At 62.4% G+C, this 60,948-nt stretch overlaps 4 protein-coding genes across 5 annotated transcripts; 2 read left to right on the forward strand and 2 right to left on the reverse strand.

The window, feature by feature from the left end:
* Window positions 1–10,526: 10,526 nt before the first annotated feature.
* On the reverse strand, window positions 10,527–13,063 carry INHBE (inhibin subunit beta E). The gene is made up of 2 exons (XM_032713392.1): window positions 12,496–13,063; window positions 10,527–12,229 (listed from the first exon to the last, which is right to left on the reverse strand). Exons 1-2 carry the CDS (start codon window positions 13,061–13,063, stop codon window positions 11,478–11,480), a joined length of 1,320 nt encoding a protein of 439 aa, XP_032569283.1. The 3' UTR covers window positions 10,527–11,477.
* A 4,745-nt stretch (window positions 13,064–17,808) lies between these two features.
* LOC116799990 (inhibin beta C chain-like) lies at window positions 17,809–21,832 on the reverse strand. Its single transcript, XM_032713486.1, has 2 exons — window positions 20,587–21,832; window positions 17,809–19,308 (listed from the first exon to the last, which is right to left on the reverse strand). Exons 1-2 carry the CDS (start codon window positions 21,290–21,292, stop codon window positions 18,566–18,568), a joined length of 1,449 nt encoding a protein of 482 aa, XP_032569377.1. The 5' UTR covers window positions 21,293–21,832; the 3' UTR covers window positions 17,809–18,565.
* A 315-nt stretch (window positions 21,833–22,147) lies between these two features.
* R3HDM2 (R3H domain containing 2) lies at window positions 22,148–54,943 on the forward strand. The gene is given in 25 exon segments (XM_032713493.1): window positions 22,148–22,165; window positions 36,651–36,849; window positions 37,111–37,152; window positions 37,602–37,688; window positions 38,067–38,193; window positions 38,430–38,508; window positions 39,218–39,277; window positions 39,425–39,565; window positions 39,906–40,014; window positions 41,014–41,109; window positions 42,111–42,142; window positions 44,762–44,994; window positions 47,323–47,422; window positions 47,424–47,484; window positions 48,684–48,773; window positions 49,377–49,619; window positions 50,167–50,293; window positions 50,710–50,945; window positions 51,268–51,422; window positions 51,849–51,949; window positions 52,650–52,819; window positions 52,965–53,109; window positions 53,206–53,306; window positions 53,396–53,480; window positions 54,352–54,943. Coding segments are annotated over 24 exon segments (3,138 nt in total). The 5' UTR covers window positions 22,148–22,165; window positions 36,651–36,681; the 3' UTR covers window positions 54,702–54,943.
* A 2,289-nt stretch (window positions 54,944–57,232) lies between these two features.
* Window positions 57,233–60,288, forward strand: STAC3 (SH3 and cysteine rich domain 3). Of its 2 annotated transcripts, none has more exons than XM_032713494.1 (11): window positions 57,233–57,298; window positions 57,666–57,924; window positions 58,159–58,256; window positions 58,429–58,498; window positions 58,615–58,709; window positions 58,812–58,878; window positions 59,101–59,150; window positions 59,276–59,370; window positions 59,630–59,681; window positions 59,850–59,987; window positions 60,155–60,288. In XM_032713494.1, the coding sequence occupies exons 1-11, from the start codon at window positions 57,233–57,235 to the stop codon at window positions 60,251–60,253; spliced, it is 1,089 nt and encodes a 362-aa protein (XP_032569385.1). In that variant the 3' UTR covers window positions 60,254–60,288. The 2 variants fall into 2 exon arrangements, with proteins under 2 accessions (XP_032569385.1, XP_032569386.1); XM_032713495.1 differs by having other exon boundaries at window positions 57,663–57,924; window positions 60,155–60,253.
* Window positions 60,289–60,948: the final 660 nt, after the last annotated feature.

Here is a 60,948-nt window from a genome sequence, read left to right on the forward strand (position 1 = left end):
CACCTGCCCACTGGACCCTGGGCCTCACAGGAAAGTTTGGGGATTAGCCCCAGGGGAGGCTCCTGCCTGACCCCTCACCCTGCCAGGCCAACGGTGGGCACAGAGGGAGGGGGGGTTGCACCCACCCCCCAACTCCACAGACCAAGCTGGCCTTGGAGGGCACTTCCAGGGCTGGGCACACGGAGCACACGAAGCACACACGTGTGCACAGCGTGTCACCTCACATGGGGAACACACGGACGTGTAGCACCTCAGCACCCCCAGTTTCCACACCACCTCCCTGCCCGGGGCTGTGCTCCCCCTGTGCCCCCTCCAGCACCTCCTGTGCCACCCGGGGGCAGGTTTGGGGGGCTCTGGTCCCCCGCACCCACCGAGGTGCAGCGATGGGTGAGGGTCTCACTGAGCCGAGGCACCGCTGGGTGCAGGCAGGGAGAGGTTTGGTGAGCAGAGGCGGGTGCCAGGAGGGTGTCAGGTGGGCACGACGCAGCGCCACGACCCCCCAGTCCCCCACATCCCCCCACCGAGCACTGGCACAGGACACCGGGGGGGCTGCACAGCACCAAACCCACCCAAACCCCACCGCTCCCGGCCCCGGGACGCTCCCCCCAGCTCATGGGGTCCGCAGGGGCTCCCCGAAGCCCCGAGCCGAGGGGGCTGGATGGGGCCGGGAACGCCGGGAGCCAATGGGAAGCAACGGGAAGCAATGGGAACCATCCGGCGTCTCGCCCACCGCCGCGCTCGCCTCCCCCGCCGGCCGCACACCGCCACGGCCCACCCAAGTCGCAGCCTTTGGGCATAAATTTGAGAGCCAGGCGCAGGCGGGATGAGGGGAATCTTCCCTCGCTCTCCTCCTGCCAAGAAACTCAAACTGAAACACATTCCTGCTCCTCTCTGCCAAGAAAACCAGGAGCGCAGCCAGCGGCGGGAGCTCTCGGAGCAGGGCTGGCTCCAGACGCCGAAACGCGGCGCGGGAGGGGGGTCAGGGCTGGCCGCCCCCCTCCCCCCCCAGCTCCTCGCCTTTTATTTCCTGCAAACACATCTAAAATCTGTCATCTGGCTCCAGTTTCCTGAGGACACTGGGGAACGGGGTTGGGGGGGAAAAGGGAAGGAGACGGAGGAGGAGAAGGCAGGGAGGGAAAGGGGATGGAGGGAGCTCGTGGCGCAGGACAAGGCCGGGACGGTGACAGCGAGGGGTGGTGGGAGCAGAGAGACCCCAAAAGTGATGGGTGGTGGGAGCAGAGAGACCCCAAAAGTGATGGGTGGTGGGAGCAGAGACCCCAAAAGTGATGGGTGGTGGGAGCAGAGACCCCAAAAGTGATGGGTGGTGGGAGCAGAGAGACCTCAGCGCTGCCGGGTGATGGAGCAGGGATGGTGGGAAGGAGGGAGAGGCAGGAACGGGCACGGAGGACACCGGGGGAGGAGGAGCGGGCGGCTGCAACCTCCCACCCCGTGACGGGGCAGACCCCCACCCTGGCACCCCACTGCACCCCGGGATGGGGCAGACCCCCACCCTGGCACCCCACTGCACCCCGGGATGGGGCAGACCACCCACCCCAGCTCCCCGTGACGCTGCAGACCCCCCACCCCGGTCCCACAGACGCCGGGAACGCTCCTGTTCCCCCCCCACACGGTGGTGGGTGCAGGGGTGGGTGCAGCAGGGCCCCCCCAGCCTCAGCCCAGCCCCCGGGGGTGACGGGGGGTCCCCGAGCCCCCAGCCCCGGCAGGGTTAACCCTCCCCGGAGCCCCACTGTGGAGGAATGTGATGTCAGGGCTGGATTAGCCCCCGCGGTCCCGGAGCTGTGTGTGGCACAATCCATCACCCGCCGGCACAGCCCCCGGCGTGGGGGGCCGGGGGGGCCCGGGGGGGCTGCGTGCGTGGGGCAGCCGTGCTGCTGTCAGTGCCTGCGTGAACACACGTGTTCTGTGTGTCTGTGTGTGAGCACCATGAACACACGTGTTCTGTGTATCTGTGTGTGAGCACCATGAACACAAGTGTTCTCTGTGTGTCTCTGTGTGTGCACACGTGTTCTGTGTGTCTGTGTGTGAGCACCATGAACACACGTGTTCTCTGTGTGTCTGTGTGTGAGCACCATGAACACACGTGTTCTGTGTGTCTGTGTGTGCACACGTGTTCTCTGCATGTCTGTGTGTGCACACGTGTTCTCTGTGTGTCTGTGTGTGCAGCGTGAACACACGTGCTCTGTGTGTCTGCATGTGTGCACATGTGTTCTCTGTGTGTCTGTGTGTGTGCAGCGTGAACACACGTGTTCTCTGTGTGTCTGTGCGTGTGCAGTGTGAACACGTGTTTTCTGCGTGTCTGTGTGTGTGCACACGTGTTCTCTGTGTGCCTGTGTGTGTGCCCCGGCATTTGGGGTCACGGGGCAGTTGTTCTGGGGGGTAATGCCAGCCTGGTGACACCGAGGGGTGGTGGGAGCAGAGACCCCCCGAAATGGTGGGAGAGAGACTGTGGGAAGGAGGGAGACAGAGGTGGGCACTGACAGCCCTGGGGTGTTTGGACTCACGGATGTCTGTCCGTGTGCTCGGGCATGTCTGATACATGTGGGATGTGCATACATGTGGGATGTGCACGTGTGTGTGTGTGGGGAGCTCCAACAGCCAAGGGAGGGCCCAGTCACCCCAAATCCTCGCTTAGGGAGGAGCAAGGGAGAGCCAGAGTAGGGAGAAGAGGTAGACAGAGAGCAGGGTGTGGTGGTGTGGCAGGGGCCAGGGTGGGGACACACCCCACAAGACCCCTTTGTACCCTTTTCACCCCCTCAGGAGAGCCAGAGTCTCCTCTGGAGTGGGTAACCCCCCCAGCCCACCATGGGCACAGCCACCCCTGGCAGCCCCAAGATCACCCAACCCTAACCCCTAAGCCCGACCCCGACCCTGGGCTGCAAGTCTCGTGGCTGGCAGAGCCCTTCCAGCCCCCCCGTGCCAGCGACAGTCCAGGATCACGGGGACACGTCCCAGCTCCCTGCCAGGACAGGGGGGCCTGGCAGGGTCACCCCATTCCCCCCAGCTGGGATGTCCCCCCAGTGCTGCACAGCAGGGAGATGCCCCCCCTGGAACAAGCCCCTTTTCCCTGCCCCGGGACCCCAATCTGTGCTCAGAGCTGCTTCCCCTGACCCCACACGTTTCTGGACTCTGCCTCCAGCAGAAGCAACGTGCAGCCCCCCCTCCTGCCACCCCTGACCCCCCCTTAGGCCGGGCTTTAGGGCCAGCCCAGCCCCTCCACATGGGGCAGCTAATCTGCGGCCCCACAAAGCACATCGCTTCAGGTTCAGGGGGTCTGAAAGGGGACGACTCAGGGTCATGATCCCACACTGGTGGGGGCTCCGAGCTCGTTCCAAGGTGGTCCCTGGCCTGGAAAAGCTGAGACGGGGAAGAAGCAGCTTCGGGGGACGTGGAGGGAAAGGGGCAGAGACGTCCCTGCCAGGACAGGCTCGGGACATCCCCCTGCTCCATCCGCCCTCCCCCGGCCCCGTCACACGCCCTCATTCCCCACCCAATCCCGAAATTCTTCCCTGCCCTTCGCACCACTCCCAGGGAGGACCGGAGGTCCCTCCCCAGGCCACTCACCCCTCCAGGTGTCCCCCAGCACCCCAACGCCGCAGCTCAGGGGGCAAAACCATCCACCCCTCGCTCCCACGTGCACCCACACCCACCCGGGGCCGTGCCCTGACACGTCCCTGGACACGTTAACACAGGCTGCCACACGTGTGCCTCGGGAAGGGGAGGGCAGGCAGAGCCCGATCCTGCGCATCCAGGGCAGGGATAACCCACGGAGGGGGGCTGCAGGCTCCTGTTCCCCCCGGGGAGGAGGGACCCCCAGCCCTCCAGCACAGCAGAGCCGCTCAGGGGGCCGTGGCAGGGTGGGCACGGGCGGGGGGGCTCCATAGGTGGTCCCTGGGCAGGCGGGCGACCATCACCACACGTTGTTTGCTTTGGCCCCCAGCACACGCTGCCCCCCAAATCCCTCCCCTACAGCCACTTCCCGACCCCCACCTTCACCAGGCTGGGTGGGGGAAAGGTTTTGGGGTGAGGGCAAGGGGGGCACACGCACGGCAGCAGCTGCTACAAGGAATTTTTATGCTTCCCTCTTCCTCCCCGGCGCTGGAGGGAAGCAGCAACATGGAACATGTGGGACCCATAAAAGCTCTGAGTCACGGCTGTGGGAGCCCCTGGCAGGCCCTGCTCCTTCCCATGGCATCGAGCATCATCCCATGCCAGCACCGAGGGACACGGGGGCTGGGGACATCCTGCCCATCCTGCCATCCCGAGGGATCGGAGTTCCGACAGGGCAGGCAGCGGAATCCATCCTCCTGCTGCAGTCAGGGGACTCACACTGGGCCTGTTCCCACTCCAACAGCTCTATCCTGCAGGATTCCTCCAAAGATGGGAAGAGGAGGATGTGCAGGACCCGGCAGGGACTCCGGCATCCATTAAAGGATGGGATATATGACAGGAATCCTGTTAATCCGTGGAAATGCCTGTGGCTTGATGTGCTGAGCACGGAGCAAGGCAGCACCCTTGGGGATTCAGGGAGCTTCCTGGGGCAGGAGACCCCTCTGTCTGCTGAGAGGTGGTGGAATGAGTGTCCTTGGGCTGTTCCCCAAATCCCCAGCCATCCTTCTCCTGCTGGGATACATTTGTCTCTCCTGAAGTACCTGCCCCGAGTGGTGGTGGCCTGTTCCTTGGCTGGAGACCTACTCTGTCCCCCCAGAGCAACCCCATCCCCTTGAGGACGTCCTCTGCCCCCCTGGGGGCACCAGACAGGGCTCTGTTTCCCTAAATCCGGGCTGGGAGTTGGACAGTGGGGTTTCCACATCTGGAAACACCCCCCAGCCTCACCCCGGACGCAGCAGAGCTGAAACCCGACTCTGCTCTGCCGCTCGTTCCCACTCCGAGGCAGCTCTTTCATTTTATTTTATCAGCTGTTCACCTCGTTATCCTGCAGCTTCCCAAGGGCTGGGATGTGCTGGAGGGACTGAGGTGGGCACACACTCACTGTGCTCCCGTGGGGAACCCTCAGCCTCGTGACCAGCCATCCAACTCCTGGCCCTGGACAGGGAACCCCAAAATGCTCCTCGAGCCGTGCACACATGAACACACGTGTACACATGGGAACACACGTGTACAGGGGGGCACCTGTGCGGGTGTGGGGATGTGCAGCAGGTTGGAGTGGTGGGAAGAGCAGCATTCCCAGGGATAAGGGGCTGGCACTGTGGGTGTCACTCGCGGCAGCGGCGCTGAATGAAGGGCCCTCGTGTCTTCCAGCCTATCCACCCTTAAAATCAGGGAATCACGGAATCATTAAGGTCGGGAAAAGCCCTCCAAGGTCATCGAGTCCAACCACTAGGCCAGCACTGACAGGGCCACCACTAACCCACGTCCCCAAGTGCCACATCCACATGTTTTCCGAACAATTCCAGGGACGGCGACTCCACCACTGCCTGTTCCAGCGCCCGATTACCCTTTCAGGGAAGGAATTTTCCCTAATATCCAACCTAAAACCTAACGTGGTGCAAATTCCCAGGTTCTGGACAGCGAGCCACGGATCCCACTCGGAGCCCGAGCTCCGCACCCGCCTCCCCACAGCCCGTCCTGTCCCACCCGGACGGCGTCACAAGGTGTCCGCGCTGACTCACTCCCGGGATGGAAACTTCCCTGCTCCAGGGAGATCCTCGCAGCTCAGCCAGCTCCAGCACCGAGTTTGTTCCACCACCTCCCACCAGACCAGCCCTGGGGGCCCGGAGACGCTGGGCTCCCAACCTGCTCCCAACTTTGTGCTCGGCTTTGTGATGGAAAAGACCCTGGAATACGGGGGGGGGGGGGGACATGAGGATCCCCCCCAGGCAACCATTCCCTGTCGCCCACAGAGGCAGCGTCAGCCTCGGCTGGATGCAGCAGGAAAACTGGGAAGTTTTCCTAGGGCTGAATTTCTGAAGGAGAAACTTCATCCAGCTGCTTCCTCTTCCCTTCCCCCCAAACCCAGTGCCCACCCGCATCCATCGGCTCAGGTTTGCCACACGCAGCCTACGGAGCAGAGAGGGGGGAAACTCATGGAATCAGAGTATCCAGCAGCATCTGCCGGGCCCCCAGACTGCTTCCAGGGCAGGGTGCAGGACCCCAGCCGTGGCTGGAGTACCCAGTGGTTTCTCAGCCCCCAAACACTGCACTGGAATGCCACAGCCATCCCTCAGCCCCGTCCCCTCCGCCCTCACCATCCTCCCCGGAGAGGTGCAGCCCCCAGCCTGTCACCGCAGTGCTGGGTGTCCCCCAAATTCCACAGCCATCCCCCAGCTCCGTCCTCTCCAGCCCCATCCTCCCCGGAGAGGTGCAGCCCCCAGGCCGTCACCGCAGCGTTCAGTGCCACCTCACGGCCTGGCAGGACATCAGGGGACCGGGGACACCCATTGTCCCCGCGCCAACCCCTCGGAGCTGTGCCAGGGCCCCGGGAACAGCGGGCGCTGCCGGGGGGGTCCCTCCGGCTGCTCCCCGTGCGGGGCCGCCCCCGTGCCCTGCCAAAGCTCCCGGGCGCGGGGGCCCACGCGGTGGGTGCCGGAGCCCTGCGGACACCCCGGCTGGTGGGATACGAGGCTCAGGGTGGCCTGGGGCTGGCAGGGTGGGTGGCACAGCTGGCACAGCCCCCCGGGACCGTCCCGCGGCTGCTGCGTCACCGGGGCCGGGGCAGCAGCTTCCACCCAGTCGCTGCTCCCGGTCCAACAGCCCCAGTCCGGACCGAGCCGGCAGCCCCCAGCAGCCCCCACCAGCCCCCAGTCCCGAGCCGGCCTCCCCTCCGCGGGCTGCCGGGGGCTCCACCGGCCCGGCGCGGCCGTCCCAGCCCACCCACACACAGCGACCCACCCAGCCACCCACCGGGAGCTCAAAGCGCGGCGGGAGCGTGCGGGCGTGGGCGGGAGCACGAGGGGACGTGACGGGGCACGCGTGGGGCCGATCCCCCTCCGCCCGCCCCGCGTGGCCGGTCCCCCCCCGCGCTGGGAGCCCCGGTGGAGGTCCCGGTTTTCCCCCCCCCGGAGCTCGCGGGACGGCCCGCGGAGGGATCGGCGCCATCCCGGGAGCGGAGCTCCCGCGGCCCGGACCCTCCCGACGGCTCCTACCTCCGAGGGGCTCCGAGCGGACCCAGGCGGGGCGGCGGCTCCGGCGGCTCCGCGTCCCCCGTTCCCCCGGCGGCGGCGGCGGCGGCGGCGGTTCGGTCTGCGAGGGAAGCGGCACATCCAGGGGGGACGGCGGCTGCCGGGCTGGGGCGGGACGGGACGAGACGGGACGGCTCCCCCCGCGCTCCCCCGGCCCGCCCCGGGCGCCCGGAGAAAGTTACCGGAGCGCGGCGGGGGCGGCGGGTCCCGGCGGGTCCCGCTCCGCCAACTGCGGCGGCGGCGCCGATCGCGCCCGGGACGGAGACCCCGGCCGGGAGCGGCGGCCCCGAAAACCCGGGATGGATCCGGGACACGCACGGCCCCGCGCCCGCGCGCACCCCCCCCCACCCCCCCCTCCACGCGCGCACCGCTCCCGCACGCTCGCCGAGGGCCGGCGGGCGCCCCACGCGCGTTCCCGCGGGTCCCGCACGCTCGCGGGGGGCCCCGCGCGCGCACGGAGCCGGGCACACGCGTGGGCACCTGTGCGCGCGGGCGCGGCGCGCGGGAGCCCCCGCGCGCACACGGCTGAGCCCACCCGCGTGAGGGATCACGCGTGTAAACGCGCACACGCGCACCCGCCGGCGCTCGGCGCTCGCTTGCGGGCACGGCACAAACACGCGCGGGGGGCACGGCCCGTGAACACGCGGAGGGGGACAGACGCCAACCCCGCAACCACGCGGGACGCAGCCCGCGCACACGCGGGGTCACACCCCACGCCAGCCCACGGCGGGGGACACGGTCCGTTCACACGCACACGCAGGGGGCGCGGATACACACACGCGCGTGGGGAGCGCAGCCCACGCACGCGGGGAAGGGACCCCCCAAAGCCCACGCACACGGAGGAGGCACAGCCCGAAAACACGCGCGGGGGGCACAGCACGTGCACGTGTGGGGGGCAGAGCACACACGCACACACACAGACACACACACACACACACATACGGGGGGCACCCCCCCAGCCCACGCACCCGCGGGGAGCACCACACGCAGTCAGGAGGCACAGCCACGCACACGCAGGGTCTGCAGCCCGCACGCGGCGGGTACAGCCCGAACACCCACGGGGGACACCCCTCCAAGCCCACGCACACGCGGGGGGGCCACAGCCACCATCCCACGCACACGCGGGGGGGGCACAGCCACCATCCCACGCACACGCGGGGGGAGCACAGCCCGCGCACGGATCATCCCCTGCAGCCCGCACACGCGTGGAGGGAACCCCCCCGAGCCCAGGCGGGAGGCACAGCCCACACGCGCTCGGGGGTCCCGTCCCACGCACCCGGGGGGTCCCGGGGGGGGTTCGGGGCTGGACCGGGGGGGGCACGGCCGGGCAGCGCCCCCTGGTGGCCGCGGGCGGACCCCGTGGTGCCGCCGGTGACCGGGGCGAGCCGCGAAGGTGACGGGGCCGCGCTCCCCGCTGAGCCCGGAGCCGCTTACCGGGATTACCCCGCTGGGGACTCTGCTGGCCCCGGCACTGACCCGTCCTGCCCGTGCCAGCTTCACGGCGTGGCCCCCGTCACGGCTGCGGGACCCCCGGGGGCAGAGGGACATCGTGGGAACCACTGTAGGACAGGATTTCAGGACCCCTCAGCTCCCGGCCGGGACCTGCACAATCCACCCCCTGCCTCAGTTTCCCTCCCCACTGTCCCAACCTGAGATCAGCTCCTTTCCCTGCCGCTCCCCCAGCGCAGGGAGGGTGAGGAGGGGTCTCTGCTCCCCGGGAAGTCCCCGGCATACAGGGTAGGGGGCAATGCCGGCAGGGTCCCCCCCTTCCTCTGGCAGGAGGGAGGGGAACAGCCAGCGGGGTTCTGGGATGCCCCCAGACTCTGCCACGGTTTGGGTTCCACCCCAGAGGCTCTGAGGTGGGGGCGAGGTGGTGGGTTCAGGTGAGGGGGTGGGCCCAGGTGAGGGGGTGGGCCCAGGTGAGGGGGTGGGCCCAGGTGAGGGGCTGCCTCCATCCCCGTTTTGTAACGAGCGTTAAGCGGCTCAGCAGCTTTGCCCCTGAGCTGAGTGTGACCCCGGATAAGCTGCCCGGGGTCCGAGCACTCACCCCAAGCCCACCCTCCTCTCCCCACGGGACCATCTGCGCGGCCAGACGGCCCCAGGTCCCTTTTGCCACCAGCTCCGAGCCCCTGAGTGCGACCCACAGCAGGGCAGCCCCACCCGGAGCGACCCTTAACCAGCAGCCCCCCGAGGCCGCCGCGTCCCCCACCCCGCGGGTAATCCCGGTCTCCTGTTTGGGAAAGTCAAAGCGGCTCAGAGCAGGGCCAGCTGATCCCCCGGCTTAGGGATTTAGCGGTGCCACCGCAGCCAGCTCGGCACCTCGGGCGCGGGGGCAGCGTGTCAGTGTGTCAGTGAGTCAGCACCTCACGCACACGCGCGTGGACACCCCCCCCCACCCACGGGAACACGCTCGGTGCCACGGGGAAAACAGAGGAAAGCTTCCCTTGCCGGCAAAGGAAAACACGGGTGTGGTGTCCCGGTGGGACGCTCCCCGCGGCCGGTGCTGATTCCACGCGGGAATGCCGGTCCGGGGGGGGAGCGGGGAGACTCCGGACACCACACACACGCCCCCGAGCGCCTCCCGGAGACCCGGCTCCCGGCGTGTGCAGGGCAGCACGTGCTCCGGGGACACGGACCGGGGCTCTGGGAGCGCCCGGGAGGCCGAGGCGTCCTGCAGGTGCCGTTGGCTTTTCCCCACGCCGGGATATTTTGGGAGCGCGGCCATGGCCGCGGTGCCCCGGGGGGATGCCCGCGGCGCTGGCTGATGAAAGCTGCCCTTTGGCCGCTGGCAGGGCCAAGCTGGGAAAGCGAGGGGGGTTTGTCCCCAGATAAAACGGCCCCAAAGTGAGCTTTGAGCGGGCGCTTGCGCAACGGGGACCCCGGGGCAGCGTGTGTGGCATCTCAGCGGGATGAGCGACACCTCCCACCCCGGGAGCATCCCACCCTGGATTCCAAACGAGACTCCCTGTCACCCACCAGACCCTCTGGCTGCGGTGGGGCCGAGACTGGGGTCACTGGGTGGTGTTCAGGGGAGCACACGAGGGGCACTGGGGATTTGCAGTAGGGGCCCAGGATTTGGGGGTGGGCTGTGGCTCAGCGTCTGAGGTCACCTCCCCGGAGTCAGAGTCTCCAGAGCTTCGTTTGGGATTGCTCCAGGTGGAGAACAGCGTCTCCAGGTGGGACAATGCCCCCCAAAACCTGCCCTGCTGGGACACAGCTCGGTTGCTCCCATTACAGGCCTGAGGGACCCGGGACCTTCTGGCCAAGCAGGATCCTCTCACCCACCCCATCCATGCAGGTGGTCCCAGGAAAAAGCAGCCAGAGCCTGGATATTGCATTTCCACCCATTTATTTGGGAAGCCACACCAAAATATTATATAATAAATTAAAGCATAGGCCATGTGGGTGCATCGGGAAGGTGAGGGCAGAGCAGGAGCTTCAGCAGAGAGGATGGAGCACCAGGAGTCCCGATGGCTGCAGGAACCTCTACTGAAAAAGTCGGAATAGCTGCAAAACTGGAGGCACAAACCAAATCTGTACCTTTAGTGTGATCTTAAAGGCAGACTCTGAGCCAGAACTCCCTGCAGGGTGGCACCAGGCTGGAGGAGACCTGGCTGGTGGGTGGGAGCAGGGGAGGAAAACCCAGGGAAAGGGGGAACACACAGGACCTGGAAGCTTGGCCCTCACAGCTCCGTGCACTCCAGGGAGCAGAAGATTGTCCAGTCATTGCTGGTTTGGGGTTTTTGATGAAGTCACACCATTCACCCTCCTCTCCCAGGCCTGTTGTTTGTGCTCCATTCCACCTGTCCCAGAAAAAGGCCTGAACTGGATGCGGGAAGGTTTGTTCCAGGCAGGGAAACAAGTGGGGCTGCCTTGTCCTCTAGCTGCCCACGTGGAGGAAGGAGACCTGTCCCCACATCCCACTCTGCTCCCGAGGAGGCCGAGTTCCAGACCAGCACTGGGCACTGAGTGTGAACCAAGCAGGGCCCCCTCACCCCACACCAGAGGGGGACACGACCACCAGGAATGTGAGATCAGCTCCAGGGATGCCCGGAGTCACCACCACCCACAGTCCAGGCTCAGGCAGTCTCATGGCCTTGGCTCCGTCCCACGTGTCCCCAAAGCCCCCTGCCCCAGGCACTCTCTGGGGGCAACCCCTGCTCCCTCTCATGAGACCCTCTCCCTCCCTCCCAACCTTCCCAGAGGGGTCCACTGCACCACGGGCTGGCTCCAGCTCACGGGAGCTCTCCAGCTCCCTCCCCCTCCACCAGAGAGACAGTCCTGGAGAAGGGGGGTCCCAGCGCGGCTCCCCCAGCCCTAACTACAGCCACAGGCATCAACAATCATGTCGGGAATGTCAGTCTTGACGATGTTGCTGTTGCGATCGAAGTAGAGGACGGAGAGCGGGCGGCGCCGCGTGGGGACGCAGCAGGAATGCCCCGACGCCTGCACGTTGTTGGCTTTGACGAGGTTGAAGACGGCCGTGTGGAAGGAAGAGGCCATCCCGGGGCTGCCCGCCACGTGCAGGGGGCACTGGCCCACGCAGTAGTTTATCTGGTAGCCCTCGGGCTTAATGATCCAGTCGTTCCAGCCGATGTCGCGGAAGTCCACGTAATAGTCCTTGCGGCAGCACAGGTTGGAGTTGGGGCTGCAGCGGAGGCTGCGCTTGGCCACGCGGTGCTCGGGCTCCCGCACCTTCGCCTTCGCCACCAGGAAGGGCTGGTGGGACCGGCTGGCATTGAGCGGTGCCGCGACGTCCCCCCCGTCCCCGCGGCTCTCCAGCTCCAGCCGCAGCGTCCGGCTCCCCCCCCCGAAGAAGCTCTGCAGGGCCGGCAGGAGGGGGAAGGAGCGCCAGCCGCTCCCCGCCGCGCTCAGCCGCCTCTCCCCCAGCAGCGTGCGATTGCCCCCCGCCGCAGCCCCGGCCCCGGCGGCCAGGAAGATGCTCAGGGTGAGCCCGGGCCGGGGCACTCGCAGGTAGAGCCACAGCTGAGCCTGCAGGATGCGAATGTCCTGGTCCTGCGCCTGGCTGAACTGGAACTGCAGCCCCAAACCGGAGGGAGATGTGAGATCTGAGGGGAGAAAGGGATGAGGAGGTGAGAGCTGTGGGATGCTGCCCCGCCATCCCGCAAGTCGCGGCCGACACCCTTCAACTTCTCAGGAAACACCTACAAACTTTCCTCCCTCCCCTTGTCCCTCCCTCCCGTGGGAACGCTACCCCTGGAGTGGGGGGGGTCCCCGGGGCGCAGGATAGGGACCCCCCGCCCCGGGGCTCACCGGGCTCACCCGCGCCCCGCCGGGGACCGCGTGGGCTCCCACGGGGGTCGCGCAAACCCACCTGTCTCCGCGAAGCTGATGATCTCGTAGCCCTGCTCCTCCTCCTCCTCCTCCTCCCCGGAGGGGCCCCGGCGGGCGCCTCCCGCCTGCAGCCGCCGCAGGGCGCGGGCCACGGCGGCGCGGGGCACGGCGTGGGCGAGCCGCGGGCGATCGCGGAGCCGCAGCTTCTCCAGCAGCTGCTTCTTGGCCACCTCCTCCAGCAGCCGCCGCTCCGCGCCCGCCGGGCACGACGGGCAGCGCGGCTCGGCCGCCGCGCACAGCACGGCCGCCAGCAGCAGCCACGGGCCCGCGCCGAGCCCCGCCATCCGCGCCCACCGGACGGCACGGGAGCGGCACCGGGAGCGGCACCGACGGGACGGGAGCGGCGCCGGCACCGAGGGAGCGGCACCGGGCGGACGGGAACGGGAGCGGGAGCGGCGGGACGAGGCGACACCGAAGGGACGGGACCGGCACCGGGAGCGGCTCCCACGGGTCGGGAACGGCACCGGCACCGGGAGCGGTGCGGCGCGGCCCGCTTTGGGCACCTGCGGCCGGGGGCGGTCCCGCCGCCCCCCCCGCGCCCCCGCCATTGGTCGCCGCACCTGCCCGTCCCGTCCCGTCGGGGATTACCGGGATTAGCACCCCAACCCCGCCTCCCCGCGCCCGCCCCGCTGCCCCGGGGAAGGGGCTCGGTGGGCAGCCCCCCCATCCTGCCTCGCTCCCCACGAACCGTCCGGAGCCCGGGGGAGGAGTAAATAGCGGGGAGTGCAGAGGTGTGTGGGCGAGGGGGTCACACACCCGCGGGCTTTGCCTGTGGCTCACCCTGGCATCTGCCCTGGCCAGCCCCCCAGCTCGGGCAGCAGGACACCGAGCTCCCAAACCTGCTCCAAAACCCGCAGGAAGCAAGGGCTGGGGCAAATCCTGGCTGGTGGAGGAGACTCAGCCCCAGAGCAGCCAGTTGGAGGGATCCCTGCTCTCCTGCCTGCCCGTGGATCTTACAGATCTGCCCCCCAGCCTGGGCACTGCCCCCCGGGCATCCCTGAGCCATCATAGCAGGGCCGGTCCTGTTGGGTGCTGACAGAGGACCCAGCAGGGGTCAGGGGGCTCCTGGGATGACCCTGCAGCTCCCAGGGACTGTCACATCTTTGGGCTTTTGTGGCTATCACCAGGTGATGGGTTTGGGGGTCTGAGTCCACCCCTTGGATCACCTGGTCCAGCCTCAGCCCAGGACAGAGCCGGGAAGGGCCAGAGAAGGGGAACACTGTGTCCTCTCCACCTCACACGATAGAAGGGGGATTTGTACGTCCTGAGGGCTCAGGAGGTGGCAGCCAGTGTCACATCAGCACCAAGATGTTCCTCGGGCTCTTTGGAGCGGGATGTGCAGCCCGAGCCAGGGCAGGGGCCCGGCAGAAGCCTCCGGAAAGCGATGGAAGGTGCCACGTTGCCGGGGGATGGGCAGAGCCCGGCCGGAGCAGGGAACCCAGAGAGCGCGGTGGGAACTTGAAGCCCCGCCAGCGCTCGGCATGTCCTGTGCCCACCGTGCCACGATTCCAAGGTCTTGACCACACGGAGCCCCTGCCCCTGGCCAAGCCAGAGGTGCCATGTAAACACAGTGGGCTGTCTGGGAAAAAGCACCCACCGGAGATGATGCAACCGCGGAGCAAAGGGGCAAAGGGCTCGGCTGGCTGGGCCTGCTGGCAGCTCCCAGAATAGCCCAGGAATGTCAACAGAGAGGAAAGAGTGGGCACAGGCTGGCGTGGGAGCAGAGATCCCAGAGGGCCTGGGAGCCCTGGCTGCCAGCAGGATGGAGCAGGTGGCACTTCCAGCCAGGCACAGGTGCCCGGAGCACACACGCTCACGGGCACGGATGGTCCCACAGGGAGAGCACCTCTACAGGGGCCTGGAGGGACAGGACAAGGGGGAATGGCTTCCCACTGCCAGAGGGAAGGGTTAGATGGGATATTGGGAAGGAATTCCCCCCTGTGAGGGTGGGGAGGCCCTGACACAGATTGTCCAGAGAAGCTGTGGCTGCCCCATCCCTGCAAGTGTCCAAGACCAGGTTGGATGGAGCTTGGAGCAACTGGTCTAGTGGAAAGTGTCCCTGACCATGGCCGGGGGCAGAACTGGATGAGATTTAAGGTCTCTTCCACCCAAAACCATTCCATGATTCTCTGATGCACATCTGCACACTCCCTTGCCAGCACGTGTCCAGGCCCTCTCCCAAATATTTAGATTCTGGCTCTGTTTCAGATCAGCTTCACGTCCACCACAAGCCCATTCCCCTGCTGTGCCGAATTTTTCCATCCTTACCAGACTCTAGAGCCAGGACCGGGGCTGTGGCACGGCGGGAAACGGGAGACAAACGGGTGAGGGACTCTCCAAGCCACCCAGGCTGGAAGGGGGGGGGTGTCCCCAAAGGGATTAACCCCGTTGAATCCCACCAGGGCCCCCCTGGGTGGTGCAGAATCCCCATTCCCCCTCGGGCTCAGCAGCAGCGTGGGATGATGCCCAGCCCCTCGTGCCCCCCAGCACGCGCCGGCCCCCCGAAGTAGGGCAGGGGTCAGCGTGGAGCTGCTCTTGCACCCATTGCATCAGTGTGTTGTTGATTAAGCGGTTCCCAGAAAGCAAAGCCCAGGGACTGACCCGACCAAAATACCCCCCCCGGGTCCCCCCCCCCGGGCCCAGCACCGGTTGCACACACGGCTCCGGGGCCTCCGACCCCGCGGGCGGTGGGATGAGTGTGTGGCACCTGGTGACCTGCCCTGCAGGTGACAACGGGCTGGGCTCAACCTGGACCCCCCAGGAGCTCGTGCACCGGCACCTGAGCGTGGCTCGTGGAATCGTGGAATCGTGGAATCGTGGAATCGTGGAATCGTGGAATCACGGAATCATGGAATCGTTAAGGTTGGAAAAGCCCCTGAGACCATCGAGTCCAACCCAGGCCACCACAAAACCATGTCCTCAAGTGCCACATCCACACGTCTTTGAACACTCCCAGGGCTGGTGACTCCACCACTGCCCTGGGCTTGACCACCCTTTCCATGAAGAAATTTTCCCTACTATTCAGTCTAAGCCCCACCCTGGCACAACTTGAGGCTGTTTCCCCTTGTACTGTTGCCTCTTCCTTGGGAGAAGAGCAACGGTCACCACACTGGTGCCAATGGCTGGGAACGGGCCGTGAGACAGGGAATTAAACATTAACTCCTCTCAAGGCAAGGGAAGGGGCTGTCAGAAATTCCCACCCCTCCCGGCAGCTGGCCCTGCCCGGGGGCACCTGGCACAGGGCACTCAGACCTTTGCTTCAGGGGCTGTTGACACTGGCAAGGGGTCCTTCCAGAAGGCATCAGCACATCTGTCCTCTCCTGCAACAGAGACCGAGGGGACATCACCTCTGTCCCCCTCCCTGCCACATCTGGCACAGCCCAAGTGCTGGGTTGATGCCATGGATGCCGTGTCCCCTTGGCATTGCCATCCTGGTCCCAGCAGGATGGTCTCCTGGCACTGGGCCTGAGCCTCCCCCTCCAGAGTCCCCCAGGAGAAGAGGGGGCCCCAGCAGAGCTCAGTGTCACAGCAGGGAAGGAGGGAGGTAGAGAGGGAGCGTTCCTGGCTCCAGGGAATCACTCGTCCCTGACTGCAGCTTCCTCACCCTGCACTCTTCCTTCCCCTGGTGGGAAATGCTGCCTTGGAATTCCTGCTACCTGGAATTCCTGCCTTGGAATTCACCCCGTGCTGTGAGTGGGGAAGGGGCTGTCGGCTCCATCCAGGTGCCCTGTTTCCCCTGGGAGTGGGCCAAGCCTCAGCCCAGGGTTTTGGGGTTGTGCAGCCTGAGCTGAGGGGTCTGTAGGGCCACGGGAGCAGCCCACATCTCTCCTGCCCCTTCCCTCAGCCCCCGTGTGCCCAGGGCTGCTGCGCCCTGGCAGGCTCGGCGCTGGCTCCAGGGAAGTTGTTTGTTCAATAAACACAGACCGTGAAACGAGGCGTTGGAAAAAGAAGGGAAAAAACAAACACCGAACCCTCTTTGGGTTTGCACAAGTGGCCTTGGGCCCCAGACAGGATCGATCCCCGAGCCTCCCTCCCTGCCCCTGCACGGGAACACTGCGGGGCCGAGTCCTGGAGGCACCTGGACACCTGGGGCTGGGGACGTGGGGGGTCCCTGCTCCATCGGGGCTCGGTGGGAGGGTGTGTGCAACGTGGGCAAACACTGTCACCTGTCAGGGGTTGTTCCGTCCCTGCTCCAAGGTGTCCCAGGTCCTCCAGGACATCCTGCCCCTGCTCCAGCCGGAGCAGCTCACGGCTCGTCATCCCAGAGTGGGCAGAGGATGCAAAGCTGGGTGGGGAACAGCCCTGGTACCACCTCCTCCCTCTGCCCACCCTCTCCCCACCCGGACCAGCCCCATCTCAGCCTCCAGGGTGGGACCACCAGTGCCTGCAGGGCGAGCCCCTCCCGGGCTGAGGTCGCCCCTGGAGCTCCCCTCCCGAGTCTCCCAGCCCAGCCCCCTCTCGCCCACCCCTCACACACGGGGGGCACGTGGGGAGCGCCGGAGGAGCCCCAACATTCTGTTACGTAACGGGGCCGAAGTGTCAGAGCCGCCCTTTGCCCTCTGCTCTCACGGCCCTGGCATGGCCCACTTTGCTGTCACCGGGCTGCTGAGGGGCACAGAGGGGGGGCAGCAGCTCTGGCTGTGGGCCAGGGGCACGCTGAGGGGCTGGGGGGGCTGCAGGCGAGGGGGGGCCTGGGTGCCACGGCTCTCACCTGGCAGTGTCTGCCCACTTCAGAAGGGAGAACGGAGTTTCTCTTGTTTGCTCCTGATTTGGGACAAGAACGGCCAAATCCAGGTGGTTTTGGTGGGATGGGTGACTTGGCCCAAGCAGGGAATGGTGCCTTTCCCGTGGGAATCACAAGCCCCCTGTGTTCAGAGGGGTCCCGTGCTGTGCCCCGGATCTGGCTGGGGTGAATCAGGGTGTCTGCATCCCTCTGGGAAGGGCAGCTGAGGGGCAGAGAGCATGGGGGGCCTTTGGGAACAGGGTGGAGATGCCCAGTCCTGCTTCCCGGGCTTTCTGAGCCACATGTGCCAGGAGCACTGGAAGATGTGCTGGCTGACGACAGGGCACACACGTGTAACACACACACACATGTGCACACACGTATAACACACACACGTGTAACACACACACACGTAACACACACATGTGCACACATGTGTAACACACACACGTGTAACACACATACGTATGTGCACACACGTGTAACACACACACATGTAACACACACACATATGTGCACACACGTGTAACACACACACACACACGTGTAACACACACACATATGTGCACACACACCACAGCTGGGAGTCTTTATTGAACACCAGGGATGCTCAGAGAGGGAGACAGATTCCTCCCACTGGGATCGATTTCCCCTTCCTTGTCCTCCTCAGCCTCACATCCAGCTGAGTGAGGCCACAGGGGTGACCCATCCCCTTCCCTCCCCTCCCCTCCCCTCGGTCGTCGCCAGCCCCAGCAGCCCGGGGTGGCCACTGGTGGCTCCTGGTGTAGCTGCACCCTTGACCTCAGGATGGGACGTCAGTGGGACCACCCTGAGCTGCAGCGTCCGGCAGGAGGAGGGTCTGGAGTCCACCAGGAACCGTTCTGAGGTGCTGGGAGAGAAATCCAGGGGCAGATCCAAAGGGGGGGAAAGAGCCGGGTGGGAGGCGAGTGAGCAGAGAACTTGCACATTCAGCATCACCCTGAGGAGGAACAGACCCCTCGGCAGGGCTCCCGTCTCAAAGCCAGGAGGTGGGAGGAGGGAGCCTTGCCCTGGGAGCAGGGAGGAAGGAGCCCTGGCTGGGGAGCCGGGAGGAGGGAGCCGGGAGGAGGGAGCCGGGAGGAGGGAGCCCTGGCTGGGGAGCCGGGAGGAGGGAGCCCTGGCTGGGGAGCCGGGAGGAGGGAGCCCTGCCCTGGAGCCGGGAGGAGGGAGCCCTGGCTGGGGAGCCGGGAGGAGGGAGCCCTTTCCCGGGAAGCCGGGAGGAAGGAGCCCCGGCCCCGGGAGCCGGGAGGAGGGAGCCCTGCCCGCGGTGTCCCGCCCTGCCGCCCGCTCAGGTGCAGCCGCAGGAGTCCACGATCATGTCGGGGATGTCGGTCTTGACGATGTTGCTGTCGCGGTCGTAGTAGAGCAGGGAGAGGGGCCGGCGCTGGGTGGGGACGCAGCAGGAATCCACGGCCGCGGCCGCGCTGGCGGCTTTGATGCGGTTGAGGACGGCGGTGTGGAAGGAGGCGGCGAGGCCGGGGATCCCGGCCATGTGCAGCGGGCACAGCCCCGCGCAGTAGTTCATGTGGTACCCCTCGGGCTGGATGATCCAGTCCTCCCAGCCGATCTCCTTGAAGTCCACGAAGAACTCCTGGCGGCAGCACATCCTCGAGCCCGCCCCGCAGTCGACGCCGCGCCGGTGGACGCGGTGGGACGCCCTGGCCCGGGCTTGGGCCACCACGAAGGGCCGGTGGGAATCGCTGTGGTCAGCCAGGAGGGGGGACCCCCGGTCCTCCGGCACCTCCAGCTCCACCGTGAGCCGCGGGGTGTCCTGTCCAGAGACGCTCTGCACGGCCAGTCCCACGTCCAGCGTGGTCCAGCCGGGTCTCTGCACCTCCAGCCACGTCTCGCTGGCCACTGTCATGTTTGTCCCCGCCGGGTCCGGCCACAGGAGCCTGACGGTGACAGGCTGTGCCCCGGGGCTGGGGGCTGCCCAGAACAGGTAGAGGGTGGCCTGCAGGATCTCTGTGCTCCTGGCCAGCTCTCGGGAGAAGCGGAAATGCAGGCGGAGGCTGCGGGAGGTGGAGGATCCTGAGTGCAGAACCGAGAGCGGGGTCAGGAGTGAAGGGCTGGACGGGACTCGTGCCACCCCCCCGTCACGGGCAGGGACACCTTCCGCTAGACCAGGTTGCTCCAAGCCCCGTCCAACCTGGCCTGAAAAAATTCCAGGGATGGGGCAGTCACAGCTTTTCTGGGAAATCTATTTCAGGGCCTCACCACCCCCATGGAGAGGAATTTCTCCCAATATCCCATTTAACCCCACGCTCTGGCAGCCGGAAGCCGTTCGCCCTTGTCCTGGCACTCCAGGTCCTTGTCCAAAGTCCCTTTCCAGCTCTCCTGGAGCCCTTTTAGGCACTGGAAGGGGCTCGAAGGTCTCCCTGAAGCCTTCACTTCTGCCTTGGCTGCAGAGCTGCTGCTCCTCCTGGATCGGGGAAGGGCTGATGGGGCCACGACAGCACTCGGGGCTCCTGGCACAGCTCTGCCCATGAGGACACAACACCCCCCCCGTGCTCCGAGCCTGGGTTCATCCCCCGGCTCGGTTCCAGCTGACGCTCCACCAAGCCAGGAGAGAACCCTGTTGTCCTGGAGTGTGGGAACACAACGTGCCGTGGAGCAGCTTTGTTCCCTCAGGGCTTCGAGGACACGGGGGCCAGCGAGGGGAGCGGAGCCCCCCCACATCACCACGCGGGATTGGGGCTGGGAAAGGGAGGGTGCAGGATGCTCTGTGGGGTGGGGTGCTGAGTCTGTCCCTCCAAGGAGAGACAGCATACGGGACCGGGGAGAAGTGGGACGCAGGACCCTGTTTTTCCAGTGGTGCTCCTCAGGACCCCTGAGCGTGTTTTGGGGAGCTCGATTCAGGAGAAGAGAATTCTGAAGGGAAACTGGGACAGGCCCCTTTGGGTGGGATGCAGAGGCACAGGGGGGTGCAGGGAATGGATGGGCTGTGCAGCCCTCAGTCCACACGCTGTGGGCTGACAGGGAACCGAGGCTGAAAATCCCATTTTGGAAAACTCGAGCGTCCGACCCTTCCACCTCCAGCACCGGGGGGAGGGTCCAGCAGGAATGAGCTGCAGGTGACACGACACAGCAGCACCTCCGTGCCCTGTGCCACCCTCCCACCCCAGCACGTCCGGGAGCGGGAGGGCTGGGATACGCTTGGGACGTGGATGCAAAGGTCAGGGATGTGGAGCCTCTCACTCCTTCCAGCAGCAGCGTGACCACCATCCCGGCTGCACCTCCCACCTCCCACCGCCTTCCCACGGCGCGACCCCCCCCCCGTTTCCCTCCGCGCCCCGGGGCCGCACACACCTGACTCGGCAAAGCTCAGGACCTCGTATTCCTGCAGCCCCGTCCCGGGGCCGTCCCGGAGCATCCCCGGGAGCGCGGCCGTGTCCGAGCGCTGCTCCCGCAGCCTGCGGAGCGCGGCCAGCAGAGCCCCCCGGCCCGGGGGTTGGGGGGCGCTGGGCCGGGCCGGCAAGCGGAGCTTGGCCAGGATGCTCTGCTTGGCCAACGCCAGGAGCGCGTCCCGCTGAGCGCCGGGGGCCAGCGCGGCCACCCCGCAGGCCGGGCACCGCTCGCCCCTGGCAGCCGCCGTCCGCAGGAGGCTCAGGAGCAGCAGGGCCACCGGGACCGTCATCTCCGGGGGTCCCAGCGGTCGTGTCCGAGAACCGGGACGGGACAGCGGCGGGGCCGGGTTGCGGAGCGGGGCGGCGGGGCTGGAGCGGGGAGCGAGGATGGGCTCGTTCCTCCTGACGTGGCCACAAATATTGGCTGATCCCGGGCGAGATAAACGCCCCTGTGTTCCCGCAGAGCCGCCCGGGCGCGGGTGCCCGGTTAAGGTGGAGCCGGGCGGGTGGTGCTGCTGCTGGGGGGGCTCAGCCCGGGGCTGTCCCGGCGGGGCGGGGGGCACGGAGGCCACGCCGGTCCCATCCCGGGGGTGCCCAGGGTGCAGTGGGAACCCCGGAGCGGGGGGATCAGCGCGGCATGAGGGATCCCTGCTTGGGGGGGGGGGCATCTCTGGAGGTGGGGGATCCTCAGAGAGGGGGACCCCGGGGGGATGGAGGATCCCGGGAGATGGGGGATCCTGGGGAATAAGGGATTCCCGAGGGTCCTGGGTGGTTAGGGAAGCCTGGAGATAGGAGGTCACTGGAGAGGGGGGATCCCTTGGGAATAGGAAGATGGGGGATGCCGAGGGGATGTGGGATCCCGGAGGATGGAGAATCCCCGGGGAATGGGGGGTTCCTGGGAGATGGGGGACTCCCCGGAGATGGGGGACCCCTGAGAGATGTGGAATCCCGGGGGATTGAGGATCCCGGGGGGATTTGGGACCCCCGGAGATGGAGGATCCCGGAGGATGGAGGATCCCTGGGGACGGAGGATCCCGAAGGGATTGGGGACCCCCGGGGGGGTGTCACCCCCCGCTGTCCCATGCGCATGAGAGGGCGTGGCCACGGGTGATGGGCGGAGCCCGAAACCTCATTAGCCCCGCCCCAGCCCCGCCCCTTTTCCATAAAGGCTCCTCCTCGCCAGGGGGCGCCCCCCTCCCCTTCCGCCCTTCCCGCGTCTCTCCGGTTGCCGCGGCAACGACGGGGGCGGTGGCGCCGGTCGCGCGGTGATGACGTCCACGGCGCGGTGACGCAGCGCGCACGCCGCGGGGGAGGCACCGCCTCCTCTTTTTTCCCTTTTTTTTTTTTCCCGTTTCTTTCCCCGTTTTTTTCCCCCGTTCCGGCCGCCCCTTCCCCCCCCGCCCCCCTCCCTGCCCCCCGTCCCCCCCTCCCCGTCCTGTCCCCCCTTCCGCCGCCCCGCCCGGGCGGCCCGCGCTGGCCCAGGCCCGGCCCGGCCCGGGGTGGCGGCGGCGGCCCCGCGGCGCAGGGCCCGGCCCGGCCCGGTAAGTGCGGCGGGGGCGGGGGGGGGTCGGAGCGGGGATGGGGGCGGTGGCGGCCGCGGGGACCCTCCCGCGGTGTTTTCGGGTGTCCCCCGCGGGGGCCGGAGCCGCTCCCGCCGCGGCGCGCCCGGAGGTGCTTCCCGGTGCTCGGGGCACGGTCTGGCCCGGGACTGCCCCTCCCGGCGGGTGCGGGGTCCCGTTACTGCGCTGCCCCTCCCGGGGACGGGGCCGCCCCTCCCGGGGGTCGCTCGGTGCGGGGTCCCCGGGCCGGGCGGGACTCGCTGCCCGGAGGAGTCTCGTCTCGAGCCCCTTCCCCCGGCGCCTTGGCGGAGCACGTGGAGCCGGGAGCTCCCGGGCAGTCCCGGGAGAGCCCCCCCCCGGTCCCGGCTCGCTGGACGAGGAGCCACAGGTGGGAGAGGAGCCCGGGGCCCTTCCTGGGGACGGGAGGCGCCGTGCGGTGTTCTGGAGTCCTCACGGACAACGGCTTTGCTTTGAAACGCAAATAATTCCCGCTTCTGGGGCCTTCCAGCGGGCGGGAAGGGGCTGGAGAGGGACTTGTGTGCGGGTTGGAGCCCGCTCAGGAGGGACACGTGGAAAGGTGGGTTTTGTTGCTTCTTTCTTGGTGTTCCCGGCCCTGGGACCATTGAAATGCTCCCGGGGCTTTTTTGGGTACCTGTAGGAGTGTGGGCTGAGGGTGAGAGTTGCCTCTGACTCCTTGGCTGGAGGTGTCAGAGGTGAGTTGGTGCTAATTAAAGTGTTAATTAGAGTGTCCTCGGGTCTGTTTGAAACGGGCTGGTTGGTGCTTCTGAGCAGCGTGGGAGCAGAATCCCTGCTGTTCATCCCTGAGCACTTTGACTTGTGACCCCTTGAGGAGTTTAAAATTCCCTCCTCGTGGATTTTTGGATGTGGGTTTTTTTCGGTCACGCAGCAAAACCGGGTCCCAGAGTGGGGAACTCCACGTGGCTGCTCTCCCTGTGGGCTGAGGAGCTGGGATTCTGCTGATTCCTGAGGGCTGGGACAAAGGGCAGCACCGCTCGGTCTCACAGGAACTGGGGGGAGTTTTGTTGTTCCTCGTGGGTGCCACAGGTTGTCTGAGCTGGAAAAGGGGTTGGAGGGAATGCCAGAGCCCTGGAAGTGTCCAAGGCCACGTTGGATGGGGCTTGGAGCAACCTGGGCTAGTGGAAGGTGTCCGTGCCCGTGGCAGGGGGTGGCACTGGATGGGCTTTAAGGCCCCTTCCCATCCAAACCATTCCATGAGTGGAGGGGTCTGGCCAACTGAATTAAAGGGAAGGGAGTTGCTGTGTGGATGGCCCGGAATTGCTGTGGGAGAAGCAGCCCCTGCTGCCTCGGAGCAGTGGAGAATATCCCTGTCCAATCCCTGCTTCCAGCTGTTCCCCAGGACCCCTGGGGCCGGCTGTGACACCGGATCCCTCGGCGGGATCGAGTTCCCCTTATGGCAGTGATGCCACTTGTGCTGCTAAATTTAAGGCTGTGTCAGCGCTGCTATTTTTAAACCCCATTTTTCTGGGGGGGGAAAGCACCTAAATCGCCCCTTTGAGGTGCCTAAACCACCTCTTTTCACCAAATGTCCCTCCCAGTCCCTCTCTCTCTCTGGGTCTCTCTGCACCTCCGCTGTCACTTCATTGTCTCCTTTAACCTTAAATTAGAGCCAGATCAGTGCTTGTTTTAATCATCTGGTTGTCTGTTGGTTGTTTTCAAGGCTGCCCCAGAGAGCACACGGCGGGATCTGTGTCCAAACTTTCCCAGCAGCTTTTGGAGCAGCTCCTCTCCCTCCCCAGTCACTCACGTGCAGCAGGTTTTTGGTCACTCAGCAAGTTATTCCCGAGTAATTCCGAGCAGGAAACGGCCTCAAGCTGCGGCAGGGAAGGTTCAGGTTGGACATCAGGAGGAATTTGTGCATGGAAGGGGTTGTAAAGCATTGGCAGGGAGGTTTGGAGTGCCCAGCCCTGGAGGTGTCCCAGGAAGGCCTGGCTGTGGCACTCAGAGCTCTGGGCTGGGGGACAAGGTGGGCACTGGGCACAGGGTGGGATCCATGGGCTGGGAGGGCTTTTCCCACCTCGAGGATTCTGGGATTCTGTGGAACAAGTGACAGAGCTGATGGTGCTTGACAACCTGACAGTGCCTGTCAACCCCTTCCATGAGAAAATTCCTCCTGATGTCCAGCCTGACCCTCCCCTGGCACAGCCTGAGGCCGTTCCCTCTCATCCTGTCCCTCATTCCCTGGGAGCAGAGCCCGACCCCCCCCCAGGTCCCCCCTCCTGTCAGGGGGTTGCAGAGCCAGAAGGTCCCCTCTGAGCCTCCTTCTCTCCAGGCTGAGCCCCCCCAGCTCCCTCAGTTCTCCAGCCCCTTCCCCAGCTCTGGACACGCTCCAGCCCCTCGATGTCCCTCTTGCCCTGAGTGCCCAGAGCTGGGCACAGCCCCGGAGGGGCTCAGCAGTGCCAGCACAGGGGACAGTCCCTGTCCAGCAGCCCAGCTGGGGGGGTGAGTGTGGGCCCAGCAGGAGGACAGGCTGGTGGCTCCCAGCTGCCCATCGGTGCCGGGATTCCCTGGATTTCGGGGTTCCTGGGAAGGTTCCATCCCGGGGCCCAGGCTGGCTGTGTGTGCCGCAGGCTGAGTCACCGCTGCTTCCTGGAGGATCTGGGGGATGATGGAGTGTGGGCAGGCCCAGCCCACTCACCACAGCAGCTCGTTTGGGGTTTGTTTTTTTTTTTTTAATGAAGTTTTAAAATTTTGCTCTTGCTTTGACATCGTTTTCTTTGGGGAATTAATTTTTCCCGAGCCGAGTTTAGACACAGGATCTGCTTTATTTGGGGAGGTGTTATCCCGGATACTGGGGAGGTTCAGGTGGGAATTTCCATGAGGAAACGGGATCCTGTGCTGCTGCTTCCCCGTGACCAGGAGCTTTGGGGCCAGTCCTGGTGGGATTTGACCCTGGAGTGGGGAAAGGGGGTGGGTGGCATGGAAAAGGAGGATCCAGAATGTGGGGAATGCTGAGGTGTTGTGTCCTGCCTCCATGACTGAGCCTCAGAGCTGCTCTATCCCAAATTTTTGGGGTATCCCTTCCCCGGGGTTGGCTTTGAACAGGTGGGACCAAGATTGTTCCCTTCCCACCGTTCCATGGGATTCCTGGAAACAGCTGGATGGACATGAACCCCTCACATGTCCAAGGCATGATCCATCAGCACAGAGCTCCCCAGAACTGGGAACAATCCTAAATTTCCCCCTGGGATGTGTCTGGGAGGGCTCAGCAGCCTCGGCAGCGGCTTTGCTGGGTTGGTGAGAACAACTCTGCCCTTTTACCGGGGAATTCCGGGATGGTTTGGGTTGGGAGGGACCTTAAAGCTCACCTCATTCCAGTCCCCCGTCATCCTTACGGGTATTCCCGGCTTGTGGATGGATTTCGTGTGGATTCTGGGTTGCAGGAGCCGGGTTTGCCACTAGTGGGAGCGTCGGGAGCTCCTCCTCCACCTGGGCACTGAGCAGGGGCTTTTTTGGGAGTTTGGGTCCTGTCAGAGTCCCCCCATGGCAGCTGCTCTCACCTCTTCCATGGGTTTATTTTCATATTTGTGGGAAAGGCTCCGAAATATTCATGGGAAGCTCCTCTGTACGGATTTATTAGGTTCTGGTTACCTCCATTTGATCCTATTTTAGTCCTCCTTATAAAAATTCGCTCTGTGTTGTCTCATTAGTGGCAGTTTCCCATCTCCCAGGTCCTCGGGGAGCTGGGATCGTGGTTCAGGAGGAAGCAGGGAGGGATCTGTGTCTTTCTGGAGTTATTTTTGAGGCTGAGGGGAGGGGAGAACTCAGCCATCTGGCAAAGTATTCCTGCAAAACCTGGAAAGCCCATTTTTCCCTCAGAGCATCCCAGTGGCAAACTGGGATAAAGGGGCTGAACCTGTGGCTGAGGATAATTAACAATTAACAGGCAATGGGAAGTGGTTTTGGTGTCTGGGAGGAGGAACCCTTGGAGCTGATAATGATCTTCCTACACCCCTTCTGTGTCCTAATTCCCACCACGGAAATACAGGTGACACCTACACTGTTCAGGCAGCTGAATATTTTAGGTTAGCACGAAGTTTGCTTGGTTTGGGGTATTTTTAGGATGCAGGAAGGGTGATGGAATCCTGAGACAACAGTTTCCCACTTGTTGCCTCACAGGGAGTGGTGTTTGTATGGTACAGTTATGTATTTTTAATATGCATATTATATTTTATAGTATATTACTCTATCTTTATACACTATATATTTTATAGTAATTTCTATGGGGTTTGTATATAATATATATCTTATGATATATTTATGTGGTTTGATATATTTTATATATTTTAGAGTATGTATTTTGATATTTAATATATATTTAATATATATTTCTATATAATATATAATGTGATTATAAAAATATATTAAATATCAAATAGATATTTCTAAATAATATATAATGTGATTATAAAATATATTAAATATATTTATTGGTATATTTATATATTTTTGATGTATATTCTATGTTTTATAGTATATTTATATATTTTTGATATACACTATTTTATAGAATACTTGTATATATTTGTATATTACCTGTATTTAGTGGGATATAAACGTTGGGACAGTGGTCCAGCAACTGGTGTTATGAATGAGGAGTGACAGCAGCTGGATTTGGGATTAGCACTTCCCATCCTTCCTCCAGCACCAGGTCCTGCTTTTTGGGACTCTGCCTTGTTGCAGGGCTGGGATCCAGGACAGGATCCAGGACAGGATCCAGGCTGGGATCCAGGCTGGGATCAGGATGGGATCAGGATGGGATCAGGATGGGATCAGGATGGGATCCAGGATGGGATCCAGGACAGGATCCAGGCTGGGATCCAGGATGGGATCAGGATGGGATCCAGGATGGGATCCAGGAGGGACAGCCTGGGATGCTGCTGCCAGGACAGGATCCAGGACAGGATCCAGGACAGGATCCAGGACAGGATCCAGGCTGGGATCCAGGAGGGACAGCCTGGGATGCTGCTGCCAGGACAGGATCCAGGCTGGGATTCGGGACGGGATCCCGGCTGGGATCCAGGCTGGGATCCAGGAGGGACAGCCCAGGATGCTGCTGCCAGGCTGGGATTCAGGCTGGGATTCAGGCTGGGATTCAGGCTGGGATTCAGGGTGGGATTCAGGCTGGGATCCAGGACAGGATCCAGGCTGGGATCCAGGACAGGATCCAGGCTGGGATCCAGGACAGGATCCAGGCTGGGATCCAGGAGGGACAGCCCAGGATGCTGCTGCCACGACCCTGAGGACGGGGCTGAATTCCCGAATAAAAGGGGATGTGCAAACAAGTGCCGGGCTGGGCGTGGAGCCGATCCCGAGCTCCGGCCCCCTCCGTCCTTCCCTCCCGATCCCGAGCTCCGGCCCCCTCCGTCCTTCCCTCCCCTTCCCCCGTTCCTCCGGAGCGGCTCAGGCTCTATTTTTACCCGGGCCCTGCTCTGTATTGCGGCATTTCTCTCCCTGAATTATTTATCAGGGATCGGAGCTGAATGGAGCGGCTCCGCCCGCCCGGCCCCGTCCTGCCCACGTGTCTGCCCTGAGCCATTGACACATTCGGTTCGTGGCACAGCCGCTCCCGGGGGGGACCGGGGGGGTCCGGGGGGCTCCCAGGCTGGGCTGGGACCACCCAAATCTCGGGCTGGTTGCTGCTCTTCAGGCTGGGCCGGGCAGGGAGGGGGTGGTTGCCATGACACCGCAGGGTTTGAATGGAAAGACCCTTTTTTAAAGTAGAAAATGGAACTAAATTTCCCTGTGCTGCCTGGAGACGGGATCCAGCCCGGGAAGCGTCACCTCCGGGGGGAACACGGGGTTGGAGACGGGGGGCAGGGGGGGTTTGGGAAGGTCTCGGGCCTGTGGTGTCTGTCCCAGAGCCTTCCCTGCCCAGTCCCTGCAGCACCTGATGTTGAGTCAGCCCAGGCAGCCACACTCCAGCTCTTCCCTGCAGTCCGTGTGCCCCTCGTGTCCTTGGAGCGTGGTTCTACCTGTGCACCCCCCTAATTAACCCCAGGAGTGGCTGCTGCTGGATGCAGGGGGCAGGGCAGGTCCATCCCAAAGAACATCCCAGATCCAGCTGCTGGAGGATCTCCCTCTTCCTCCTCCCCCCTGGCAGGAGCGAGACACGAGCCTGTCCCAGGCTCTTTGGTTTGGGGTTTTCCCCTTTTCCCAGGGGAGAGGGAGTTTTCTGCCCTGGGTGGGTACATGGATGCATGGAATTCCCTTGGCAAAGCTCTTCTCCCTTTCCAGCCACTGTCTGTCTCTGGGGGGCCCAGTCCTGGCTGCTGGAGGGGTCTTGCACCAGTGCCACTCCCCCAGTTTGGTGTCACAAGCCCTGACTTTTCTTGCCCTTCCAGTGGGATTTATCCACTTCTGGTTGTCCTGTCTCCTCATGGAAGCTGGGCTGGCAGGTAGAGCCTGGGCCATCCGTGTCTGCCAGGGAGGGAGGGAATGTCTTGCTGCTTTTCCCTTTGTTTTCTCAGGGATGTGGCTGTGTTGGGCTCTGGCAGCTTCCCTGTGATCCAGGAGCACTGACAATACCTGGAGCTGCTGCATCCCTCCCGTCCCTGTTTTCCCTGACCCAGTTTCAGTGTGTGGATGTGATTCCAGAGCCGAGGGCTCTCGGATTGAGAGGCAGGGACCTGCTCTGGGGGGCTTTGTCCAGGCTGCTGGAGCTGACTCAGCCTTCCTCCTCCTCCTCCTCCTCCTCCCACCCAGGATTTACTGTCTCCCATGGAAGGAGAGGGATGCAGCTCAGGAAATCCTCTCACACACGTGCTCGGTGGGGATGAAATGCTGCCAGCTCTCAGCGATGGGCAGGGATTTTGGAAAGAGCTGGATGAGCCTGAAGGAGGCTGCACCTGTGCTGTCTGGGGCAGGTGCTCGTGTCCTGGGGCTGGAGATTCTCTCATTCCAAAATCTGCTGATCCACCTGCCCAAGTGCCAGAGGTCAGGTCTGCAGGCTCTGAGGGAGCTGCTTTTCCTTCTGCTTCCGAGCCGATGTTAAGGACTCAAAGGTTGCAAAGCCAGTGGGGTGTTCTTTGAAAACAGGGAGAGCAGCATCCCACGTTTTCCCACTGTCCAGCACTGATCCTGCAGGGCTCCAGCACCATCCTGAGTGATCCTGAGGCCGCAGCTGACCACAGGTGCTCCTTGGCAGGACAAAGCTGTTGGCTTCCCTGGGTTAGGGGAGGTTTGAAGGCTCTGTGTGGAACAGGGATCCTCGGCCTGGGAATGCTTCCTCCATCCCTCTCTGTCACTCCTTCGCTTGCAAAGTAGCTCCTGGAGCTGCTTCAGGGCTCTGAACTCCAGGTCTGATGCTCCAGGGCTGGGAATCAGCACAGGAGCTGGTGCTGAGGTGTTCCCCTGCTCCCTGGGCTGCCACAGGGAGTCACTCTGAGTCCAGCCTGGCCTCTGCTGAGCCATCGAGGAGCTGCTGCTGCAGCCACAGGCACTGCTGCCCTGGGGGCTCCCTGTGCAGCACAGTGAGAGCCTGAGCTCAGCTGAAGCCCCTCATCCTCCTTGGCCTGAGCAAGAAAAAGAAATGATTGAAACCATGAATGAAGTGACCCCTCAGAAAGGAGGTGGCAGCAGAGACAGGAGCGGAGCAGGGCTGGGACCTGCCTGGGGCAGGTGGGGGTGTTCTGTAGGGTGTTGTCCATGCACATGAATCCTTCTGGAGGCTCTGATGCCTCCTGTGGTATCTGCCATCCCCTCTTTCATAGAAGCAGGGGATATCCTGGGCTGAGAGGGACCCACAGGGATCATCCAGTCCAACCCCTGGCCCTGCACAGACACCCCAAAAATCCCACCCTGTCCCTCAGAGCGTTGTCCAAACCCTCCTGGAGCTCTGGCAGCCTTGGGGCTGTGCCCACTGCCCTGGGGAGCCTGTTCAGTGCCAACCACCCTCTGGGGGAAGAACCTTTCCCTGAGATCCAGCCTGACCCTGCCCTGGCACAGCTCCAGCCCTTCCCTGGGTCCTGTCCCTGCTCACAGGGAGCAGAGGTCCGAGCTGCCCCTCGGGAGGAGCTGCAGCCCCCGAGGAGTCTCCCCTCAGTCTCCTCCAGCTGAACAAACCCAGTGCCCTCAGCTGCTGCTCCAGACCCTTCCCCATCCCTGTGTCCCTCCTTTGGACCCTCTCCAACAGCTTTAGACTTTTTTTACCTCTTGGTGCCCAAAGTGCCCCCAGGACTGAGGTGAGGCCGCCCCAGCTCAGAGCAGAGCGGGACAATCCCCTCCCTGCCCTGCCTGGCGATGCCCTCAGGACACAGAGACCCTCTGGGCTGCCAGGACACTCTGCTGACTCCCATCCCACTCCCCATCCAGCAGGACCCTCCATCCCTTCCCGTTCCGGGGCTGCCGGGGGCCGACGCTGCTGCGTCTTTAACGGCGGCGCGGAGGCAGCTCCATTGAAGATTTGAAGGAGAGCAGGAGGGGGTGTGGATGTGGATGTGGCCATTGGCAGAGCTGTGCTGCCATCCCTGGGAACAGCTGGGATCTGCCTGGCGGAGCCCCCGAGCTCCCGGAGCCGCCGCAGGGATCGGTTGGTCGGGGGCTTCCCGGGAGGGGGTTTTGTATCCCGGCAAAATTCCTCTGGAGCCGGTCGTGGCCATGGAGTCTCCACTGAAACCAGGGGACAGCTGACCTGCTCAGGGTGCAGAACCACCACGGTGAGTTTATTTTTAGAACCAGGCTTTAATTATTTGGGGCTCGAGAAAGATCAATCGAGAGACTTTTCTTTTCCCCTTCCCGGTGCAAAATGCGGCGGAAACGCGGGCGAACATTTCGGGAGTGGGGACCTGACACTGTTCCCTCTCTGGGTGGTGAGTGCCAGGATCTCTGCTGCTGGATGGGGTTAATTTAAAATGGAGCTGGACCAAGTGAATTTGTGGCTCTGGGGTCCGGGTCAGCACTTGGGAGCGTGAGAGGAGCTCTCCTCTTCCTCCTCTCGTGCTCTGGGGATGCACCTCCCGGGGAGAGGGAATCCCCGGCCGGCATCCTGTGCTCTGCCGTGTCATTAAGGAGTTCCCCTGACAGCCTCATGGATTCTCCTTGTGCTCTGGGTGTCTGCAGCTTGTTCCTGGGCAGTCCCTCTTGTTTTGCAGAGACAGACTCTTCCCAGCTCTTCTGCTGGCTTATATTTTAATGGATTTGCTGGTTTGGGGCTGGCTAATTGATGAGGAACGTTGGCTCCTGAGCTGGCTCTGTGCCATCTGACGTTTAGGGCTGGCTTATGCAATTTGATGTTCTGTAGGACGGTGCTTGTGTTCACAAATACATCAAACCCATTCTTAAATTATTCTAAACCTCTCACTGAGTTGGGTTTAGCGGAATCAGGAGGCTGGATTGACTTTTCCTCCTCCTCACACACGTCCATCATCCAGTTTTGCCTAAAAACCAGGAAATGATGCTCCCTTCATTCCAGATTTAGTGCTGGGAGCTGATTTTTCCTGGGATGGAGGCAGGGTTACCCTGCTGCAGGATCTCAGGGTCTCCTGTCACACTCAGTCCCAACTTTCACCGCTGGCACTCAACAGATAAAGCTGATTTTTTTTTTTATTTATTTATTTTGAATCGTCATTTCCTCCTTTTTTCAATGTTCCAATCCATGGCTGGATCCCACCTGGAGAAGTGCCAGTCTCTACTGTGTCCCCCTCGGGGACAGGGGGGTCTCTGTGCCCTCTGCCAGCGTGGGGAGAAGCGGGAGCAGCAGCTGGAGAGCAGAAAGGGGGATGCAGACCCCAGCCCTGCCTTGTGCCTTCCTCCCATGGAGGTCTGCTGGGAGCTGGGATGCTTTTGGGGTGATGAGTGAAGGCTGGGGATGTGCTTTGCCAGGCAGGTGGGCTCGGGAAGGTGAGGGAAGACCTCGTTCCCTCATCCAGCTTTTTCGTGCCGGGGCTCCTGCCTGGCACAGGCTCGGCATGGGAGCAGGTGCCAGCAAGAGAAGAGCTGTTTTCCATATTTTCCTGAGCCTGGTTGTCACCTGGTGCCTCCAGCCTGATGAGGTGCTTCCTTATGGATGGATTCCCAGGGAAGGAATTGTGCTTGGGGCTCTCTGGAAGAAGCGGGAGCGTGTCGGTGGGAGCCGAGCCAGGGAAGGGTTAACAGAAATCCCTGTTCCATGCTGTCCTATTGCATCCTGACACTGTGCAAAGTAGGTGGATAATTCCTTGCTCGCTTTTCAGGAAACCCCTGTGGTGGACAGCCCTCATTAATTGTTGCTGGGAAACTGCTTTGACGTCACCGGAGCAGTTCCCTGGTCCTTGGATGGATACAGGAATAGCTCGTGCTGGGGAAGGCAGGAGTGGTGTGAGATGGAGCAGGGAGCTCTGCCGGGGATCCTCATCCTGGATTTCTTCCCTTTCTCCCGTGGTCCTGCCCAGGGACCCTCAGGAACTGTCCCCAGGCCCTCAGTTGGGGGTGAGCAGGAGCCCTTCCTTCTCCAGGGCTTGTTTCAGGGGGTTCCTGTGATCCTTCACTTTTTAACTCTGTTGGTTTGGGGTTTTTTTTTTGCTGTTGGTTATAGTTTATTTTCTCTCTCAGAGTTTGTAAAGAAGTGGTGAGAGGGTCCTTGCCTGGATCCCTGCAGCTCCCAAAAGTCAAAGGGAAGGAACAGCAGCATCACTGTTTCCTTCCTTTTTAACATCAAACTAAAAATGTCCCTTTTCCCACCCGAGGGGAGGGCAGGGCTGAGGTGGCCCCTGGTGCTGGGAGCTCCAGGCTCAAGGCAACCTGGATCTGAGACTGTTTAACCCTGCCTGCCTTAGAGAAGTGGTTCTTAGCACCATTTAACTCCTGGGATGTGCTTATACACCTTTTCTACACCTTTGTATTTGATTCCTGGGTATCCCATTTTGGCAGCCCTGACACTGGTTGTGTCACACTCCTGGAACGCAGTGAGAGCAGGTTGACACCTCTCCTGAGTTCAGTCCTCACCTTGGTGGAGGGAGGTAACAAAATATCCAAGTATTTTATTCCCCCTGAAATTGTCTCGTGCTTTGATTTGTTCCCCCAGCAAAACCTCCTGATGCTCCACAGAATTCACTCAGACTCTTGTCTCACCTGCATTCCCTGTCTCCTTGTTTATATAAGGGGTTTTTTTCCCCCCTTTTCACCTGGAGGCAAACCCTTCCATCTGCATCACAGTTTCAGAATTTGATGTCATGTGGGGGTGGAGATTAAGACTTAAAGCCATGACTAAGCACTGGGGCTCCGTGAGGGCAAAGATGTCTGGCCTCCTGTTGGGAATTTTGCTGGGTTTTGTCGGAAGTGTGAAGTTGGTAAGGAATTAAATCCTTCTCCAGCAACGGAGAGAATTTGGGAGAGGTGGCTTCGAAGTTGGAGCTTATGGGTCTTGCTGGTTTTGGGGTTTCTCACCCTCTGACTGGGAGCTGCTTTCTCCAACAGGAGGGAAGGGAAGTGAGCTCCAGAGGCTCTTTACCTGGTGGAATTCCAGCCGAGCCTGCAGGTTTTCCCTGGGATGCCGGGGCTGCTGCAGAGTTGTTGTGCCCGAGTGGAGCCCAGGAGGGAGCTGTTCCAGGAGCTGTTCCGGGAGCTTTGGTTGCCTCAGCAAATCCTCCCGTCCCCGCCTCTTGTCGCACGTGGCCGGAGCTCCCGGGCACAGCCGGGACTGTCCCGGCCGCTGCTCCCTGGCCGAGGAGGAGCCTCTGGGGTGATCCCCGGGCACGGAGGGAGCGGCAGAGCCCGAGGGTTCGTGCCTGGAGCGGCAGCCCCCTCCCCACCCCACCGCCCCCACTTTTCCCCCTGCAAACCCTTTCCCGCAGCCTCTGCCGCGCTGGGGGGGGGGACCTGAGTCACCCCCGCCCTGTTGCTCCTGGCAACAGGGCCCGTTGCCATGGAGCTCGGCTTCCCATTGGCTGCCGGGCAGCCAATCAGCGAATTGCTTGCCAGAGCATCACTGGTACCCAGCTGGGTGAGGGGTGGGGGCTGCTGCCCCCAAAACCCGACCCCGGGCCGGGGCAGCACTGGGGGGCTGGGAAAGTCATGGAGAAGTTTGGGCTGGGAAAGTCATGGAGAAGTTTGGGCTGGGAAAGTCATGGAGAAGTTTGGGTGGTGAGGCCCCAGAGCAGAGCAGGACAACCCCCACCTTCAACCACCTGTTTCTTTATCCCTGAAAGGTGAGAGGCAGAGGCTGAGCCACCTCAGACCCTCCATCCCCACCTCAGACCCCTCCATCCTCCTCAGGCCCCTCCATCCCCACCTCAGACCCTCCATCCCCCCCTCAGACCCTCCATCCCCCCCTCAGACCCTCCATCCCCCCCTCAGACCCTCCATCACCACCTCAGGCCCCTCCATCCTCCTCAGACCCCTCCATCCCCCCCTCAGACCCTCCATCCTGCACCTCAGACCCTCCATCCCCCCCTCAGGCCCCTCCATCCCCCCCTCAGACCCTCCATCCCCTCCTCAGACCCTCCATCCCCCCCTCAGACCCTCCATCCCCCCTCAGCCCCTCCACCCTGCCCCTCCTGAGCCGTGTGTAGGCAGCCTCTCCCGGCAGCCACGTGTCTCCTTTGCACCCTCATTTAGCTCAGGAGCGGGTCTGTTCCCTGAGAAACAAGGCCAGCAATGGAGTTTATTTAGCAGGAGCTTCCTGCCTTTCCCAGATTTGCTGTGGGATCCATCCAGGCTGGGAATGTGGGACTTCTCTTGCTTTTATTCCCTGCTGCATTCCCAGGGCTCGGCGGCTGCAAACTGCGGGTGGCGAAAAGGCAGCAGAGGTGGAATTCCATGTTCCCCTTTTGGAGTGCAGAGGAGGATATGAATGTGTCCAGGCTCCCTGGCCCGTGGCCAGCGTTCCCAGTGTGCCACTGCTGGCCCAGTTGCTTTGCCAGCCCTCAGCTCGACAGCACCTCACCCACCTTCTCCCTTCCACCTTCTCCCACCGTTGCTTCCTTCTCTTCCCTGACACAGATTTTTGTGGCTTCCCTGACGTCGCATCCATGTCGTTTTTTCCTCTCCCGAGGCCCAGCTCAATCCCACCCCCCCCCTTCCCCGAGTCCTCTGAACTTCCCCACCCTCTGCAAGCCTCTGTCTGTCACCAGCTCGTGTTTGCCACCCCCTCACCACGGCCCACGGCTGCCCGAGGGAGCGGGGCTGATTCATTCATCCCGCAAGGAATCCTCCTCTGGGAAGCAGCAGAGCACAGATCTCCCCTGAGTTCTGTGTGCAGGGAGATCTCCTGGAGGCTGCCTGGCGGGCACGGAAGCTGCAGCAGGAGGGGGCAGCTGATAAATGTCAGTTCCGTGGCTCTGAGTTGTCGTTTCTGGGAAAAATCTGATGATATTTCCCTGTGTGGAGCTGGAGTTACATTGCAGCAGGATGGGAGAAGATCCCGTTATCCTTCTTAAATTTGGCTGAGGTGTTTGGCTTGGGGGGAAAAGCTTGTTAGAGGGTGGGTGGTGCAAAGGGAATGAGCTGTACAAAACCTGCTCTTCTATTTGAGTACAGATCCGGTGCCACCTCCTCCTTCCCTTCCCCAAATCTGCTCCAGATCCTCCCGGATTGTTTAGGCCCCCAGCCTGGGCACAAGGCTGGAGTTTCCTATACTCTGGAGTATTTTGGGGAGGGGAGAGGCAGAGTTCACCACCTTCACCCCCTGCATAATCCAGACTCCCCCAAAGGAGGCACATCAGGCAAGTGCTCCCTTTTCCCTTCCTGACCCAATTCCTGCTGGAGCGCCGAGCACAGCGGGATTCCCCGGGGTGGGAATCCTCACCCTGCCCAGGCAGCATCCCTGGGAACACCTCAGCCTGCTGGGATGAGGCCAGGCCCCTGCAGCTGGAGGATGGATGCTTTCCCTGCCCCCTTTTCCCATGAATTTCATGGGATATTTCCCACTCCCTGAGGTGCTGCTTAGCCTTGACTTAAGTAACTTTTCCCTTTCCTGGTTGTCCCATCCCTGGCTCTGGACTGGCAGCAGTGAGGGAACAGCTCATGGGAAGCCTGGGGCAGGTGGTGCTGGGGTGAGGGAAGCTGAGGTGGCTGAGTTGCCTCCTTGTGTTGTGGGGGCTGGGATTTGGGGAAATAATGCAGGTTTTTGGTTGTTTGCCCTGGGGCAGAGCACGGCTCAGGTTCCTGGAATTTATTTCGTCTGCGGGATGTTTGTTGGTTTAGGGCTGCCCTCGGTCTCTCTCTACACCAGCCACCTGCCTGGGGACCTCTCTCTGCCTCAGGGCCTTTGTCCAGCCCTGCTGGTGTCTCCAAAATCCTGGTGAGATCCACAGAGCTCCTGCCAGGTCCCCTCAAACCGGGGCTGCACCCAAGGGCTGAGCGGGGGGAGCTTCAAACAAGTGCTTGGTTTGGGGTCTGCCCACAAGGTGGGTTCCGAGGAAGTTACAACCTGGATGTGCACGAGTTTGTGTCCAGGGAGAACCTCCCTCCACCCCCTGACTCCCTCCCTGTCCTGTGCCCTCCCCTGCAGGTGCCCATTGCTGTGTCAGAGGGCTCCGAAGATGTCCAACAGCAACACGGCGCAGGAGTCCCTGGAAATTATGAAGGAATCGGAAAAAAAGGTGGTTGAGGAATCTGTGAACAAAACCAAATATGTATCCAGGTCACCAAGCAAGGAGGAGGTGGAGAAGGACGGGGGGGAGGAGGTCAACGTGCGCCAGGAGTCTCAGGTGAGTGTGGATGAGGAGAGTTGGGCCCTTCCCAAAGGGACACGAGGCTTTTCCACAGGGCCACCCCACTGTGCAGCCTTCCCAGCCTGCTCCCTGCCCCTTTAGCTGGATCTGCAGACTGGAATAATTGAAATATTCCCTGGGGACACTCGTGCTCCACCCCCATGTCGTGATCCACGGGATCAGAACCCCCTTTGTGTCCCGGGAATGGCAGAAAACTTCCAGGTTAAGCTTCCTGCCTCCCCTTTCCTTTCTCCACAGAGGCGAACGTCGAGTCACGGGCACGCCAGGAAAAGAGCCAAGGTAGGACCTGTCCTGACAATCCTGATCTTCTTTGGGCTGTTCTGAGCTGAGCCCTGAGCTGAGCCCTGATCCCAGCCTTGGGATGCTGCTCCCAAGCCTTTCCTGTCTCCAGAAGCCACATGAAGCAGCTGATGGTTCAGGACAGGGATTTCCATGTGCTGGACAACATGGAAACGGGGGAAAGGCTGGAATTGCTCTGGCTGAAGATCAGAGAGTGCAGGAATTAAGGCAGGGAACCTCTCAAAGTGTGGTTCAAAGGCTGAGGGAAGAAAACAACTGATTGCTCAGGGATTCCAAGCCATTGTGTGTCCCTGGATACCCCTGGATATTCTGTTATTGACCAGTTTAATTGGGAATGGCTGCACGAGTGGCCTGGGAATGCCACTGCAGGAGCTCAGGTGTGTGTTGGCTGAGATGTCTTAACCACCCTCTTTCTTTTCCTTCTCCAGTCTAATTCAAAGCTTAAACTGGTCAGGAGTTTGGCTGTGTGTGAAGAGTCCTCAGGCCCCTTTGTGGATGGGCTGCTGGAGTCCCAGGTAGGCCCAGAATGAGACAAATTTGGGAGTGTGGAAGCCCAGAAAATCCACATCTTGCTCGAATTGACGTTGTGTCCAGGGCCAGTGCCTCGGAGAGCCAAGAAATCCCCCCAGGAGCTGGTTGGGAAGGAAGGGGCTGTGCCTGGGACCCCTGCTCGTGTGTGTGGAGGCACCTCAGAGCCTGCCCAAGGCTCCCTGGGAGGAGGGTGGGGAGGGACAGCTCTGTTTGCTCTCACAGAGAGTTTTCTTATGGATTCTTATGGATTGTCTGTGATCTGAGACCTTCCCGTGGTGCTTCTCTCAGCCACCAACATCTCCAGCCCCAGCCAAGGCTCAGGGAATGTCTGAGGGGCTCCAGCCTGCTTTGTTCTGTTCCAGGACATCATCCAGCTGCACGTGAGCTGCCCCTCGGACAAGGAGGAGGAAAAATCCACGAAAGATGGGGTGGAGAAAGAAGAAAAAGACAAGAACAAAGAAAAAACACCAAGGAAGATGCTCTCTCGAGGTCAGGTGCTGGTTTGAACTGGGGAGGTGTTGGTTTGGATGGGGCAGGTGCTGCTGGGACAGATTGGGAAATGTGGGAACATCATCCCTGTAAAGACACACAGGCACAGCCCTTCCCCTTCCCTTCTTCCTTCTTCCCCCTTTCTCCTTTCCCATTCCTTCTCCCTTCCCTTCTCCTTCCCTTCCCTCTCTGCTGTTGTAGTGCTTTGTTAATTTGTTCTGCTGCTGTTGTTTCAGATTCCAGCCAGGAATACACAGACTCCACCGGAATAGATCTGCATGAATTTTTAGTAAATACACTGAAAAAAAACCCACGGTAGGTGCTGGGCAGTAAAACAGCTCCCTGAGGGGGGGATGGAGGGGATGACTCCCACTCCTGGGGGTGGGTGTGTCCCTGTCCAGGGGTGTTCCCATATCCTGGGGGATTGCAGCACCTGCAGACAGTACCTGCAAGTGTGTTTGTGTTTTCCTTCTTGGAATTCCAAGAGCGTTACCAGTCCTGGGGCAGTGGAGAAATGAAAAGCATAATGGTAATTTATCTCCTGTTTCATTCCAAACATGGAATTTTGTGTGATGGAGAGAGAGAGAAAGAAAAATTACTTGTTTGGATGCAGTGAAGGAGTCTTGATTGTGTTAAACCCCGTTCTGTAAGTGATTGTCAAATACCAACCTGCAAAGGAGCTGCTGTGGCAATAATCCATGGAATCCAGGGAAAGGCTGGCATGGGAATAGCAGAGCTGGAGTCACCACCAGTGGAGCTTCCAGCAGAGCAGGGATTCAGGCTTTCCAAAGCCAAGCACTGTTAGCAAAACAACCTTAAACTGAAAAAAAACTGGTGATTAATTTAGCACGTCTGAAAAACGGGAGTGTCTCAGCCCGTTCCCCTGGGAGTGGGTGAAGCCAGGTCAGTGCTGTCACCTGGGCTGGGTGTTTGGGACTTTCTCTGCTGCAGGAGAGGGGCTGGGAGCAGGGAGAGCTGTTCCACTGTCCCTGAAGTGGCCTTTTCCTCTCTCTTTTCTCGCCAGGGATCGAATGATGCTGCTCAAATTGGAACAGGAGATCCTGGAGTTTATTAGTGACAACAAGTGAGTTTGTGCCGAGCAAAAAAGGGGTTTGTGACGTGGAGCTGAGGAATTTGGGCTCCCAGGGGTGGAAGGGAACATCCCCTGTTCTCTTGTACATCCTGATATGACACTGCTTGGAATTGTAACCCTCTCCCTGCCTCTTCCCAGCAACCAGTTCAAGAAGTTCCCTCAGATGACCTCGTACCACAGGATGCTGCTGCACAGGGTCGCTGCCTATTTTGGGATGGACCACAACGTGGATCAGACTGGGAAGGCTGTCATCATCAACAAGACCAGTAACACACGAATGTAAGGGGTTGGGAGCCTGCCCTTTCCCTTTGCCCTTCCCTTTCCCTCTTCCCTTTCCCTTCTCCCTTCCCTTCCCCACAGCCCAGGAATGCTCCTGGGTTCCACACCACACTTTTTTTGCCTCCTAAGAAGGGCAGGGCCCCTCTCAAGAAGAATCAGGTCATGGAATGAATAAATAGGGAAGATCCTTCCCTTCCAGCCCTCCCTGGCTCTCCAGAGTTCCCAGAGAAGGGCAGGAGCTCTCGTTGCCATCAGCCAGAGCTGGAATTTCACACAACAAACTTCTCTGCCTGTTCTGTGCCCGTTTCTTCCCTCCTAACAAGGGCTGGTTTCCCTGCAGCCCCGAGCAGAGGTTCTCTGAGCACATCAAGGATGAGAAGAATGCAGAGTTCCCCCAGAGGTTTATCCTGAAACGGGATGACACCAGCATGGATCGGGATGATAACCAGGTGAGGGGGGGGTCTGCATCCCTTGGGAAAGTCAGATGTGACCTGTCCAAGATGAGGACAACTCCCAGAATTCTCTTGGGTTTCCTCCAGTAAGATTTAATAGGAGCTCCCACCCCACCCAAGCAGCAGCATCTCAATATGAAAACTTCCAAATACCATGGAAAGGGATGAAGAACTGGTGGGGATTCTGTGGGGGTGCTTCTCCATACCCTGAAATCATCTGGGGGCTGGGCCAGGCTTTAAGGTGAAGCCTTTTGCCAAGGTTTCCTTGGAAATGCCCTAAGCTGAGCGTTGCCAAGTGTCTCTCCCCACCTTTCCTTTAAAAGACCTTAAAGATTATCCAATCCCACCCCCTGCCATGGGCAGGGACACCTTCCACTAGCCCAGGTTGCTCCAAGCCCCATCCAACCTGGCCTTGGGCACTTCCAGGGATGGGGCAACCTGTGCCAGAGCCTGCCCACCCTCCCAGGGAGGAATTTCTTCCCCAGATCCCATCCAAACCCAGTCCCATCACCCCAGCTCTGTCCCGTGCTTTGGGACGTGTTCCTGAGTGTCAGTCAGGGTCAGGAGCTGTTTGCTGCAGTCAGTCCCAGTCTGTGGTCTCCCTGTGGTGCCACTCAGAGTTGCAGCTGCCCACGGAGCTCAGAACCCACGAGGGAGCAGGAATGTTGGCACAGAGCTCAGAATCCATGAGGGAGCAGGAATGTTGGCACGTGCTCCAAAGAATGGCCTTCAGCTTTCCTCCCTGGGGTGATATTCCAGACCTCTGGATCAGGCAGAGTTCAGGCAGGGTGGTTGTGCTTGAGGCAGGAGGTGGATGGATGTCCAGGAATGTTCATCCCTGGATGCCTGTGGGATGTTCATCCCTAGACACAGGTGGGTGCAGAGGCAGAGGCTGGGTCACTGCTCCCAGGCACCACAGTCCACCTCCACATTCCCAGCAGCTCCCCCTGCTCCTGCTGGCAACTGCTGACCCCTGAGCTGTGTTTGTCCCTTCAGATCAGACTCCCCTTGCAGGATGGGAGAAGGAGCAAATCCATAGAAGAGCGAGAGGAGGAATATCAGCGGGTCAGGGAGCGGATCTTTGCACGAGAGGTGAGTTTGGATCCCTCACCTGCCAGGAACCTCCCGGAGCTTTGGGGCAGAAGGTGGCCTTGAGTGTGCTGAGAGGTCAGATCTCATTGTTGCCTTTCCCACCAATTTCCCAGTGGATTTGGGATCTGCCATTGAATTCCAGCTCCCAGCAAAGGTGTCTGAGATGTCGGGGTAGAGGAGCCACACCCACAGCTCCCAGTCTGCAGCTTCCCTAAAATTTCGGGGAGCAGCAGAGGTGACAGAGGAGGCAGTTCTGCTCCTTGCTGCCCCAAAGATTACAGGTTTATGCAGTGGCAGTTTTGGGATGACCAGAAAACCAGTTGCTGAACCCAAAAGGAGCAGCAGCTTCATCTCCCCAGTGCTGCAGCTTCCACCTCCTGACCCAGCAGTGCAGGGCTCTGCCTTCCCAGGAGGAATGTGGCCCTTCCCAGGAGGAATGTGGGCCCTTTCCAGGAGAAATCTGCACCTTCCCTGGGCTCAGTGCCTCTCACTCTCCAGCCAGAGGTGGTCAGGGATTTGTCTTACCTGCACAGGCCCAAAGTCCTGGCTTAGGGCAGGGGCTGTAGGACAGCACAGAGTGGGATGTCCTGGCTCCTGCTCAGTGTCCTGGGCTGAGCCAGCTTTGCCTCTGCCTTCCAGAGGCAGGGATGACCAGCATGGATCAGGCTGGGCTGGCCTTGAGCCCACTGCCTGGTTTTCCTGGCAATAAATGTCACATGGAGGAAGGTGCCACCAGAGCTGCCTCAGAGCAGGAGGGAGGGAGGACTCAGATTTGAGAGATCCTGGGTCGCAGGTGTCAGGGAAGGTTCCCAAGGGCCTGGATGGAGATCCCCAGGGATCAGGAGGCTCAGCACCACACCTGAGCGACCTGTACCTGCTCACAACACACCCCCTGTCCCAGCCCCACCCTTTGAAATCACCTGGGGTCGTTCTTTCAGAGCCACTAAGTCTCCCTTTTCTTTCCTTCCCTTCCCTTCCCACCTCCATGGTCGTGCTCCCAGTCTGGCCAGAACGGATTCCTCACGGACAGCAGGTGAGTGCTGCCCAGCACCTGGGGGTGTCCCCAGAGCCCTGAGTGCTGCCCAGCACCTGGGAGTGTCCCCAGAGCCCTGAGTGCTGCCCAGCACCCTGGGGGTGTCCCCAGAGCCCTGAGTGCTGCCCAGCACCCTGGGGGTGTCCCCAGAGCCCTGAGTGCTGCCCAGCACCTGGGAGTGTCCCCAGAGCCCTGAGTGCTGCCCAGCACCCTGGGGGTGTCCCCAGAGCCCTGCACCACTCTGAGATGATGCTTTTCTCTGATGTTGACTGGCAGGCTCTCCACAGAAGGCTTTGCTTGTAGCTCTCCCACACAGAGGCAGATTTTTAGGGGTCTCTCTGTGGTTTATTTTGCCCCCTGTCCTGCTGGAGCAGCCCCCCCATCAGTGGATGCTTGTGGAGTTACTGAAGGTGTTTTCTTTGCAACATCAGTTTTGAGTCCTTTTTTGGCTGGTTCATCAATTACAAAGAAGGGTGGGAATGGCAGGGAGGAATTCCAGCAGTTTTCAAACCATTCCACCTCCTGTCTCCCAAAAGGATAGGAAATCCCTGCCCTGACAGTGCCAGGATCAGCATCAGGATCAGGCAGGGCTGTCCCTAATCCTGGATTATCAAGGCTGGATGACTTAAGGGTGGCAGTGAAGTGGCTCAGGCTCCATCTCAGCCAGAGGAGCTGCTGAGGGCACTGGGAACAGTTTGAGCAGTGTGTTCTTAGGAAGCAGTTTTCCCATGGATGAAAGGGCTGGAGTCAGGCTGGTGAGTCACCTGGCACAGACCCCGCTGCCAGAGGCTGCTGAGGGCTGAGGATAAAGGATGGGATGAAAAGGGAGAGTCTCATCCCTGCTGTGCTCTGCCTTCCCAGCCAAAGCTCTGGACACGAGGCAGCTCTGGGTGGGACAGGACAGGAGGATCTGAGGGGTCAGCAGCAGCTTTGTCCCTCTCCTTGTCACCTGCCTGAGGCTGTCCTGGAAAATCCAGTGTCCTCAGCACAGTCACAGGGGTTGTGTCCTGTGGCAGGGGTGTGCAGGGCAGGGGGGGCAGTTCTCAGTCTGTGGGGTTGGAGTAAAACTCACCCAGAATGTGGCAAAAGCCCCATTGCTGATGTGGCTGCAGCTCTGGGAGCTGAGCTCAGCCAGGGCTGTGCCAGAGGCTTCCCTGCCTGTGGTGCCCAGGCCCTGAAGAGCTTGGTGAACCTGCCTTTGGGGTCTCCCCTGGATGGGAGAGGGAGGATTCGTGGGCCTCAGGACCATTTCGAGCTCTTTAGGGATATAACCACTGCACTGCTCTTCCAAGAGATGGATTTTGGGCTCTCACGTGCTCCCAACAGCCCAGGACATCACCTCAGGAGTTCCAAGCCTCTCTTTTCCCCTCCACAACTGTGTGGAGCTGCTGCTGGGCTCAGCAGCTCTTCCAGTGTGGCATTCCCCAGCATTCCTCCCCAGGGAAAGCCCAGGAACCCCTTCCTGGGACAAACCAGGCTCACTGCTTGGGATATTGTTGTGCTGATGTTCCCTAAAGTCCTGCTGTGGCCAGACCTGGCCTGGGCTGAGGGAGGGTGATCAGTGGGGGTACAGCTCTGGGTGCAGCAATATTCCAGTGTCACAAAATCCTGGAATGGTTTGGGTAGAAGAGACCTTAAAACTCATCCTGTTCCACCCCCTGCCATGGGCAGGGACACCTTCCACTAGCCCAGGTTGCTCCAAGCCCCGTCCAACCTGGCCTTGGACACTTCCAGGGATGGCACAGCCACAGCTCTGTGCAAACTGTGCCAACTGGGCAGAAATCCTCCCAAGGGCTGGGGTGGGAAGTGGTCTCTGAGATCTCCATTTGCCTTGTCTCCAGGCCTTTAAAAGCTCCTGTTCTGAGACAGGGAGGGCTTTAGCACAGGATCCTGCTCTGATCCTGCTGGGCCCCTTCCATGGCTGTATCTGGCTGGAGAAGGGGCCAGGAGCCAGCTCTCACCAGGGGACACCCTCAGCCCCAGGGGACACCCCCAGCCCCAGGGGACACCCCCAGCCCCAGGGGACACCCCCAGCCCCAGGGGACACTCACAGCCCCAGGGGACACTCACAGCCCTGGCTCTTCACGGTGATGCCCAAAGAGCTGTGACCTGGGGGGTGTTTGCTGTCAGACCTCCCCACCCCGAGGGTCCCAGACCCAGTGCTCAGTGTCCCCACCCCAGTGCTCAGTGTCCCCCCCAGTGCTCAGTGTCCCCACTAGTGCTCAGTGTCCCTACCCAGACCCAGTGCTGTGTCCCCCCCAGTGCTCAGTGTCCCCACCCCAGTGCTCAATGTCCCCACCCCAGTGCTCAATGTCCCCACCCCAGTGCTCAGTGTCCCCCCCAGTGCTCAGTGTCCCCACCAGTGTTCAGTGTTCCCACCCCAAGGGTCCCAGACCCAGTGCTCAGTGTCCCCACCCCAGTGCTCAGTGTCCCCACCCAGACCCAGTGCTGTGTCCCCCCCAGTGCTCAGTGTCCCCACCCCAGTGCTCAGTGTCCCCACCAGTACTCGATGTCCCCACCCAGACCCAGTGCTCAGTGTCCCCACCCCAGGACTCAGTGTCCCCCCTCCCCTGCTGCTGCCCCTTCCCCGGAGCCCCCAGTGACTCGTTCTCTCCTCAGGGGCCCCCGGGACGGGCTGGGCCGGGCCTCGAGCAGCCGCCAGAGCAGCACTGAGAGCGAGCTGAAGGCGCTGGAGCCGCGGCCCTGGAGCAGCACGGACTCGGACGGCTCCATGCGCGCCCTGCGCCCGCCCGTCACCAAGGCCAGCAGCTTCAGTGGCATCTCCATCCTGACCCGGGGGGACAGCGTGGGGAGCAGCAAGGGCAGCGCTGCCAGCAGGACGTCCCGGGCAGGTACAGAGCCGCTTCTCCAGGCAGGTCCAGCTTCCCTGCACGCCCGGCACGCAGGATTTGGGCTGGGGAACTGGGGGCTCGTGGTGCCCTGGTTACACAACGGGAGGATCTCGGTGCCTGGGCGTGGGTGTGCCACCCGATTGATCGCCTGCTTTGTCACCATCACCTCTGCAGTCCCTCCCTCAGTTACCTGGGACGAGGGACAGTGTTTGCTCCCAGCCCCTGCAGCTCAAACTCCCAGTTTTCTCTCCCCTGCTGTGCCCCAGGTTGGGTCGCCATTCCCTTCTGCTCCCAAAATCCCTCCCAGCCCTGAGGATGCTCAGGGTGAACCTCCTGGCACTGTGCCTTGCTTTCCAAGGAGGGCAGGGAAAGGTGTCACCAATTAGTCTCATCAGACACCACTGTCAGACAAAGACTGTGTTAGTTGGGATCTGCCCACGGTGTTCTCAGAGTGATTCACTGAGCTCCTGGGAGCAAACAGCAGCTGGAGCTGGGCCTGAGCTCCAGAGCTGCTGGGGGCAGTGCAAGGGTTTGGGAGCCAAAGGGAATTAGGATCCCAAGTCTCTCTGCTGCTCCAGCTCAGTCCTTCCTTGTCTGTGCAGGTACCACGGAGCAGAGCCCGGGGGGGATGTTCCTGGGGGGTGTCACAGGTGACCTGCTCCTGGAGCAGCTTCCCAAGGGATGTGTGTCCTGGGTGTTCCAGGGAATGTCTGTGCTCCCCTCGGACAGGGAGGAGCAGAATCCATAATTTTCAACCTGCTGCTTGTGAAGGGTGTTTGTGGAAGGGGCAACAGAGGTTTTGCTCCCATTTTAGTCTGGTGACAGCTGGGGGAGCTGCTGATGTGTCAGTGAGCAGAACCCAGGGTTGTCCCACTGTCCTCCAGTCCCACTGGTCGGCAGCAAGTCCCAAATCTTTGGGAACTGTCCTTTCCCTGAGGAGGAGAGGCAGAGCCTGGGTAATAACTGCTCTACAAGAGTCCTTTCAACCAAAAAGGATGTATTTGAGAGGCTCCTGGCCCGTGTCCCAGCACCCAGCCTTCAGAACCACACCTTCCTGTCCCAGTTTGGAGGTGCCCACAGTGTCTCCCGGGATCCTGTTCCCATCGTGCCAGGGCTGTGCTCGCTCTGGGTGTTCCAGCCACCTCCAGGACTGATTCATGGAGTGCTGGGAGCACTTATTTGAAGATCTGTCCCAACGTGTGCAGAGCAGAGCGAGAGAGGAGCTGCTTTTTGGCTCTTCCTGTAATTTTCCCTCCGGGTCTCCCCTGGGAACAGAAGCCAGTTGCTTTCCAGGCTTTACATAAGGGCAGATGATTAGAAACATCCTGGGAGAAAGAAAAAAAAAATAGGCAAAGGAATTATCACTTGAGGAAGAAAAACACCAAACCCACCTTCCTCCATATCCTTATGTTTATTCCATGGGATTGGAAGTGCCTGGGGCCTGGGGGCTCTTTTCCCATCACAGCATCCAGCCCCTGGGCAACTGTCAGTGGAATATTCCCTCCTTTGCAGCAAGTGGCTGCTGACAGAGCTCCTCAGCAGAATCCTTGGAGATCAGCTGTGGAAATGTGGGAGATCAGAGGCAGAATTGGTTAAGCAGCAGCTACTGGGCATGAAGCAATAGTTGCACAACCCTTTTATTTCTGGAAGTAAGACTGGAATACTGAGGAGACCCTTCCCAGCTGGGTGCCAGCAGTGTGTGCATCACACTCCTTCCCAGCTTTGCCTGCCAGGGGAAGGGGTTGCTTTCAGCTTGCCATTTCCTCAGAGAGGAGGGGTCTGTGGGGCCACGGAATGGGGTCCCCACGGAATGGGGTCCCCACGGAATGGGGTCCCCACACTCCCCTCTCTGCTCTGGGCACTCAGGTTGGTGCTGCTGTCTGTGCCCAGAGCTGAGCTGGGACTGGAGCTCCCCAGCCCCTCCCCACGATCCCATGGTGCTGAGCTGACCCAGGCACACCTGGCAGCTCCCTGATTTTGGGATCCCTGCCTTGTTTGGGGGTGAGGAGCCTCCCCCAGGCGGGTGCTGCTGTTGGCAGCTGGATTCTTGTTCCCTGTGTGGGAAGAAGAGGGGAGGAGATCCCGGGATCAGCCTTGGAGGGTCAGGGAGTGCCCCTGGCCATGGAAGGAGGGAGGTCCAAGCCCCGGGGGTGTCACCAGCAGTGTCAGCCCCTCGCTTTGCTGTGAGCAGAGGCACAGCAGTGCCTCCTCCCTCTGCCTGCTCCCCTGACCCCCTGGGAGCTCCGGGGGGGGCAGATCCCACTCGGATCCCCCCGAGCCTGTGTGTGTGCCGGGTGCTGATGCTCCGTGCCTGTCTCCCCGTTGCAGGTTTGGTGCTAGGAGCCCCCGAGGGGTGCAGCCAGTCCCCGTCCTCGCAGCCCAGCCGTGGCCTCCTGCCCTGCACGGCCCCACCACCGCCCCCACAGCCCCCCGGCATCCCCCCCCCCCGCCCAGCAGCCGCCGGCCATGAGCAGCCCCATGATGTCCCAGGTGAGTCACTCACTGCACGGGGGGAGCAGGGCCAGAGGACACCCGGGGGGGGCTCTGGGCCCACCCCTGGGGTTTGGGGGTCCCCACGGTCACGGTCCCTCCGTGCTCGTGGCAGAGCGGGGGAAGGTCGGGGGCTGTGCTGTGCCTGAATGATTCCATGGGATATCCCAGCTTCCCAGCCCCTTCTGATCTGCTCGGGCCAGCAGCCCCTTTGGAAAAAGGGTCTGTAGTCTTTGGATGAGTGGCAAACTGGAACCAGTTTCCCTCGGGACTGTCCCGACTGGTCCTTGGGTTTGAGCTCCCTGTGGTTGGTCTCCTGATGTCCTGGGGGAGGCAGACCTGGAGCTGAGCTGGGTGTGTCCTCCAGACCCTCCCCAAGTTAAAGCCAAGGGGTGTTTGCTGTTCCACAGCCTGCTGGGCTGTTCCCAGGGGTGGAACCCTCTGGAAAGCACCCATGGGTGTCATTCCTATGGACTTGTTCTGCCCCTGTCCCTGTGACAGACCCTGTCCTGCTACAGGATCACTGGGCCATGCTGGTGTTTGTATTTTCTAGTCTGATGGTTTAGGTCCTGGAAAAACTGATTTCAGGTGTTTGAGTGTTGGTGAAGGGTGTGGAAATGCACTGTCCCCATGTCCATGTCCCTTCAGTGTCACCAAAGGTTCAGTCAAAGGACTGACCCCCCCCTTCCAGCACTGACCATCACAGGGTCGATGCCCAAAGCACGAAGTGTGGGGCTTGAGTGAGGAGTTGTCATAAAGCAGGTCCTCAGGGTGACAAAGTGGGGGTCCCTGTGGAAGGTGAGCGTGCAGGGAAGACATTCCTGGCAGGAATGGCCAAGGAGCACTGCAGGGACTGCTGGAAATGGGAGAGACGGGAGTGTTGCGTGGGGAGAAGTGACCCTGCTGCTGCTGCTGGCCCTCGTGAGCTCGTGCCACTGCTCCTGCCAGGCAAGAGCTGCTCTGGGACAGGCCACCCCTCCCAGGCTCTGCAGAGCCTCCGGCCGGGCCGTGTCCGACCGGGATGGATCCTGCCCCGGAATGGTCTCCGTGCTTCCCAACCCCTGCACTGCCCCTCTGTGTGTTTGCAGTTGGCTCACTTGACTAACCTTGTTGTTCCTTCTTTCTCTCCTTCCTCCTCATCCTTCCTTCCTTCCTCCCTTTCCCTCGGATCCCTCTCCTCCCTTCTCCGCTGGTCGTAGCCGGTCCCGGCGCTGCAGCCTGTTCCGTACTCTCCAAGCTCCTGCCCCCAAGTCCTCTTGCCAGTCTCTCCACCCCAGCAGTACAACCTGGTATAAACCCCAGTTCCTCTTCTGCACTCTCTGTTGTGCTCTGTGCTGTGTTTTGTGTTGTGTGAGCTTGTGCTGATCAGGTATGTCCCGGACACCGACCCCGTGGGGTTGGGATTCACGGAGCTCTGTGCTGCACTGGGATTCCTGAGGCTGTGGCACCGCCCATCCCGGAGTGGCAGCCTTGCAAAGAGCCTGGGAAAAGCAAATTCCAAGCCCAGAGCTCCCCAGGAAGCGATGCTTCTGCCCAGTGCTGGGGTTTGGGAGCCGTGGCTGCCCTGTGGGCTCAGCCAGCCCCCGTGCTGTCTCCACCGGGATCTTTTGGGAATGGTGTGCCCCACGGGACGTGGCCTGTGGGCTGGGGTCACCCCTGCCTGCGTGGGATCCCCCGTGTCACTGAGTGTCCACTGAGCATTAGGCCCCCCAGCAGGTCGCATGTCCCCCCCCCATCCTGCTCTGGGCCTGTGGCTCGTGTCTGGGGGCCTGTGCTGGGGGAGCTCCTCACAGAGCAGGGAGCAGGGCTCTGCACTCCTCAGCAGAGCTGTGTGCTAGGTGCTGTTGGCCCACATGCTGTCCTCCTCCATCCTTCCCCTTGTCCCACTCCAGGCCGACGAGCTCAGCAGCCCCTTCGGGCAGATCAGCCTCAGCCGACAGGGCTCGACGGAGGCCCCGGATCCTTCCTCGGCGATGTTCCAGTCATCCCTCATCTCCCAGCACCCTCAGCAGACAGGATTCATCATGGCAACCCCTGGGCAGCCCATTCCCACCTCCAGCTACTCCGCCTCGGGGCACACGGCCCCCACTCAGCAGGTGCTGCAGCCCCAGGGCTACATTCAGCCTCCCCAGCAAGTAAGGACACGAGGGGACGTCCCCAGAGCTGGCAGGGGCTGCGGGGGAGTGGGCCCCTCTTTGTCTGCTGCTCGTTGGTGATGGATCCACCCTCAGGGGTCCAAGCTCTGGGTCTCACCTTCCCTTGCTAGGCACAGGATGGTCCCTGCCCCTGTGTCCCTGTGAGCCCACGAGGCTCCTGCCCGGGCACCCCCCGGGCCACTCCCGGCTCTCAGTGGTGGGGGAGGGACAGTGGCCGGACTCAGGGCTGACACCTCTAAGCTCTCTTTGGGGTCCTGCAGGGCTTTATGACCTCTAGGATTGTCCCCTGAGCTGTGAGGAGAGTTGTGCCTACTGTGCTCTTGCACTACTGTGCTGGGAAAGGCTTGGAGGAGGAGGCTGGGAGGCGCGGGAAGGGGCTGCGGTTCCCCACGGAGCCAAAGCCCTGGGTGGTTCCCTTCGGCAGAAGCCAGGCCAGGTGAGAGAGAAAACTGGTCCTGGGGGACCAGCTTTCTTGGATCCCCTCCCTCCTGTGTTCTCACCAACTGTGTTTTCTTGCCCTTGATAGATTCAGGTTTCTTACTACCCCCCCGGGCAGTACCCGAACTCCAGCCAGCAATACCGACCCCTCAGTCACCCAGTGGCCTACAGCTCCCAGCGCCCCCAGCAGCTCCCCCAGCAGTCCCAGCAGCCAGGTAAGGGGGTGGAAAGGGGGGAGGGGGGGGAGCTTTCCCTTTTCTGCTGCTTTTGTGGCTCTCAGCATCTCCCACGTGCTCTCTGGGGCCAGGTTGCTCTTCCCCGTCTCCCGCTCTTTGCTGGACCTGTCTCTTGGCTGGGAATTTGGATCCTGGCCTGTAGAGGCTGTTGAATCCTTCCCCTCCCTTTCCTCCCAGCTTGTTGGAGCGGGGATGAGGTGGATTTAAGCCCCACTGAGGGGATTTAAAGCCAGGAGCTTCCCTCAGGTGTTTTTACACCTGCCCTAAGGAAGCCCACTCCCCACTCTTTAGCAGGAGGTGGGGGCAGAGCAGGACTTGAGCCCCTATATCCCAAGTCTGGGGCTGTTTCCCACGTCCAGCTGGGAAGCTGCTCCATTGAAACCCTGTTCTGGCAGGTTTACAGCCAGTGATGTCCAACCAGCAGCAAACATACCAAGGTGTGATGGGGGTGCAGCAGGCGCAGCCCCCCGGGCTCCTCAACAGCCAGAGGAACAACATGGGGGGCCAGATGCAGAGCGTGATGGGGGTGCAGCAGGCACAGCCCCCCGGGCTCCTCAGCAGCCAGAGGAGTGGGATGGGGAGCCAGATGCAAGGCCTGATGGTCCAGTACACGCCGCTGCCTTCGTACCAGGTGGGCACCTGCTGCTCTCCAGCTTGGGGGGCTGGGAGGGGACCCCATGGGCAGGGTGTGCCCCGTTCCTGTGCCTGAGGGTTGGAGCCAGAGGTGGAGATTACCCACTTGGAGAGCACCTTGGGGAGGGCACATCCATGTGGGAATCTGTGGGGCACGTCTGGAGCCCCTGGCAACCCTGACAGGGAGAAGAGCTTGGGAGGGGCTGCCTTGCCTGGGCAGGAAAACACCCCCTGGAATCTCTTCCCCTTGCTGGTGTCTCCTTGGGCCAGTTCTCCTTGTTCCATGTGACCTGTAACCTGCTGCTTTCCTCCCTGCCCAGGTTCCCATGGCCAGTGAGTCCCAGAGCGTGGTCCAGCAGCCCTTCCAGCAGCCAGTGCTCGTGCCAGCCAGTCAGTCTGTGCAGGGGGGGCTCCAGGCTGGGGGGGTCCCCATCTACTACAGCGTCATCCCCACTGCCCAGCAGAACGGCACCAGGTACAGCTCCTGCCCCTCCGGCCTGCCCTGGGGAGAGGGGGGGCTGCTGCCCACAGAGGGAGTTTTGGGGGTGTCCTGTCAGGGCCAGGAGACAGCCTTGATGTTCCTTGTGGGTGCCTTCCAATCAGGGGATTCCATGATTCCACTGGATGATTCCATGCCCTGCTGAGAGGGGAGGGGGAGCGTCCTGTTCCTGCAGCTGGAGGTGGTTGAGCACCACAGGAGCTGCTCCTCCCTGAGTCCTGCCTCCCAGATCCAGGGCTTCCTGGCCCCCAGCATGCCAGGCTTCTGCATGTCCAGCCCTCTCCAGAGGCTCCTGTGTGTCCAGCCATCCCAGCACAGAGGGAGCTGGGAGTTACCTGCACAGACACCCCGGGGTTTTCCCTCCCCATCCCCGGCCTCACCTGCTCCCTCTCTGCTCCCCAGCCCGTCCGTGGGGTTCCTGCAGCCTCCCGGCTCCGAGCAGTACCAGATGCCACAGTCCCCGGCCCCCTGCAGCCCCCCCCAGATGCAGCAGCAGTATTCAGGTACGAGGGGCCACGGGCAGGGCTGGCACTGATTCCAGGTGGGATCATCAGCCTTTGGATCGTGGAGCTGCCGCCTCGCAGCCAAGTCTGGGAGTGTCTGTGCAAGGGGGTTCCTGAGGCTGGGAATCCCACTGAGAATGATTGGGATGCAGCACCAGGGTGGCACTGGCCTGTGCCTGGCATCTCCCTGCCCTGGAGGGCAGTGGGGTGGGAGTGGCAGAGGGAGCTGTGTGGGCTGTGGGTTGGTGAGAGCCGGGAGAATTGTGGGTGAGGAGCCTCAGGATTCCTGCTCCCTGTCCCAGCCACTGGGAGCAAGGTGGGGCCTTGTGAGCCGGTGCAGGAGCTGGGCTGCGATTGTGGAGCTCTGGGCCTGCTGAGCTGCAGGAACTGGGCTGGGATGCTGGAGCTCTGGGCCCAGCTCTGTGCTCAGAGTCCTGCAGTGATGCTCAGAGCAGCCACTGAGCTGCCACCCATCAGCTTGACCCCCTGCTCCCATTTCTCCTGGATTAAACATCATCACTCTCTGATGTATGATGCCATATAGGAGAGGGATCCCAGGGGATCCTGGTGGGGCTTTTCCACAGAGGAGAAGAGTCCAGAGTGTGATCATAGGGAAGGGTGTGCAGTGGCAGGGACAGGCAGGTGCCCCAGGTCCCACAGCAGCAGAGCCCGGGCCAGACGTGCCTGTGTCTGTCCCCAGGGGTGTCCCCGTCAGGCCCCGGTGTCGTGGTGATGCAGCTGAATGTCCCCAACGGCCCCCAGGCCCCCCAGAACCCCCCCGTGGTGCAGTGGAGCCACTGTAAGTACTACAGCCTGGAGCAGCGGGGGCAGAAGCCAGGAGACCTCTACAACCCCGACACCAGTGCTCAGGTACTGGGCGGACTGGGAGGGACGGGGAGGAGGCAGCTCAGCCTCTGGGGCTGCCGGGGTGGGCTGGGCGATGGGTGGGGGGTCACCCCGCGGCTGTGGGAGCGCTCACAAGCACCGGGGGTGTCTGACCCTGTCCCTCCCCCAGGCCAGCACTCAGCTGAACAGCCCCATCACGTCCCCCACCCAGTCCCCGACGCCGTCGCCCGTCACCAACCTCAACAGTGTGTGCACGGGGCTGAGCCCCCTCCCTGTCCTCACGCAGTTCCCCCGGCCCATGGGCCCGGCACAAGGTAAGGGGGAGGTGTGTGGGGACAGCCCAGGGCTGGGAATTCCCTGGGAATTCCCTGGCGTTTCCCAGGGTCCCCACGGAGTTGCTCCTCCCGCAGGTGACGGGCGGTACTCGCTGCTGGGCCAACCGCTGCAGTACAACCTGTCCCTCTGCCCCCCGCCACTGCTCCACAACCAGCCCGGCTACACGGCACACCAGGTACAGCCGGGCCACGGGAGTGCACAGTCCCCTCCCCGGGAGGCCTCGGTGTCCCCTGAGGTGACACGGTGCCCTTTTCACTCTTGAAGGGGCAGACTGGGATGAAACACGGGAACCGGAGCAAGAGACAGGCCCTCAAGTCGGCGTCCACCGACCTGGGGACAAGCGACGTAGGCAAGTGACCCCCTCGGGCAGTTCCCTTTGCCCTCTCCTGTCCACACACGCAGGGTTTGGAGGCTCCAGGTGCCCACACCAGCATCCCACAGGACCCTGTGCTGCTTTTGGGGAGTGGTTCCTGCCTGTCCCTCACCCGGGGGGTCTCCACAAGGTCCTTGGGGAGGGAGGGACCCGCAGCTTGAACAGAGCAGCCCTCACTGGAGGCCTCGGGCCTGTCCCCCATGTCACCTCCGTGTCACCACCAGCAGCTGGTCACAGGGGGCCCTTTAAGAGCCGCCCTCCCTGCCCCTGGCATGGCCTGGCTGTGCCACGTTAATATTAGCAAAGAATCCCTTCAGCAGCTCTGCTAAGCCTGGAGCCAGGGCTGGAGCCAGGAGCTGCACAGGGGCTTGGGGACCACCAGGCAGGGACTGGGGCAGGAGCTGCTGAGGGATTTGGGGACCTCTGGGCAGGGCACAGCCACGTGTTGCTGCCTTCTGGGGATGCAGCCATTCTCCCTCCCAGGGTCAGGGTTGGCTCCCAGTCCTGGTCCCTGAGGTTTGGGGTAGGAAAACAGGGCAGAGCCCCTGGGAGAGCCCGAAGTGCCCAGCCAAGGCCATCCAAAGGACACCAGAAGGACTCGGTGTCCCTGGAGCCCTGGGACACTGGGCAGTACCCAGCTCCTCCCAAAGCAGGTTGTGTGCACGGGAAGGGATTGGGCTGGGGCACTGCAGGGAGCAGGTAGGGGCAGTCTGGGGGAAGTGACTGATTAGAGAAATACCTGGGGGCAGCCTGGCACAGCGCAGCACTCCTGGGCCAGGGAGAGGTGGGTGCTCCAGCCCGGGGGGCTCCCGGGACCCGGCCGGTGACTCGTCCTCTCTCCCCACAGTGCTGGGCCGGGTGCTGGAGGTGACGGACCTGCCCGAGGGCATCACACGGACGGAGGCCGACAAGCTCTTCACCCAGCTCGCCATGGCCGGTGCCAAAATCCAGTGGCTCAAAGAGACTCAGGGGCGCCGCGGGGACAGCGGCGGCGGCGGCGGGGACAACAGCGGGACTCCGGAGAACGGCAGGCACGGTGACCTCGCTGCCTTATACACCATCGTGGCCGTGTTCCCCAGCCCGCTGGCTGCCCAGAACGCCTCCCTCCGCCTCAACAACTCCCTCAGCCGCTTCAAGCTGCGCGTGGCCAAAAAGAACTACGACCTGCGGGTGCTGGAGCGGGCCAGCTCCCAGTAGGGCACCCGCGGGCACCGGGCACCCCCCTGGGCCTCTTCTCCTCCCGCCCTCCCTTCCTCCTCTCGCCCTCCTCCCTTGATATATTTATATGAACATAATTAAGAGACGAGAAGTTGATTTTTTTTTTTTTTTTTTTAATTATTATTATTTTTGGAGTGACGCCCGTGCCCGCCCCCCCTCCCCTGTGTCTCTGGTTTTGTTTAAGCACTGTGTTGGACCTCACATACAGGTGTTGATTGGTATGTTCACTGCACATTTTATTTAATCGGATTATTATTTTTTGGGGGGGGGGGAAGGGGGTATTTTTGGTTTTATTTTATTTGGGGGGGGGTTGTTTTTAAATAAAAAAAAAAAAAGGAAAATTGTCCATCACTCGAACGTAACTTTCCCAGTTCTCTGCCAGTGCCAAGGGCTGGGGGCTCTGGGCTGCCTTGGTGAGGTGAGGGGACAGTGGAAGGGGCACTGGAAGGGGATGTGTCCTGCCCAGTCCTGCCCCTGGGTTGGCATGTCTGAGGGCTACAAGCTTGTGGGGAGCCACAAGCCCGGACCCCTGACAGATGTTCACAGCCTCTTCTCTCAGCTGCCAGCCCCATCCAGCTGTGCCAGGGCAGGAATGAGGGCATGGAGTGTCCCCTGCTGGGAAGCAACACACTCCTGGTGACTGAGGAGCAGCACCTGGAGCTGGCACAGGTGCAGGTGGGGACAGGATTTGGGCTGGCACAGCCTCGGTGGCACAGCCGGAGCCTCCAGCAGCACTGGGATGCTCCCAACGCAGGTAAGAGAAGCCGGGAAAGGGGGGGCTTCAACTCCAGACTTGTACCAGCTCCCACCTCGCTGCTCCCCACAGCTGGGCAGGGACTGTGGGGACCCCAGGATGCCCATCCAGGGCCCTGTCCCCCAGCACAGGCAGCCTGGCAGCACTGGGCTCCCACTCCCCCCATCCCAGCAGGATTTGGTGCCAGAGGGTGCCAAGGCAGCCACGAGCTGCCTCACCAGAGACCCCTCTGCTGCCACTCTGCCCCACAAGAGACCCCTCTGCTGTCACTCTGCCCCACCAGAGACCCCTCTACTGCCACTCTGCCCCACAAGAGACCCCTCTGCTGCCACTCTGCCCCACCAGAGACCCCTCTGCTGCCACTCTGCCCCATGAGACCCTCCTCTGCTGCCACTCTGCCCCATGAGACCCCCCTCTGCTGCCACTCTGCCCCATGAGACCCCCCCTCTGCTGCCACTCTGCCCCGTGCCCCCCACCCAGGCTCCGGTTCTCACACACGGGAGCGAAGGAGGCCCCGAGGTCGGAGCACAGAGCCCCTGGAGCGCCCAACTCCCGGAGCCCTCGCTGTGCCCGGTCCCTCCGCTGTCCCATGCCAGGCTGGGGGGGCCCCTGGCACGCCCAGCAACCCACCAACGCAAATAGCCGGTGGCTCCTCCGCCCGCTCCCGCCCGGCGCACGCCGGGGCTCCAATTTCCCGGCGTCAGCCCCCGGCAGCGCTCAGCTGTCGTCCCCCCTGCCCTGTCACTCCGCTGGCCACGGGACCGCCCTCCCCGCGCCCGCCACGGGGGCCTGGGGGCTCTGCACCGGCACCGGCCGCCCCTCGGGGGGTTCAGCAGCGCAGGGCGAGGCCTCCAAGCACAGGGTAAGTGGGTTCCCCGCCCTGGCCCCCCCCTCGCCGTGGCCCTGACCCCCGTGGGCCCCCCCGTGCTGCTGCAGGACCTTGGGGTGCCCCGTTCCTGCGGTGCCCCTCACCCCAACGCCCCCCAGCCCCAGCGCTGCTTTCCGATGGTTTCTCCTCGATTTTCACGAGGCCTGGGGGGGGCTCGGGGTGGGCGTCACCAAAAATATCGAAGTCTGGGCGGAAGGACTGCGTGGAGGGTCGTCAAAGGTGGCAGCGGGATGGTTTGGGGGATGCAAGAGCAGGTCCTACCCCGGTGGCAGCCCAAGGCCGGGTGATGCCCGTCGGTGTCACCCGTGTGCCCGTCCCGAGGGGCCGGGAGCGGCTCCGTTTGCAGTTCGATGGCGAGATGGAGATGCCCAGGCAGAGGTGGGCACGTGCAGGTAGCCCAGGGGCTGGCTCACAGCACTTGGCACCACGGCCCTGAGCCAGCGGCCGTGCCAGGCGCTGGGCTGGGCATTGGCCTCCTCCAGCCTGGCCCTGGGGCTCTCGGGGCCAGAACCAGCCTTCGCTGGGGCAGGGGCTGCAGGATGGGTGGTGGGAGTGACCCCAGGGCTCCCCATGGCAGAACCAGCCCTCGCTGGGGCAGGGGCTGTGGGATGGGCAGTAGGAGTGACCCTGGGGCTCCCCATGGCAGAACCAGTCCTTGCCAGGACAGGGGCTGTGGGATGGGCAGTAGGAGTGACCCCGGGGCTCCCCATGGCAGAACCAGTCCTTGCCAGGACTGTGGAATGGGCAGTGGGACCGGGCACTGCAGGGGAAGGGCAGGCAGTGCCCACCCAACAAGGCTGCCCACTCCGGGCACCTGCAGCAGGAGCAGCCCCAGCCAATGCCTTGTCTCTCCCTTCCCCTCACAGCATGACCGAGAAGGAAGTGCCAGAGCCAGCGGCTTCACCGGCTTCAGGTGGGAAACCCAAGAGCCGGGTAAGTGGGTGCCCACCGGGTGCCACAGGGGGAAGCCACCTCTGCTGACATCATCCTGCCGCTGCCCCAGGAGGCTTGGGAGGGCTGGGGGTGCCTGGTGGGACCCTGATCCACCTGGTGCTGGGTGGGCATTTCCCAGCTCGGCTCTCCTCTGGGATGCCCACGTCCCCAAGGTGCTCAGGAGCCACAGTTCCCCCTTTTGTGGGAACCTCATGGGGCCAGGAGGGGGGTCCCCATCCTCACAGCATTCCTGGGGTCTCCTCCCACTTGGGGAAGGGGTCTCTGGGTCAGGGCAGTGGGGCGAGGGGCTGGGCACGGGGTCTCTGCCCTCCTGCCATGCACCATCCACCCTCTCCTGCCCCAGCAGCTGCAGAAGCTGAAGCAACTTTTCCAGCGAAAACCGAAGGAGGAGCCGGTGCCGGAGCCGCAGCCCAACGGGGAGCTGGTCAGCCCCTCGGGGGGCCCCATCTACTACATCTATGAGGACGAGGAAGAGGAGGAAGAGGAGGAGGAGCCCGAGCCCCCTCCTGAGCCCGAGAAACTCGTCAATGACAAACCCCACAAGTTCAAAGATCATTACTTCAAAAAACCCAAGTTCTGCGATGTTTGTGCCCGGATGATCGTCCGTGAGTCCGGTCGGGGGCTGTGGGCAGGGTGGGGGCTACGGGCAGGGCTGGGGCTGGAAGGCAGGGCTGGAGCTCGGGCTGGGGGCTGCAGCCACGGCCAGGATGAGGGCTGGGGACCACGGCCAAGCCAGGGCAGGGCCTGGGGACCAAGGCTGCCCAGGGCTCTGTCCCGGCTGTTCCAGAGCTGCAGTGTCACATTCCCTCTCCTTTCCACCCCCCCCCCCCCACTGCCAGTCAACAACAAATTTGGCCTGAGGTGCAAGAACTGCAAAACCAACATCCACCACCACTGCCAGTCCTACGTGGAGATGCAGCGCTGCTTCGGCAAGATCGTGAGTGGGTCCCCCCCCCGCCCGGGGCCACCCCGGTGCCACCACCCCCGTCACCTCCCGGCCCTGAGGGGGGCCCTGGCTTCCCCCCCTCTGGGCCCCCCGTGTCCCCCCAGCTCCGATGGGATGGGTCTGGGGGGTGGTTGATGCTCCGACCCCCCCCCTCTCCCCGCAGCCCCCCGGGTTCCGCCGGGCCTACAGCTCCCCCCTCTACAGCGACCAGCTCTGCGTCAAGGACCAGCTCTGTAAGTCCCCGTGCCAGGGGTGGGTGCCCCGTCCCCCCGGTCCCCACCCCGGGGTGCCCCATCCCCTCGTGTCCCACCCACCCACGACCCCCCCCTCCATCCCTGTGCCCCCCCAGCGGACAACAGGAGCGACCCCGTGTTCGAGACGCTGCGGACGGGCGTCATCATGGCCAACAAGGAGCGCAAGAAGGGGCAGGACGACAAGAAGAATGTGAGTGGGGGGTCGGGCCCTCCCCAGAATTCCTGTGCTGGCAACACACTGACCCCCCCCCTGCATTCTGCACCCCCTGAGAGCTCTCTCTGTGCCTTCCAGCCCTTGGCTGCGATGATGGACGAGGAGCCGGAGGCCACGAAGCCGGCGGGGAGCAAAGCCGAGGGCGGTGAGTGCGGGGGCCGAGGATGGGGGGGGCCGAGCCCACGGGGCAGGGAGGGAGCCCCCGACTGTGCTTGGGGGGCCACCAGGGTGGGGTGTGCCCTGCAGAAAGGGGGTCTCCAGGTCAAATCCTCACCCCGGGGCTCTCGCTGTGTCCCCGAGTAGACTGAGGAGACCCTCGGGAGGCACCACCAGGGGAGGTGTGACCCCCCCCCCTTCCCATTCCCAGGTGCCTCCGAAGGGGACAAGAAGGCTGAGAAGAGCCCGACAGATGACAAGGTACCCCCCGTCCTCATCCTGCACCCCAAAACCGTGGGCAGAGGCTGTGGGATCTCCCTGCTGGGATCCCTGCAGCCGTTTGCAGCCTCTGGGACCCCAAACTCCGCTGTGCCCCCCCCCCCCAGAACAAGAAGCCGCAGCCGGGGGCGTTCCTGCAGTCCCACTATTTTGTGGCACTTTATCGCTTCAAAGCCCTGGAGAAGGACGACCTGGACTTCCCGTGAGTTGCCAGCTGTGTCCTGGGCTCCTTCCCAAGGCTCCTGAGGTTTGGCTCGATGTGGTTCCGTGGATTTCTCGAGGCTGAGCTGCTCCGTCCGGGACCTGCCTGTCCCCAAGCCCATGGGCTGCACTCATCCCTCACTGTCCCTGAGCACGGGGCTGGAGGAGCTGATCCCACGGGAAGAGCAGTTTTCCTTGGGGTCTCCCGCGGGGAGGGGGCCCTGCCCACCCCCCTCACAGGGCCCTTCTTTCCCTTCCAGGCCGGGGGAGAAGATCACGGTGGTCGATGACTCCAACGAGGAGTGGTGGCGGGTAAGGCTGGGAAAGCCCAGGGTGCTCCAAGGGGGGGGGGGACACAGCCCCCCAAACCTGCCGTGCCCCCACCCCAACCCCCAGCCTGGTGGGGAGGGGTGAATCCGGGACCCCTGGGCGGGATCCCCCTCCCCACTCCTCCACTCCCCACTCGCTGCCTCCTCGCAGGGGAAGATCGGTGAGAAAGTCGGGTTTTTCCCCCCCAACTTCATCATCCGGGTGCGGGCGGGCGAGCGGGTGCACAAAGTGACCCGTTCCTTCGTGGGCAACCGGGAGATCGGGCAGATCACGCTCAAGAAGGATCAGGTGAGGTGGGACCCCCCCCCCGTCACCAGCCGGGGACCCCCCGGCGACACCGTCCCCTCCCCTTCCCACCTCCCCCGGCCCCTCGGGTGGGAACGGCTCTTCCCTGGGCTCCCCCTACTCCGGGGGAGGGTCCCGGGGGTCTCACCCGCCCCCCTCTCGCCCCCCAGATCGTGGTGCAGAAGGGGGAGGAGGTGAACGGTTACGTCAAAGTCTTCACCGGCCGCAAAGTGGGGCTGTTCCCTGTGGACTTCCTGGAGGAGATCTGAGGGGGCTGCGGGGGGGGCGGGAGACCCCCGGGATGGGGATGGGGGGGCCCCCTGGAGGGGGACAGAGGGACCCCGGGATGGGGTGGGGGGTCCTGGCTGCGGTGCAGGGACGGGGACGGGGACAGGCCCCCCCATCTCTGCTGCCCCAGCAGCAAAGGGGGCTCTGGAGTGGACTGACCCCCCCCAGGACAGGGATGGGGGCGGGAGGTGCCTCTGGGGCTCTTCCCTCTTGGGGGGGGGTTGGTGCCTTCGGACACTGGGTGCGAGCAGGGGGCACCCCCGGACTCGCTGTGGAGCCCCCCGATTTCGGGGGGGGGGTGCCGGGGAGGGGGTCGGGGGGGTCCTGCCCCGCTGCTCCACGTGTGTCACCCGGGGTTTGGCAATACAGGCTGTGCCCACCCCCCGCTCCTGGTGAATTTAATGGGGGGGGGAGCACCGGGGGTGCTGGGGGGTCACCGGGGGGGTGTCAGTGACCCCAGGGGCGTCACTGGTCACTGTGGGGGTCGGTGGTGCCAATGGGAGGGTCACTGTGGGGGTATCAGTGACCCCAGTGAGGGGGTAGTCACTGGTCACTGGGGGTGTCGGTGGTGCCAATGAGGGGGGTCACTGGTCACTGTGGGGGTATCAGTAGCCCCAATGGGGGGGGTCACTGGTCACTCTGGGGGTCGGTGGTGCCAATGGGGGGGTCACTGTGG

Source organism: Chiroxiphia lanceolata, chromosome 30 (genome assembly GCF_009829145.1).
Source record: "Chiroxiphia lanceolata isolate bChiLan1 chromosome 30, bChiLan1.pri, whole genome shotgun sequence".
In the NCBI taxonomy this organism is placed as follows: domain Eukaryota; kingdom Metazoa; phylum Chordata; class Aves; order Passeriformes; family Pipridae; genus Chiroxiphia; species Chiroxiphia lanceolata.

Excerpts from the sequence above, each read along its gene's own strand:
- INHBE (XM_032713392.1), bottom strand. The coding sequence starts at position 13,063 with ATGGCGGGGGCGCGGGGGGGGCGGCGGGACCGCCCCCGGCCGCAGGTG. Across the intron at positions 12,230-12,495 it reads CATCAGCTTCGCGGAGACAG|ATCTCACATCTCCCTCCGGT; the intron begins GTGGGTTTGCGC and ends TTCTCCCCTCAG.
- LOC116799990 (XM_032713486.1), bottom strand. The coding sequence starts at position 21,292 with ATGCCCCCCCCCCCAAGCAGGGATCCCTCATGCCGCGCTGATCCCCCC. Across the intron at positions 19,309-20,586 it reads CCTGAGCTTTGCCGAGTCAG|GATCCTCCACCTCCCGCAGC; the intron begins GTGTGTGCGGCC and ends TTCTGCACTCAG.
- STAC3 (XM_032713495.1), top strand. The coding sequence starts at position 57,233 with ATGACCGAGAAGGAAGTGCCAGAGCCAGCGGCTTCACCGGCTTCAGGT. Across the intron at positions 57,299-57,662 it reads GTGGGAAACCCAAGAGCCGG|CAGCTGCAGAAGCTGAAGCA; the intron begins GTAAGTGGGTGC and ends CTCCTGCCCCAG. Across the intron at positions 59,151-59,275 it reads AGAGCCCGACAGATGACAAG|AACAAGAAGCCGCAGCCGGG; the intron begins GTACCCCCCGTC and ends CCCCCCCCCCAG.